This window comes from Myotis myotis, unplaced genomic scaffold, assembly GCF_014108235.1.
Source record: "Myotis myotis isolate mMyoMyo1 unplaced genomic scaffold, mMyoMyo1.p scaffold_m19_p_13, whole genome shotgun sequence".
Taxonomy (NCBI): domain Eukaryota; kingdom Metazoa; phylum Chordata; class Mammalia; order Chiroptera; family Vespertilionidae; genus Myotis; species Myotis myotis.
In genome coordinates, this window is record NW_023416317.1 from 26,876,794 (window position 1) to 26,948,882 (window position 72,089).

Consider the following 72,089-nt stretch of genomic DNA (forward strand, 5'->3'; position numbering starts at 1 on the left):
TCAAAAGATTCAGGCTTAATGACCTAGCTCTGGCTTATGTCTATAAAAGTCAGGGAACCTTAGCGAAGCCAGCCAGCAAAGCAGGCCGGGAGATCCATGGGGAAATAGGGGCTCATCTCATCAGGAAGGAGGGAAGTTGGGTCAGAGGGAGGACCTGGAACGTGGCTGCCTCTGCTCCTGGCAGGGCCAGGGTCTGAGCTAATACAGCAGTAAGGGAGCAGGTGAGCCAGGCCGCGGTGATGGACAGGCCTCACTGTCTCCACGGTCAGAGCAGGCGCCGGGGGATTTACTGCATGGAGCTGAAAGTCATTTCCCTTTCCAATGAAAGGGCAACTTGTCCGAGTAGAAAGGAGACAGTAATTATCAGCTTGTGAAGCCCTCAGCATCTTGAGGCAGAACAGCCAGAAAATGGCTGCCTGGGGAATCCTCACAGCCCAGGCGAGGCCACAGGCGCCGAAGCCCACAGACCTGAGTTCAAACTCTGGCCTGGCTACTCTGGGATTTTATCACTTTGGCTAAACACATCATCTCTCTGCACCTCAGTTGCCTTTTCTTTAAAATGGGGGCAAGCACACCTTTCAGGGGTGAAATGTTTGGAAAACCTGGCACAGAGCAGGCACTTGATAAATGCTAACCTTCCTCTTCTCATCCTTAATTTATTTTTGTGGTAAGTGGTCTCCAAAGATGGCACCCAGTGAACTGGGCCTCCCGACGTCCACACTGTGCTGGGCTGGCTGTGTCTGGCCCTTGACCAGCAGAGGCAGTGGACATGATACTGTGTGGTGTCCGAGGCCGGGTCACCAGAGCTGAAGCCCCACAACCGCCCCTGGGCCTCCGGAAACGCTTGCTTGCGGGGCGCAGCCTTCAGAACCCAGCTGCTGTTGCTGGGTGGAGAGAGCATGTGCAGTTGCTCTGGGGCTGCCTTTCGCCGAGCTGCTAGGAAACTGCCAGTATCAGTTGCCAGCCATGCCAGTGAGACATTGAGCATCCAGCCCAGCGAAGCCTTCAGTGGCTCCAACCCCAGCCATTGCAGGGGAGACCCAAGTGAGAGCCACTCTGTCAACCCTAGAACCCAGATAATAATTATATTATTTACTCATATGCATAGTTTTATTTTAAGTGCTGTTCTGCATTGGCTTGTTAAGCAGTAATAGGCACTCAGAACTGGCAAGATCCAACATTTATTATTGTGTGGAAATCCCATCATGGCCGGTTTATTTCTTTGGGTTAGATATTAAGCTATCTGGAACGCCCCTTTTAGAATGCAGATTTTTGCCTTGGCCAGTTTGAATAAGTGGATTGAGCATGGGCCTGCGGACCAAGGGTCCCAGGTTTGATTGTGGTCAAGGGCACATGCCTGGGTCGTGGGCTCGGTCCAAAGTGTAGGAGGCAGCCAGTCAATGATTCCCTGTCATCATTGATGTTTCTATCTCTCTCTTCCTCTCCCTTCCTCTCCCTTCCTCTCTGAAATCAATAAAAATATACTTTAGAATGCAGGTTTTACTGGGGATAGGGCCCAGCTAGTCTGAAGCCTTGGCCATGTGGATGAGGGGAAGGGAGGGTCAGAGAGAACAGATTGGGGATTCTGAGGCTGGACTCTGTGGGTCCAGAAGTAGCCTGGGTGCCCTGGCTCAGTTCTTAGGCTCAAGGAGACCATAGCTTCTGCAACATGAGTGCCCGGGGCAAGCCAAGCTCTCTGCTGCTGTGGCGTTTGCTAATCTTTCCCATAGTGCTGTGAAGCAAGGATGATGCCACCCATTTTATAGATGAGTAAATGGAGGCTCAGAGATATGGAGATGTGACTTCACCCAAGGTCGCAGAGACAATGACAGTGGAGCCAGGCTTTGTGGCCATGTCCGCCTAATTCTGAAGCCAGGTCTCTTTAAGCTGAGACTTTAAGCATTTTTCTGGGGGTAGCTCTCCCCGGCACCTCCCAATCACAAGAGCTGCCCTTTGGCATCAGAGACCTGCCACACACATTTGGGTGGTGGAGGAAGGGCAATTTCCCCTAAAGGGCCATCACCAGGGCTTGCTGCTCATTCCCTCAGAGGCCTGTGGTATAGAGCAGCGACATTCAGCCTTTTCCACCTCATGGCACACATAAACTAATTACTAAAATTCTGCAGAACACCATAAAACATATTTTTTGCCAATCGGACAAAAACTAATTTTGATTCATTCATACCGGATGGCTATTGTTGTGTTGGCTGTTGTCATTTTTTTATTTGACAATCTAAGGCAGTGCTTCTCAACCTTCTGGCCCTTTAAATACAGTTCCTCATGTTGTGACCCAACCATAAAATTATTTTCGTTGCTACTTCATAACTGTAATGTTGCTACTGTTATAAATCGTAATGTAAATATCTGATATGCAGGATGGTCTTAGGCGACCCCTGTGAAAGGGTCGTTCGACCTCCAAAGGGGTCGCGACCCACAGGTTGAGAACCGCTGGTAAGGAGAAAGCGGTCACTGCCCTGACTAAGTAGTCAAGCACTGGATGCTTTAAAACTTCTCATGGCTCACCAGTGTGCTGCGCCACACCAGTTGAAAATCGCTGCTCTAGAGCAAGGTCAAGGGTCTTTCTTCAGCTAAACCTCCAATGAAGTGACAAGTTACCATTTTCCCTGGAACCCTGAATTTCCCAGGGAGGTGGCTGGGGCAGGTGCCTGTGGTCAGCAGGTAGGGCGGGTGCTGCTTGCTGTGGGACTCTGGGGAGGCTCTGTCCACGGCCTTTACATGCACCTGCTGCTGGCACAGAAGCCCCTGCCCCTTCTGGACCTCTTTGCCATCAGGGAAACCACCTTGGCGAGGCTTAAAGTGGGAGAAGTCTGGTCATTTCCTTTCTCCAAGTTGGGAACTTACATTTACTGGCTGGTGGGCCCTTGGCATGCCCCCTCTATCGTCAAGAAAATAAAACGTGCTTTGGCCCACACAGCTTTCTACCCAAACCTGCCATCAGATGGCTTGTCAGTTTCTCCTTGCCTACCTCCTAGCTTTTTGCAGTGACAGAGCCTCCCTTAAATTCAGAAACAACCACGTTCTCCACAGTCAGACCTCTGGGCTGGGTCAGGCTCAGGAAAGCTGTCAGTCACTGTGGGCAGAGGGAAGAGCCTGACTCACCCCAGGGCTCAGAGGTCACTACCCCTGCAGTGGGCTTTCTTTCGTGTGTGTGTGTGTGTGTGTGTGTGTGTGTGTGTGTATGTGGCAGAGGGGAGGAGGGGTTGCTATGTAACAACCTGTCATGGGGATAGCACAGTTCCAGGCAATTTGCAAGCACACTTCCTTTAATTCTCATGACAACTCTGTAAGGTGAGTGTTATTATCCCTGTTTTTAGGTGAGGAAACTGAGGCTCAGAGATGGTTAGTGACTAAGATTCTTTTCATTCATTCAGCAGCTGTTTACCACCGTGTTTGGGGTCCCTTGAAGCCGAGCCTGATGCAGGGACTGGGCACATGTGGTGTAATGAGGGGTGCTCAAATCACATAAGGAAATGGGGAAGCAGGATAAGCAGGGGAAAGCACGGAGCAAGGATGTGGTCTCAGGTGGAGTCTTACCTTGACCTGAACCATCATGGGGGCTCTGAAGCATAAATAGCACCAGAAGTTGCCCCACCTTAGATAAGGGGGCTGTGCTCTTGAACCCCTGTATCAGCCAGTCACTGCCCCTCCTAGTGTCTCTGGGAGAGGCAGCTTCTGTCAGCCAGAGGCCATCTCTGAATATGGTCACATGTGTCAGCTCTGGGCACCAGCCCTTGCAGCAGGAGCTGGGAGCTGGTGACCTACAGTGGCCTTGATTTTCCCAGGATGACTTGATTTACCCAGGACTGAGCAGGTCCTGGGATGTAGGATTTTCAGTACTGGGCAGTCTGGCATTAGTGGTCCATCCCGCCTGGCAGCAGAGGAGGTGTGTGGGAGGCACTGATTGTATTGAATATATCGGCTGGGGTCTTGCTATATAAAAACTCTTCTTTGTAGTGGGGATGCAGTGGTCAGTGTTGAAAGGACATGGACCTGGCCCTCAGGAGCCTGAAGTCTAGTCGGGGAGGCCCACAAAATGACATTGGCACTGAGTGGAAGGAAGCGGGGAGAAGGGACTATCCCAGCATGGAGAGGCGGAGCATGGGGAGGGGGGACAGGTAAGGCTTCCCAAAGGAGGTGTTACCAAGTAAGAACCAGAAAGATAAGAGGCACTTAGCTGGGTGAAGAAGTTAGGAGAGCAAGGGGAAGGTGACATTCTAATTAGGGAAATTTCAGATGGAAAAGATGGAAACCTAACTCAACTACAGAGAAATGGGCTATCCAAGAGTGGACCCAGAGATGCTTCATGTATTAGTTACCTAATTGAGAAACAAGTTACCCCAACACTTAGTGATTTAAAACAACAAATACTTATCATCTCACAATTTCTGAGGGTCAGGATTTCAGTAGCTGCCTAGTGGGTGGTCCTGGCTCAGGTCTTTCAGGAGGCTGCAGATAAGATGTTGTCCGAGGCAACTGAAGTCTTGGCTAGGGCTGACAGGCCCACCTCCAGGGTGGCGCACTCACGCGAGACCATGGCAGGGCCTTCAGTTCCTCTCTGGCCATCGGCAGGAGCCTTGGTTCCCCCCATGTGGGCCTTTCTTCAGGACTGCTTCAGTGTCCCCTCACATGCAGCTAGCTGCTCCCAGGCTTACGTGACACAAAAGAGAGAGAAGTAGAAGCCACAGTGCCTGTAAGACCCATCCTCAAAAGTCATGCTCTGTGGTTTCTGCCACATTCTATTCAGTAGAAGCAAGACTCTGAATAGAGCCCACACATACGGAGAGGGAAATTGAGCCCCACCTTTTGAAGGAAGTGGGGTCTCAAAAAATTTTGAACCTATTTTAAATTCACCACAGCTGGTTTGACTGGATCCATGGATAAAAAGATCTGTCATAAATTCATATCCTCTCCCTCTCCCTCTCCCTCTCCCTCTCCCTCTCCCTCTCCCTCTCCCTCTCCCTCTCCCTCTCCCTCTCCCTCTCCCTCTCCCTCTCCCTCTCCCTCTCCCTCTCCCTCTCCCTCTCCCTCTCCCTCTCCCTCTCCCTCTCCCTTTACTGGTTCACTTCCTCCAGCTGATGATATCTATGCATTGGAGGTGGAGGAGAGTTTCGGGCAGCCCCTGGTGTGCATTATTCTAGCTTCCTGGCCAGAAAGATCAGACTTCATTTAATAAAACCACAGGGAAGGCTCTGATTTGCCTTATTTGGATCACTTGGCCATACCTGGACCAGTCTCATTTCCAAGGAGAAACAGCTTTCTGGTTGGCTGAGCCTGAGTCACGTGCCCATTCTCTGTGTCTAGAAGGAATGAGCCTTGTTAGTCCCGCAAGAATCTCATGATCATGCTGATGGAGGAAAGTTCTCCCTGGGCTACGATTTCCATCAACTGTGATGGAGGCAAAGGGGACAACTCCTGCAAAGGTGACAGGCAAAGAAAAGAATGTGATAGTTCCTGCTTAGCCAGTTTGTGTGTGTGAGTTAGAATGTGGTTGGCAAGGAGGGAGCTGGAGGTGGCTGTAAAGGCCAAAGCTAAAGAGGGGCCAAGAGTGTGACCATGGGGGACCTCCCATGCCATCTCAAGGAACCAGTATCTATCTTGGAAGCACAGGGCACTAGAACAGGTGCATGACATGATCACACCTGTTTGTAGAAAGATGACCTTGGCAGTAATATAGAGGCTGGAGTAGAGGAGGCTGATTGGAGACAAGAATGCTGGTTCAGCAGAAACCATTTCAGTGAGACCAATGGGAAAAAAAAACATTTTAATAAGAATTTTTAAATGTCATCACACAAGTTGGAATTTTACTTATTCTTTGTTGTTTGGGAGATGACTGGGCAGGAGAATTTTCTAGTCCTTTTCACCAAGGTACCTGTCAGCAATGCCATGGCTACTCCTTTCTCTCTGTCCCTCATTTACTTAATGAATGTTTATGAGGCACTTAGCAAACCAAAGGTTAAAGCAGAGGGATGGATTTCCAATGGTAAAATATCAGGCATCTTGGCAGGCTCGTAGGAGAGATATTTTTGGATAAGAAAGATAACTACCTCTTTGTTCCATAATCACCCCATGATAATTAAATGTCAGGGGCTGCTGCTTTCCACACCTTTTTTCATTTCATCCTCACAGCACCAGTGGCTGGGTTCCTTCAGGACGCCAAGGGCCTGCCTATCAGGGAATGACTATCAGTTTCTGCACAGGGTTCAGCACCCATCTCAGGCTTGCAGAGCCAGGCCAAATACGAACAACAATACCAGCAGCAGCAAAATTAGCAAATTTAGAAGTTCCAGTCGCTAAGTATTCTGTATATATTATCTCATTTGATTCTAACAGCAGCTCCAGAAGGTATTATTACTATTGTCATTTTGCAGCTGAGAAAACTGAGGCTCAGAGGAGTTGAGTAAATTTTTCACAGCCACATCCTAGGAAGTGGTGGCTTTGAACCCAGGCAGTGTGATTCCTTCCGCACCGCCCTCTCCACTCGGCTGTGCTGACGGCTAACGCACCACCATCTAAGCCAGGAACATGAAACTCTGGGTGGAAACTCACTAATGTGGGTCGCATGTAGCAGCTCCATGTGTTGGTCTGTGGAGCTAGCAGACGGATACTATTGTGAACTCAACTCCCCTTCTTCCCCTGGAACATTTTGTTCTCCGTGAATCTCAATCTCCATGCAAGGTCAGGATTTCAGTCACTGTCACTTCCCTGGGAAATGTCTTACAAGAAACAGCAAAGAAAAGCTTGCAAAAACCAAATAGCACATTAGAGTAGGAGAATATAGGATAACGGCACGCATTTTCTCTCTGTGTCTTCAAACAGGTGCTTGTGCATTGCAAAGGGGCTCTGAAAGTGTCCTTGAGCAGAATCGTGAAAAAGTCTGATCAGAGTGTCATCATTAGGTACCCAGTTCTCTGGTATTTTCGGTTCTCCTCCTTCTGGGGCATAGAAAGGTTGCGCACACCTGCCCCTTTGAGGTCAGGTGTGGCCACGTGACTTGTGTTGGTCAATGGAATGTGAGTGGAAGTGATGTGTCTCACTTTTGGGTGGAAGCCATGCTGCCTGCCTTTGCTGCAGGGCCCAGCAAGGCTGCAGGTGGCTCTGCCAGCTCAGGCTCAGAACAGCAGAGCCCCAGCCAGCCTGTGATAGGCACACAGTGAGAGGTACACTCTTCTTAAGCCATCGATTTCGGGATTGTCAGTTACTAGATCGTAATCTGTCATGTCATGACTGATACATCAAATCTCTGCTCAGCCAAAGATCCCTGTGTCCTCCTGCTGGAGGCATTGCCCTGGTCTCTAATTGAAGTCGATCTCAGGGGCCGATAATGCTTTGGAGACCACCGCAGCTGGATTTGAGATGGAGCTATTGCTTACCTCAAAGTCACTCTAACCAAAGTAGATTAAAAATGGAAAGTTGAAATGAAAATTATAATGGTAACTTGCTTGATACATGGAGAATTAATTTTTCAGAGACTTTCCATATCTATTATCATTTCTGCCCAGAAGAACAACCAAAACCACATGTGACAGATTCTGTTTTCCAATAGCTGCCACCCCATTTGCTCTTCTGCAACGTGGACTTGCCATTCCTCCATCAAGAGCTGCTCATTTCTCAACCCCTGCTCCCAGGCTGGGCTTTGACTGCTTGGACCAATAGAATAAATCCAGGGGAAGTTATGCTGTGCCACTTCTGGGAGTAGTTCCCAACTGACAGAAGCTCTGCTTCCTGCTTACCATGTTTAGGCTCTAGGATGAGATGCCATGTAGCATGTGTGTGGGGAGGGGGGAGGAATGAGTGAGAGGGAGACAGTGAGACAGAGATCAATAAGTATTATTGTGCCAGGTATGTGAGTGAGGAAGCATTGGGGAATGGAATCCTCCAGCCCCAGAGGCCCCACATGATGCCACGCAGGCCAAAGATGAACCACCCAGCTAGGTCTTTCCCCAGATCCTCAACCCCCGTAATCATGAGCAAAATAGATGTTTTTTTTAGCCACTGTGTTTTGAGGTGGTATGCAGCACTAGGTAACCAAAACATTAAGTTAACAGTAATATCTGGGAGGTTGGTAAAATGTGACTTATCTTAAGGCCATGGAACCTGATGCTCAATGACACTCAATTCTTTGCTTGGGGTCATAGTGATCCTTGGTGGAATAGAAGGACTAGAACACACATGTTTTGATTATCAACCCAGTGCAGGGGTTTCCCACAACAAAAGACACCCTGGTACACAGGGTGTTTGGGGCACACCTTGCCGCAGATCTACATGAGAGGAAAATGAAGAGGAAAGCCCAAGGGACTTGCTTGAGGTCACATAGGGAGTCTAGGCCACTGACCAGAAAAGAATCCCCGTCTTTAAACTCCGGGGTCCAGTTCTCTGCCCTGCTGGGTTCTGATTCCTCCGTTATTTGGAAGAAGAGCCAAATTTGTTGGGGGGAAAATGTGCCTTTGCTTCTTGGTATTACCTTATAAATGCAAATGATAACTCTCAGGGGTATGTTAAAGAAAAGCTATAAGAATATCTCATTGTCCAGGCTGTACCTTTGAAGGGAAATTTGCTGAGGAGTGAGCCATATTGTTAGGGCCCAGGGAACTAAGGAGAGGAAACGGCTGCAGTCTTTTCCACTGCAGGAGCCCCACCCAACAGACAATCCTGTCTCGGACCCAAAGCACATTTATCTTGACATGCTAAAGATACTAGTACATGTAATATATAACACAGTTAATACATAACAATATATATACACAATGGTAAAATTATATGTAACATATAATACTGTAACCATTTGATTGAATGGTTTAATCCCAACATTGTCTTCCAATCTGTTCTGTCGGATCTCTTTCTTTCCCCAGAGTTCATAGTTTTCTGGCCGCTTCTTGGTTACAAGAACCCTGTTTCCCATATTTTAAAAGGTCTAGTCAAATCTAGATAAAAGCTGTAATCTCACATTTCACTCGTCTCCTCCTTCAAGTTTAGAATGACCCAAGCTCGGGGACCCACCGTGGGAAAGGAGGGCATGGCGACCTCTCCATTCATCCTTGCTGTCCTTCTACATCTGCTGCAGCTCCTCTCCTCCTACTTTTGCCCCAAAGGTCTACCCCCTGCCTCTTACTGATGGATTTCCCCACCTGGCAGACACTACTTTGCAGTAAGATTCCATCAAGATGGCTCAAACCCACTAACTTCTGTGTCCACTCAACACATGGGAATCTCATCCATTCTTGCCCTTTTAAATGGTGACAGTGCAGCCTGCCCAACTCTGTCCCATTTCTCCTTGTCCTGACATGATGGGCAGCTTTTGCCAGGCTCTGCCCTCATCATTTTCCTGGCATGACACTCTAGGGTCACTGTGTCATAAACTTGTAAAGTCAATTATCAAGGTATCTGAAGAACTTTCAGCACTGTATTGGTTAGCTATTGGTGCAGTAATGCTACATAACAAATCACCCCAAACTCGGTGACATGTAGCAATAAGCACTTATTTTCACGATCACGGGGCTGCAGTTTGACTGATACAAGTTTGCCTTGCTTAGGCAGCTCAGCTTCAAATGATGAGTCCAGGTGGTCTTACTAGTAGCTCCTTGCTGCTAGTTGGGCTCAGGTCTGTTCCATGTGTGTTCCATCTGGGCCCAAACTGAAAGCGAAGCAGCAACCCTGTGTCCATGAACCTGTCTTTTTATTTTTTCTTTGCTTGATCCCTTTGCCCATCTCACTCAGTCCCCACACCCTCCCCCACTATTTCATATTTCATCTTTTTCTGTAACTTTAGTTTCTGTGACTTTAAGAGAGAGAGAGAGAAAAAAGAAACAAAGACAAAAACAAACCCAACCCAAACCTTTCTCTTTATGTATGAGAGTCTAGGCACGGAGACTGGCAAAGTGGCTGTGAGCAGAGTTCGTGACCCAGGGACCCTGGAAATGGGATTTATTTGCAGGATCTAAAAAAAAGGGGTCCTTGGATGTGGCACGATTCTATTCTGTTTAAACTGTGCTCTAAAAGGTCTCCACTTTAATTATATTAGTTGCCACAGGAGGCCAACTGCTCAGGCATTGCCTAGGCAACCCCCTGTCATGGATGCCTACCCCGGACTGGGCGTCCAGAAAGGGCAGCTAGACCACAGCAGGGATGTCTGACCTTGTCAAGTTTGAGGGTCTCCCTAAATGTCAAGTATTTCTGGTACCTCCACAGGTTGGTGCTTGTGCTTTTAGTCGCTTTGTATTTTGTGTTTGTTGCCAAGGCAGTCTCCTGTGTTTGAAAAATGCAAGCTCGTGCATGGGGTGTGTGTGCGATTTGTTCACACGGTGCCTGGTGTGCACCCCAGTTCTTGCCACTCTCTGGTTGCTCTGTGGCCCAACGCTGGGCCTCTCTGGGCCAGGAGATCTCCGTAAGCCCTTCATGGTAGTATGGTGACTGGCCTGAGACAATGGACACAGAGGCCACCTCACTCTCATCTCAGCAGAACATAAGTGAGTTCAGACATAGGCAAGTCCTCCTGAATGCAGGGCCCTGAACTCGCCTGGACCCCTGCAAGGTGGGGCAGGAGGTGGGATGAGGGACTTCCTGACTCCACTGAAATCCTGTGCAAAATCTCGTGTGTATGTGCTTTTTTGCCAGGGTCTGTCACTTTTTCAGGTTCTTGAAGAGGGCCAGTAACTTGGAAAACGCTCAGACTGCTTTTCCTTAAAAGAGGCAGTTCACATTCAACTGGGTGGATGATCCTTGTAACTGTAGCAGCAAATCTCAATTACTGAGCATCTGCCCCAGCCCAGACACCATGCATGAGTCGGGGAGGATATGTTCTCTTTCTATAGCCCTATTGTCATGACCACCCTTCCCAAGGGGTGTGTCTATCCCTTTTACAGAGGGGGTGTAAAACGCCCCTTAGAGTCCTCCAGAGACCGTGGCAGAGATAGGACGTGGGCCTGGTCTGTGTGCCTCGAGGCTGGTGCTCCCTCTGGGGATTCACTGTGGGAGGCCTCCTTCTGGGAATCCCTGCAAATGTGTCCAGGACCGCACCTCCCATTCTGCTTGTTCCTGGAGAGCTGGGAGGGAACACCTGGTTTTCGGGACAATCGATGGCAGAAATCTAGTCTTCTCAGGCAAGGCCTGAGTGAGGTCCCTCCCACCCGACAGGTGGATTCTCACCTTTAAACCCACAGGGGGGCTGGGCTGGTCCTGGAAGAAGTTGACTCTCATTTTATTAAAAAAATATTTTTATTGATTTCAGAGAGGAAGGGAGAGGGAAAGAGAGATAGAAACATCAATGATGAGAGAGAATCATTGATTGGATGGATGCCTCCTACACGCCTCACACTGGGGATCGATCCTGCAACCCGGGCATGTGCCCTGACCGGGAATTGAACTGTGACCTCCTGGTTCATAGGTTGATGCCCAACCACTGAGATTCACTGACTGGGTTTGGCTCTTATTTTCATTAAAACCATAACCATTCACTTTTGTCTGTACAGGACCTGCAGCTTCTTTTAAACTGGGAAACAAATGCTAGTTCAGGACACTGATTGTCTGACCCTTGGACACTAGTGTGCCTTTGGTTACTGTCGGGGGGCGGGGGCGGGGGGTTGGTGGGCACTAAAGGCTCTACTGACATGAGGCAACAATGTCACAGGACCTGTCACAGGATCTTGGTGGGCACAGGAGCAGACATGTGCCCCTCCTCCAGTGTCTCTTTGCCCAGTGTCACCTGGCAGACTCCATTCACCATCCCTATCACTAGGGCATTGCCCCTGAGAGCCTTTCTCCCCTCCCCAGAGCAGCGCGGGCCCTCCTGCCTTTCAGCTTCCCTTTCAGTTCTCCATGAGATGGGGCGTGCCATGCAGGCAGGCAGACACTGGAAATGGGATTTATTTGCATGAAAATTGTGCAGGGAGGGAGGGGTTCCCTCAGCCCAGCCTGCACCCTCTCCAATCTGGGAGCTCTCAGGGGATGTCCTACTGCCAGGTTAGGCCCACTCCCCGTGGTTCTCTGCTCTCTGCAGGGCTTGCCTGCTTGCCTGGTCACTGCCGTGATGTGCAAGCAGACCCTGCTGTCTGCTCTCTGCGGGGCCACTTGCTGGCTGGCCGCAGGTGGGACTGAAAGGACTGGAGGAATCCTGGGGGTGGATCCAGCTATGCTGCCTGCCTGCCATCCCCCTGCGGGGCTGAGGGGACTGGGCTCCGCCATCTTTTGTGACAGAGTGATGGTAAATTTGCATATTCCCTCTTTATTAGATAGGATGATTATTCACTTCTAGCTCAGTAACTTACATTTGCTCCTCATTAGCATAAACTCAAAGCCTGTTTTTCATTGACCCCTATAATCTGGACACAATCCCCATCCAGGCTTAGCACTGGCAGGAGAGGAAAAACACACCTGCTGTGCATCTCTCATTTCCTCTCACCCCAGAGCCTCCCTTCACTCCCGACACTCTGGTCCCCACATGGGGGTGGGGTGCCCAGACCAACAATTCTCCACAACACCAGCTGGGAGTTCTGTTATTCACTTCAGTCCTGACTATCACCGGGAGTCAGCGGCAAATCCCACGGGTTGAGGACTCAGTCCCACAAGTGCCCCCACTTCAGACCCCAAGCACAAGTCACAGGTTGTCACCTCTATTTCTGATAGACTGGCTATAAATCAGTGTTTCTGCAACTTGTCCTGGGGTCTGAATAGCTCACAGAACCCAGAGAAACACATTTCCCAGTTTATTTATTTAATCCTCACCCCAGGATATTTTTCCATTGATTTTTAGAGAGAGTGGAAGGAAGGGACAGACAGAGAGAGTGAACCTGAGACCCTTCAGACTGAGGGCTAAAGCTCTACCACTGAGCCAAACTTGCTAGGACTCGTTTACCAGTTTATGAAAAGATATAATAAAGGATACGAATGAACAGCCAGATGAAGGGAACCTAAGGTGATTTCTGGGCAGGTCCATAGAGTTGGGGGCATTGCTCTCCCAGTACATGGATGTGTTTACCAGCCTGGAAGCATCTTGACCCCACTCAGTGCTGTTGGGGTTTTGTGGAGGCTTCCCCATGTAGGCATGATCGGTTATGAACTCCATTCCCAGCCCCGCTCCCCTCTCTGGAGAATGGGGGTGGGGCTGAAAAGGCCAAGCTTCTAAGCATCCTTCCATCTTTCTCAGGGCCAGCCCCGATCCAGGAGCCCACCACCCAGAGCTGCCTTATCAGGACAAAAGATGTTTCCAGTGCTCTGATCACGGAGGAATGACAAGGGTTTCAGGAGCTCTGGGCCAGGAACTGGGGCCAGAGACCGATGTACATATGTATTTCGCACTCATGCATCTGACAGACGAGTCCAGTCTCTACGCCTTTATTTGTGCTGTTCCCCACCTAGCACGCCTACTTCTCGCTTCTCTGCTCCTTTACTTTTCTTCCATTTTCATGACCTCAGCAGCACTTTAAGTACCAAGTTGCAGGCACTGTGCTGCAATTTGTGGACCACAAATCCAGATTTGATTACTTTCTCTTTCCGTGAAACCTGGCCTGGGCACCGGAGGCCCCATGGAGGTTGGACTTGATTTCCTCCCAGCGTTTCACGTGTGGAAGCTCATGGCGGGCAGAGCCTGCTTAGTTTGCTCCACGTGCCCAGGACCAGGCTGACGCAGCACTTGGTCAGTTTTTATTGCGTGACTGTTGTTTGCTTTGGTGCTCAGAGAGAAACTTCCCAGGTCTGGCTTTCTGAAGATGAAAGACTCCTTTTATTTTGATTTTCTTAGAAGGAAAAAAAATCAAAGAAATAAACCCTGGAATAGCTACAGTTTTATATAGAAAGCATTACTTCTGAGCTAAATGATTTTGTTTTTCCTGAAGGGAAATTTAGAAATTGTAGCTCCTAGTGGAGTTAGAGGGATGGAAATGAAGTCACGCACAGATTCACAGCATCTGAAGAACTCTGTTTTGAACCCTTATTTTTCCTACTTCTACAGCTTGCTATAAAAAATTCACCCGTCCGGGCCCGGTTCAGCGTTGCCGTAACATGTGTCTCTTGGGCTTCTCAGAAAATTGCACCTTTTCTTAGATGGAGTCAATGATTTGCCTTGGAATGTATTCGCTTTTCTGAGAACTCCTATACCACCTGATTCTTCTGGTCATTTGCTGCAAAGAAACCCTTTGATTTCCAACCAAAATGGCCTCACAGATCATTTGGAAACTGGGGTGACAGGGAAATGGCCCCCTTCACCCCTTCCATCATGTCAAGCCGTCCCTTCCCCCATCCTATCTCCTGTGGCAGATATTAAAGTATTCTCTCAGAACCAAACCTTTTTGATCTTCTGGTCCTTCCAGCCTCAAGGCAGGTCCCTATTGGTTCAGGAACTTTTCTCTGAGCTCTGAATGGATGACATGATTCAGAGGCAGTGAATGTGGAATGTGCATCTGTGCATCTGTGTGTGCGCTTGTGTGTAAACCAGTGTGCGTCTGCTGACGTGCGCTGTGAGTCCGAGTGTGTGTGTGTGGCATAGCTGAGTATGAATGCTGGGTGCTGGTGGTGGCTTTAACCAGGAAGACATGGCAGTGGGCAGACATAGGGATGCTGTGTGTAGGAGTACCCCTACCCCCTTGGTGCTCATTACCTCTTTGCTCCCTGTGATACACGTTATTTGTTTGGGAGTGGGGCACCTGTTGAAATAACTGTTTAAACATCAACATGTCCCCACATAACCTGTTTCTCACTCACCATGTCTCCCTCTCTATGTTTTGAGAGTTATGGGTCACAACTCAAATTAATGAGCCTTTTTTCAGTACCTATTGTACCCAGTTCTCCATTCATTCCTGCCTCCTGGTCTTCTGCAAACTGTCCTCACGCAGCCTTTCCTCTGGAACACACCTTACCCAGTTCCTGCCCATTCTTCAAAAGCTAACTCTGCACCTCCTATAGCCAGGAACCATCTCCCAACAATTCTGGCCACCATCTCGTGGGTCCCAAATGCTTGCTGGCCTGGGAAAGGGCTGTGCGTCAGAATCGCTACGGCTTTTAGAAAATACAAATGTCTTGCTTGGCCCCTGCACTGCATAATCTGATCAGTGGGTCTGGGGTGGGACCTGGGCACCTGCATTTTTAGAAGTTCCACAGAGGCGATTCCAGTGGGACCCATAGCTCCAGAAGCAAAGTGACATATCCAAATGCCCAAGTCCTTTCCAGTTGGCCCTGTGACTGTCTTGAGTTTAGGAAGCAGCCTAAAGACAGAACTAGCTTCGTGTCTCTCTAGGTTGCCCTGCAGAGCATAGCTGAGTTCAAGGCACTTGATGGCATTAGTGAAGATGGCTGGGTCATGCCCACCCGTGACTCCTGAATTGGTGTCCCAGCCAGGCCTGTCCTTTGAGTTTTAGTCCTACATAATGACTGTGCTGATCATGAAATAATCCCGCCTCTCTGGACTCGGTCTGTGGTGCGGGAATGTGGCTCTGCAGATGGCACCTGTCCCTTGCCAGCTGGCCCCGGTAGGCCCTGCTACTAGGAGGCACCAGAGGGAGCCTCGAAGGGGCAGAAGGGAAGTGCTGCTTTCTGTCTTGCTCACTCCTCTGGGCGGAGTCACTGCAGCAGTTTCTGGGCAGGTTAGCTGTTGCTGTCAGTTCCCAGCTTTTCCTCACACCCCCAGACCCGGCCTCCTGGGACTCCCTCATCCACCAGCACCAGCCTGGCGTGGCTCCTGCTCAGAGATCTGGTCCCAGCTCAGCAGGGCTCTTCCTCTGGGCTTCCAGTTAGGGAATTCCTCCCCCTCCCCTCAGTCACCCAGTCCTGGGGTGACAGCGGCTCCCTGACATTGCCACCTCTGTGCTAGCCCAGTGTCCCTTTTCTGTCCTCAGTCCCCCAATATCTGTTTAACCAACACCCACATTCAGCTCTCTCTGTTAAAAGGACTGGTGTGGTTTCTGTGTTTCTGACCGAATCAGCGGCTTCTGTTTGATTCCATTCACTTGTCCCTCAAGCACCTTCATACTTTTAAAGGTGATTTTCTACGTTGCAACCTGCTTTCACTTCCATTACTCACTTGAATCTGACAACAATCTGGAGAGGCAGGCAGGGCTAGGAGCATCATTCTCATTTTCTTAAAGATCGTCTGTAAAATATCTGATCAAACCACATCACTGTGTAGATGAAGATGCTGACACCCAGAGTGAGAGAGGGACTTGCTCGAGGTCTCCAGCAAGTTAGTGTCAAGTGAAGAGATAGTGTTAAAACCAGATCCTTGCCTCCCTTTTTATACCTCAGGAAGGATCCCAGGAGGGGGGACTCCATGTGTTTCATAACCTCAGAGACCAAATGATGTGCCTGGGTTTCTGTGCCGTTAAGAAATCCAATCTTGGGCTGGGGGAGGGCAAGTGGGGGGAGGGGATCACAAGGTATAGGTACACAATTATAAGATAAATAAGTCCTGGGATGTAATGTACTGCATGGGGACTACAGTTAACAATACTGTAGTGTGCATTTGAAAGCTGCTAAGAGAAATCTGAAGTCTTCATCATAAGAAAAAAATCCTGTAACTATGTATGATGAGGTATGTGAAAACTTATTGTGGTGATTCTTTCACAATATATACATATAGCAAACCATTATGTTGGGCACATAAAACTAATACAATGGTATTTGTTAATTACAGTGTAATTTTTAAAAAAAGAATTCCATGTTGCATTTGGTAGAATGGCTCAACTGTTGGTTAAGGGGGCCTCTCAGCAAGTCCAGCTAGCTGTCGTGGTCCTTGCACTAAAGTTCACGTGTTCTCTAGAGAGGCAGGAGCAGGGTGCTGTGGCTTGCCTGGTTCTCGCCCTCATGGTTGGCTCTGTGAGTAGGTGTGATCACTGTAATGCAACATTCATACCGTTCTATTTTTTTAGTATAATTTCATTTTGGTTTATCAGTAGTAAAATCCCTGCTGGCATGTCGTTTAATTTGCTCCCTGTGCTAATGCTAATTCTGAAGCCTTTTATGGAAATGATTATATGGTAATACCAAACCTGATGGTGGATTTGAGCCATCATTTACAGTAATGGGATCATAACGAAGCCCCCGGGGCAGTTCTTGTAATGCTGTGGGGGACAGGGCAGGAATCTGCTTGGCTTCATTCCACATTATCAGAAGGTCCTCACTAGGGCCCTCCCTCAAGGAAAAGGCCTTTTCTGACTCTGATGCTGAGCCTCTGGACAAAATAAAGGGTTGCAAAGCAGCAGTCCTCTGGGTGAAGGTAGGTGGGCTGGCCAGAGGGCAGCTGCCAGTGGGACAGCTCACGAACAGGATGGGATCAGAGGAAGTGGAGACCAGCGACTGCTATGCCTTTCTGCATTCACGCCCACGTCTGTGTAAACAGACACGTAGCAGGTGGGGTGGTCAGAGGAGGGTCAGCGTGTATGCCTGCCTCCCAGCACCAGGGCCTTTCACCCCGGTACCAACGTGCAATGTGATCCCCACTGAGCCCGGCACTGGGACAGAATAAATAAGACACCATCTTTGCTTTGGGGACAAGGAGAGCTCCTGAGTACCATGGGCAGGAATACCCGAAACCTGTCTCTTTAGGGGAAGGGGTGGCAGGAGGGACATGTCACCCCCACCTGGAGAGTAAGCCTGGAAGAAGTGGTTGAACAGGATCAGAAATGGGGTGTGCTCTAGAAAGAGGGTCATTCCAGGCAGATGGGGCCTTGACAGGCAAGAATCACTGGGGGCTCCCTAATTGGGTTGTCTCAGTAGGTAGAGCATCAGCCAGTGGACTGAAGGATCCCAGATTTGATTCTAGTCAAGGGCATGTACCTTGGTTGTGGGCTTGATCCCCAGTAGGGGGCATGCAGGAGGCAGTTGATAGAAGTTTCTCTCTCATCTATGTTTCTAACTCTATCCCTCTCCCTTTCTCTCTATAAAACCAATAATATATATATATATTTTTTTTTTTAAAAAAAGAAGTGCTAGGGGCTTCATATTGTCTGAAGGGCCAGGACAAGCTCAGCGAGACTGTAGCTGACGCGTGACTCTGCCGTGCTTTCGGGGCCTTGCTTCAAAACCCCACAGCGGAGCCTCGGACTAGGCATTCCCTGCTCCTCCTTTGCTTTGGGGCCCAGAGGAGTAGAGCAGGAGGAGAGGGGGAGTTCTCAGTCTTTATGACTCAGTCAGACCTCAGGCCATGGATTAAAGTTATGGAAAGGCAAGTTCAGGCCCTATAATTTGGAAAAACATTCTAATAATGTGGCTGCTTAATATTGAAATAGACTGCATGGTGAGGTAATGAGCTCCCTGCCCATCAGCGACTTGTCCACACACTGAAAGCTGGTTAGACTAGCGTTAGAATGCACAGCAGGGCCTGACTCACAGAGCGCCCTTTCACCACCCGCAGCCTGGCAGAGCTGCAGACAAAACACCACAGAATTCTGGACTTAGGGCCACACCTGAGCTAATGGCAACATGGAGACTTGCTGACTATTTTGTATCTTTGTGTCATAATAATGAACAAACAGCGAGGCATGTCATCAGGCATTTCCTTTTATTAGTTCTTAGAAGATTCCTGCTGAAACAGCTCTGGTTCTGGAACATCATCTGCAGCCTCATTGAAGCACGTGGTGAGAAAATACATATACGTATGTGTGTGTCTATGTGTCTATTTTGTGGTGTGTCTCTGACGTTGCTGCCTGCTCTGTGGGGGGCTCAGAAGCGCTTCTGGAGGGCAGACTGGATATTCTTCAGCAGGCCCCACTTAGCTCGGTTCTTCCCATGCCCATCGGGTGTCTGCACCTGTAAGCAGAAGCCGAGAGCCATGGCGTCAGCCACCGGGAAACCGCAGCTCCCCGAGGCTGGGCCCCTGCTTTGTGCCAGGTGCTACACACGTCATTTCATTAACAACTCATGACAATCACACGAGGCAGGTGCCACTGACCCCATTTTATAGATGAAGAAACTGAGGCTCAGAAGGATTGGGTAGTTTTTCTAAAGTCTTACAACTAATTTGTGGTGGGATTGGGCTTTTACAGACTAGGTTACATGTTCTTTAAGGCACCTCGTGTGAAGGGGAGCTGATGACAGTGTTGGGGCTGTGAGGTCAGATGGGTTTCACCATAAACCAGCCCTCTTGGTCCTCCCCAGTCCCTGCAGTAGGGACAGAGGATAAACCAGAACTAGCATTGTATGGAAGCCAGGAAAGATGCCCAGGAAGGCCAGGAGACCCTGATCTATGGCTGAGTTCCATCCTGAAGGCAGCGAGCAGGGAGGGAGCAGCCCTGCAGAGACTCAGAGTGCCAGCAAGACTACTTGTGCACAAGTCAGACACAGGGTGGGGTGGGGGGAACTCCAGTACAGACAGAGAAGGAATTTGAGAGGATGGGTGGGGGCAGGGTGACGCATTTCCTGAAGAAAGACCTAGAACAGTGCCAGTTTGACTATTGTTGGGTCTGAATTTTTACCTCCAAATCTGATGTAACTTGGGTCATCTGATTTACAGATTGTGGTAGGCAGAATAATGTCCCCTAAAGATGTCCCTGTCCCAGTCCCGGGAACATGTGACTGTGTCATGTTCCGTGGCAAAGGGGAATTAAGTTGGTGCTCAGCTGGCCTTTGGGCAGGGAGATTATTCTGGATCATCAGGTGGGTCTAAGGCCAGCGAGAACCAGAGAGATGGCAGGGTGAGGACTCAGCCTGACGGTGCTGTCTTTGAAAATGGAGGAAGGGGCCCTGAACTGAGGAATGTGGGGGATTGCTAAAAGCTGGAAAAGGCAAGAAAATGAATTTTCTCTTAGAGCCTCCAGAAGGAATACAGCCCTGATGACACCTTGATTTTACCCAAAAAGGCCCATTTTGGATTTCTGATCTCCAGACTGTCAGATAATAAATGCATTTATGTTGTTTTAGCCACTAATTTGTTTCAGCAGCAACAGGAAACCAGTGCATAGATGGAAAGTTACCTTTGTCATGGGGAGACTTCTTGGAAGTCTGCTGTGATTTGAAGTCAGAGGGAAACAGGCAAAGTAAGGAGACCATTTCCAGAAATGGGGATGGTGGTCAGCAGGTACATTGAGGATGAGAGGAAGAGCAGGAGGAGAAACTGAGGCCAAAAGGTAGAGGACTTGCCTACAAACAGATTTCTCCATTCCTTCAAAAATATCATTAGGGTCTTGGACGTTAGAGGCTCACTGCTTGGACTGCGGACCAAGGGGGTGAGTAAGGCCAGCATGGGGTCTGGCCTCACAGCACTTGCAGCCTGGCAGCATTGGGGCTTGGGCCCGGGTACACCAGCCCAAGTCCAATGTTCTTCCCAATGCACGTTTTCACCTCTCAAAGAAACCAAAGTCTGGCTCTCATTGCTGTTGGCTTGGATGACGTTCTCCCAGAATGAGGTGCCAGGTCCCCAGGGCGGAGCCTGCCCTGCACCTGATTATGTATGGTTCACGGGGGCAAAGCGCTCCTGCCTTGGAGGAGACCTAGCTTCCCACTCAATTCCTTTGAGTTACCTGAGGCCAGACACCCCGTCTCTGTGAGCCTCAGTTTCCTTATCTGTAAAATGGAGGCTGTAACTCCCCACCTGCCAAGTAGTTAAGATGATCAGTGATCATGACTATACAGCGTCTGACACAGCGTCGCCTTCAGTAAATGGCACCTTTAAAAAGTATTAAAGTTAATTTTCATGCTTCACGTGCTACACTTCAAATAAAATCCCTTTAAAAAAATCAACAAGCCCCAGACTATGAAAATCAAATACAAAAGGTGCTATTTCACTTCCTTTACAAAAGTACATCTGATAGAAATATTGCATTTCAGAGAAGCAATGATTCTGCTGCCTCATTACATCATTTTAAATGAAACCTTTCAGGAATACCTGCACTGAACTGATGCCAAAGGAAAAATATTTCGATTTTATAGGAAAGAGCTGAAGTCATTACTTTTATGAAGCTTTATAAATGTCATTCAGACACACCATCTTATTTTCATTTGCCATTGAAGCCTTTACTTATGCAAATCATGACAAATGTTAAGGAAGCCAGTGTTCTCCTGGAATGCTAATACAATCACAGAGAGGGAGGAAGAATTACTTCTGAAGGAAAAATCTATATTGTAGCTCTGTGACTCTGGTAAAAATGAAGCCCCCAGAAAACCTCATTAATTAGTGCTCTGCTCATTTAGAAACTGTGTTAAAAAGCAAAAGGATTGTGATGAGTTTTCTTCCCAGACACGGAGGGCAGATTAATCACATACACACAATTTCAGGGGGAGTGTTATTCCTGACTGATTGTGTAAGACACTTGGGAGCTTTCAGGCAGCTTTTGCTACTTTGTAATTATTAATTTTGTCTATCAATTTATTTCTTCACTTAATTTAGACATCCATTCATATATCCATTTGTTTGCTCACATTTCACTCATGTATTCACTCAATAACCATTAAGAGCCTGCTCTGTGCACAGTGCTGTGGTAAGCATTGTGGGAGAAAGAAAGATGAATCACACATGACTTCCATTCTCAAGGAGTTAAAGAGGGATGACAAACATCTACTTAAAGCCAACATACTTCAGTCTTCCAGCCCCATCTCTCTCCCTAGCATCTAAAAGTGACAGAGCAGCCCTGGCCGGTGTGACTCAGTTGGTTGAGCTTTGTCCCATGTCCCTGGTTTGATTCCCAGTCAGGGCACATGCCCGGATTGCAGGTTTGATCCTCAGTAGGGGGTAGCAGGAGGCAGTTGGTAGATGTTTCTCTTATTGATGTTTCTCTCGCTCTCCCCCCACCCCCTTCCTCTCTCTTGAAAATCAACAGAAATATGTTTAAAAAATAAAAACGTCAGAGGATAACACTGAAAAAAATTAGTAACAGTACTGAGTGCTCTTCATGGGCACATTTTTGAGGAAATTTTTTTTTAATGAGAAGGCAGATGACATTAGATTGAAGGAAAGATCATGGTCAGAGGACATGCTGTGAAATGTGGTAGCAGCTGTGGGTGTTCCAGGCTCTGCAGAGAAGAGTAGCAACAAGAAGGGCTCTGGGGCAACTGACCGACACAGTGACTGGCTGGGGTGTGGCAGGAGGAACAGCCTTTCCTTCCCATGTGGGTGTCTGACCTCTGGGGGAGAAGGAGGGGGCCATGGGGGTCTTGGGCTCCAGAAACAGAGCATGATCCCAAGAGCTGGCTACCTGGAGGGAGTAGAGAGCCTCCCCCCGTTCCTGGCAGGAGGCCTGCTACTGGTAGACTCCTGTCCACACTGTACCTCCTGCTTCCTTTTATCACTAGAGGTAGCAACCCATCAGATTCTCTTCTGCAAACAATGGACCAGAATGAAAGGGAATGTCACCAGTCGGGGAGAGAGAGAGAGAGAGAGAGAGAGAGAGAGAGAGAGAGAGAGAGAGAGATTGAGAGATTGATTGATTGATGGAGACTGAGAGACAATGACCTTCTAGTTCTCTTGAGTGTCATATGCATGCCCTGGCTGGAAGTGGTCTCATGAGACTCCCCTCTCTTTGTACTATAAATTTCCCTTTTTAAAATATGTTATTTTTCAATTCCAGTTGACATGCAATATTATATTAGTTCCCATGTATACAGTAGAGTGGTTAGACAGTTACATAATTTACAAAGTGATCCCCCTGAGAATTCAAGTACCCACCTAGTTTTTACAATGTTATTGACTATGTTCCCTGGGCTGTATTTTACACCCCCGTGGCTATTTTGTCACTACCACTTGGTACTTCTCAATCCCTTCCCCCTTTTCATGCAGTCCTCCAACTCCCCTCCCCTCCCCTCCCCTCTGGCAAACATCAGTTTGTTCTATTTATCTATATAAATTTCCCTTTTCAAAAGCTGAAATGGATGGACTTAATCTCTTTCTTTCTAAAAAATTCCTGATGAAAACATAATCTACTCAAACTGCAAAGAATACTGTCATTGTTGTACTGTAAGATAGTTCTGCACAGTCTTGGTATTTGTTTCCTTTCCTCCTCTGAATATCCATAAAATTATACTCATGAATGTATGTCCCTGGGGCTCTATGGAAGAGCCAGCCTTGCATCATAAAGAGCGCAGGAATCACCTGGCACCCTGTTTTGTGGCGTCCATCCTGACCCTTTCAGTGGCTTTCCTTGACTTTTAGCTAAGCAGCAAGTGAATTTTTTTTAGCATCTCTGTATCCCAAATATACATATACTAAAAATATTTGTTGTTTGCCTGAGTTTCATTTTAATTGGGCATCCTGTATTTGTATTTGTTAAATCTGACACCTAATCCTTTCAGTCACCACCAGGGCTAACAGGTAACCCCCCCTGTTTTTTGTCCTTCTCACACCATGACTCTTTGTTTACTAGACTCTGAAGGCAAGGATTATGTCTTATTTTCCTCTGAATCTCTACAACCTAACACAATGCCTAGCGCAAATGTGTTTATTTTTTTTTTAATCAAACTGATTCTTAGGCCACATTCGCAAAGTCGGCCCTGAGTTAAGTTTTCTGGGATTAGAAGGGGCAGCCACATATAGGGTGGGTTCTGTGGCATCATGATCATCCTAGCAGACCTGCCTGCATCCAGAGCTTACAATGAAAATCTGTCTGAAAGGAATGTGCACAGTACCTTGCAGATGTCACTCCATTGCCCAGGACCACTATCATTGATGGCTCTGACTTTAAACAGATACTCGGTGTTGGGGGTCAGGTTGTGCAGCTCCAGACTCTGCTGCGTTATGTCCCGAATTTGTCCACAGAGCTCTGTCCGCACATTGTTTGGAGGGGAAGAAATGACTTCATAGAATTCCATCTCAAAAGAGTCTACGTCTTCTGTCGGGCATGTCCAGTAAACCTATGGAGAAATGAACATGTGGGTGTGGTCCTAGCACACACCTTTCAGCTTTCTCTCCCATAAAGATTTGTGTCGTTGACTATCTGTGGAGGGAGTTTAAGCTGACCCCACCACCTCTAGCTGCTGACTTTGAGTTAGATCTTGTGCAACAGTAGTGAAAGGCTGTGTTATGAGGCCTGACTGAAGCTTGTGATGTGTTTCAAGAACAGAAAGATGCTCTTCTAAGTTCTGTTCCATGGAGGTGACCGTAGTCCTCCTAACACCACTAATCAGGTAACTACCATTTATTACACACCTGTCATGCATCAGATTGTGCCAGACATTCTTAACTCACTTCATCCTCACAACCCCCTGGAAGGGAGATTTTATTATCCCATTTTACAGTTGAGGCTCACAAACCTTACTTTTAGCAAATTCCAAAGGAAGCACAGAATCCTATAAGATTAAAGGTGTATATATTCCAACCCTCTATTTTATATACCAAAAATACACAGAGTCCTACAGAGGTGAACTGACTTATTTAAGCAATGGAGGATATATGTTCATACTCAAAGCATAAAATATTAATCCTTGGGAAGAGATATATTAACAAGTATCAATTGGCAGATTGTACCTGGCATGTAAATAGTCTATAATAATTGTATTTTTAAATAGATATTACATGCTTTATTTACATTTTAATAAATGCTGTAGTATTTATAAAATTAATTTATAATTACTCTTAAAAACAAACAAACACACAGACATTTATTTTTCATAGTTCTGAAGGGTAAAAGTCCAAGATCTAGGCACCTACAGATTCAGTGTCTGGTGAGGGCCTATTTCCACGGTCATAGACATCCTTTCTCTCCCTGTGTCCTCAATGGCAGAGGGGGTAAGAGTTCTTTGGAGTCTCTTCTTTTTTTATTTATAAATTTTTATTAAATTTATTGGGGTGACATTGATTAATAAAATTATACAGATCTCAGGCATACAATTCTACAACACATCATCTGTATATTATATTGTGTTTCAAGGACAGAAAGATGCCAAAATGAAGTTTCCTTTCCATCACCATTTATTTTCTATCTCCCCCCTACCCCCTCTCTCTCTGGTAATCACCATACTATTGTCTGTGTCAATGAGGGTTTTTTTTTTATTCTTGCTTTTAAAACTTAATGAAAGTTATTTTTATGCTTATCAAAATAAATGTACTCACTGTGAAATACTTAGAAAATACAGAAAAGTTATAAGGGAAGAAAATAAATATTACATATAATCCCATAATTCAATTAATAATTATTATTTTTTTCCAATTTTTGAATATATACAAACACAGAAATACATGTAATTTGGATTCTATTACTTTGATTCCTGCTTTTTATCACTTATTATATATTTCCTTGCATCATTAAAAATTCAGTAATGCACCATTTTAATAACTGCCCCACAAATGATTTAGTCCTTCTATAGTTGAACATTTAGGTTGTTTCTAATGTTATCCTTTAATAAATAATGGTGCAATAAACATGTTTGGCATGAATCTTGATCTGAATTTTTAATCATTTCCTTCGGAGGAATTTCTGAAAGTAAAATTGAGTTTTATGAAAACTCCTTAGGATTTTTAAGATACATAACTCAAATTTTAAGAACACTTTCTATGCCAAAAGCCTAAAGGGGACTGTTAGTCAACCATCATTTGAGAGATTTCATCTTCTGCATTATTAAGCACTATGATTTCTGTGTGAATTCTATTCCATGATCCTAATATAGGGATCAAGGATATTTTCCCATCAAATACCACTCTCTTGACAGTCTATGACATGACTAGATTTTCCTGTGTAGGCTCCTTTCTTTTTTTAAAACTTTAGAATTAAAAATATATAATAACAAAAGCATAATATGCTAATTAGACCGGACAGCCAAATGACCCTCTGGACGTCATTTCAGACGTCCTTTCAGACAAAGCCGCGGCAGCGGGGCCAAGGCAAAGGTGGTTAGGGATGATCAGGCAGGCAGGCAAGCAGTTAGGGGCGATCAGGTAGACAGGCAGAGTGGTTAGGGGCAGGCAGGCAGGCGAGCAGTTAGGGGCAATCAGGTAGACAGGCAGAGTGGTTAGGGGCAGGCAGGCAGGCGAGTGGTTAGGGGCAATCAGGCAGGCAGGCAGGTGAGAGGTTAGGGGTGATCAGGCAGGCAGGCAAGTGGTTAGGAGCTAACGGTCCCAGATTGCGAGAGGCAGTTAGACATTCTCCAAGGGGTCCCGGACTGTGAGAGGGTGCAAGCCAGGCTGAGGGACCCACCCGCCATGCATGAATTTCATGCACTGGGCCTCTAGTTTCTCTCTCTCTCTCTCTCTCTCTCTCTCTCTCTCTCTTTCTCTCCTTCCACTGCCACCCACCCCTGGTTCCCCGTTGGCTATCAGGTGATCGGGGCTTGCCAGCCTGGGGAAGGGACTGAGAGGTTGGCCCGCAGGCTCCAATAGGGCAATCGGGGCCTGAGGGCTAGGGGCAGATCCTGTGTTGAGTGTCTGCCCCCTGTGGTCAGTGGGCATCATAGCGACTAGTCGTTCTGCCGTTTGGTCAATTTGTATATTACCCTTTTATTAGATATATATTTAGAGAGGGAGAAGGAGAGAGATGGAAACATCTGTGAGCGAGAACCGTTGATCAGCTGTCTGCTGCACATGCCCTACTGGGGATCAAGCCCACAACCTGGGCATGCGGCCTGACTGGGAACTGAGCTGGTGACCTCTCAGTGCATGGGACAACACTCAGCCAACCGAACCACATTGGCTGGGTTAGGCTCCTTTCTTGAGCTCATTCAGGGACCACTAATAGGTGGCATGGAGTGACTGACTGTTCTCCAAGCCCAATCAGAGAGCAGACATCACCAGCCCTTTCCTTCTGGGGCAAGAGCCTGCCAACCTCCCAAGAGGCCTGAATTGCGTGGAGATGAGACCTAATGTCATCCCTGAGCTGCAGGCTTTGCTGATCTAGTACCATATGGAAGTGTAGGTTTAGCTGCTCAGTTGTGGTATCTCTTATGTGAAGGGCAGAAATACTTGGCTTTGATGGCTTATGGGAGGGTATGTTCCATGTTGCAGCATAAGATCATTCTTAGTATCAATTATAGCCTCTAAAACATAGATTGTGGTGTCTCAGGGGAGAGGAAAGGGATAGCTTGGCTTGTATCTGGCTTTCATTTTATTGTTTTAAGGCCCTATACAAAGTATGGCCTGCAGATCAGCCCAATGGCAACACCTAGATGTTTGTTAGAAATGACGAATCTCAGGCCCTGCTGAGACCCACTGAAACAACCTGCATTTTAACAAGATACCCAAGTGCACATTCATATTTGAGCACTCCTACTTTAGACTTGAAGGATGCTAAAAGTATTTGGAAGTGTTCTCAGATTATGGGGGCAAAGGGTGAGCTCTGCCACAGGGAAGCAGGCCATGGGCTTGCCTTGGAGAGGTCCTTGTAGGGAATCCTAAGACGAGAGAAGATATCCTCTAGTAGAATATCTAGTTTCTAGTTTCATGTTAATCTTTTTTCTTCCCTGAACTTTAACAGAGTATTCTACAAACAGTTCAATTTAGGTTCAGCTGGATTTGAAAGGAATTTAACAAGGAAAGGCTATTTGTCTAAGTTAGGCCAAGAGAATCAAGTAGAGGCCATGACCCTGAAGCCAGATGGTGGCTGTTGTAGAGTCTGTGAGAGATCCACCCCTCTACTCCCCACAAAAAGTTGAATCTTATGAGATAAGAATTGGAATGCCAGTGGGGATTATCCTCCAATCTTTCCAAATCATGCTGAGTCTGGGTATTTTCTTGAGGAATGGTAGCAGTTTAGTGGAATTATAGCTGATAGATAATGGAACCTGCAGTTCTAATCCCAATTTCTGGCTCTCTCTACTATTACAGGCCTTCCTCTAGGAAATACTACACTTTCCAAACAGTCTGTTCAACTTATTTTGCTTCTGGCCTTGGGTTCTCTTTCAATAGAGAAGCTGCCTTTGAAGTGGGATTTGGGCTTTTAGACATATTTCTCACTATGAGTTAATTACATTGTTTGCTTTAAGCCAGTCTTGGGTTGCTTAGATTTCAGAAATGTATCCCTCTTGAGTGGATTGACCACAAAGAGTCCAGAGGCACCAATTTGAGCGACCAGACCCCAGAGGTCAAAGCACTAATGACTACCCACGTCCATCCCACACCCCACACCCTCTCACCTTCCCCACAGAGCCCAGAGCAGCAGTTCTCAACCTGTGAGTCACGATCCCTTTGGCGGTCGAATGACCCTTTCACAGGGGTCGCCTAAGACCATCCTGCATATCAGATACTTACATTACGATTCATAACAGTAGCAACATTCCAGTTATGAAGTAGCAACGAAAATAATTTTATGGTTGGGTTACAACATGAAGAACTGTATTTAAAGGGCCAAAAGGTTGAGAACCAATAGCCTAGAGTTTTTTTCTCACCTTGGCAGCTCTTGGATACACCAGAGTCTGGTAGATAACAATTGGGCCTGGGGTTTTCACAGGGCATTCGTTGAACGAGTACCAGTTGTGGAAGCTGCTGCTGTTCTGTAGAGACTGGTTTTCTGCCCCTGCACTCCAGTAGGTGTAGAGGCCATCTGTGGTTTTGGCAGGTGCGGTGGACTGCGCTCGCCCATAGGCCTCCAGACCCGCCTTGACCTTCTCTCCCCCGGTGGTTTTGAAGGACAATAAGGAGGAGCTTCGCTGATATATCTGCTGGTTGCCCAAGCTGTGGGTGCTGAAAGTGACCTTCCTGGCAATCATCATTTCTGAGTGGGTGGGGTAGGGGGAGGGCAGGGAGTCCCCTGAGGAGCATACCTTCTTGGGTCCCATGGGGAAGAGCTCATGGATGGCACTGGAGAGCTCAGCAAAGTCCAAGGGCAGGCATTGCGAGGAGTGTAGCCGGAGCTGTGGGTCGGGCCTGTAGGTGCTCTGGATGCCGTCCTCAATCTGCTCCACCAGAATCTTGGCGGACTGCAGGAATGCCACTTGGCCTGTCTCCTTGAGAGCTTCCTTGGAGTAGGCGATCAGGCCGTTCATCTCATTCACTTTCGTGGATGTGACGTACACATATTTTTCAATCTCCTTTTGCCTGGACACTTCTAGGTTCTCTACCTGCTCCATGATCAGTTTCTCCTTTTCCTGTAGGATGCTGCGTAGCTTGAGAAAGCCATTTCTGATCTCTTTTCGCTTTGCCTCCTTGTTAGCTTTAAAGCTGCCTTTTAAAATGTTGAATTCCATAAGGTCATTATCAATTTCATATCGGACTGCAAAACAACCAAGTTAGTAACTTCTGTTAAAGTTTTCATTTCCCCAGATGTCAAAGCCTGTAGTAAACTGGAGCAAATTACCTTGGACTCCAAGGAAGTGGGTGGGGAGGCAGGGAAGGCACTTGTAGGTTGGCTGAAACACACCAGCACGCACTTCATAAAATGATTTATAAAATGCACTTGGCCTTCCTCAGTATACTCCTCTCTTCCTCCTCCTCTAGTACTTCCCTCAGATATAAGAGTCACCCTTCCCTGGCACACTTCTATCTTATAACAGTAATCCCTGTGGCCTTGAGTCTGAAGTTGGAAGTTCAAGGCCACCTTTGATAGGAATTTTCACCAGACTTCACTTGTCAGCAAATTGGACTTGAGAAGATGTGACAACAGGAAGTGACTGGTGTTCCCTGTGTGAAGGATAAGCTTTTGCAGGGGTAGGAGAAAGGACTAAATTTCTGGTGACTTCTTCTAAATGTTGCCCTGCCTCATTCACCGAAAACGCAGCCCTCGACAACAGGGCTGCTCTTTCACATGCCTTTTTTCTCTGCTGGGGGACTCTACTCTCTCGGATTCATCTGGGCTCCCTCTCTTGCCTTTCCCCCACTTCCTTCCAATAAAGGGTCTGCTGTTACACTTTAAGGAGAACCCAATCCATCCTGCATCCTCACACATGGTATTTGGATTTTAAGTTCATTTAGTCATTCAACAAACATTGACTGGACACCCGGTCCATGGCACATGCCTTCCTAGGCATTAGAATTACAGCTATGAATATGAGTGGGCATGGATGTGCAGGGCACTCATAAATCCAATGATACTGCAGCCCAGGAGAGCACGTAGCATGTCTCTATCTGTGAAATGGGCACCTTTGCTAGCTTTACAGGGACTTAGGCATTAGGTAGCAACTTGAAGACATGTGGCCTATTCCAGAGTAAGCTCCTTCCCATGAAGGGCCACCTCTGCAGTGAGTTGAGCTACAGTCCTCACCAAATTGTACTCAGGAGTGGGGTGATCAAGTCTTTTTTGCACTTGGTTCTTAACATAGTCATGGGTCCATAGTAAGCTGGACCTTTGTGGGTGGTGGTCATTGTCACAAAAACATGCATTTGAGTAAGAGAAACCCTGGAGTTCTGTCAGACCAGGAGGACAGGGCCCAAGGCTGTCTTAGTTACTACTATGACCAGGATGTGTAGAGGTGCTTGAAAGGTATTTGTTGAGTGAAAGCCATTATGTCCCATGTTATAACATTTTTTTTGTGTGTGGGGAGGGTCTATCAGCACTGTTACTCTCTGGCCTACTTCCTGAAGTCCCCATTTTCTTTGCCCACCTCCTGCCTCCCACTGGACCAGAAAGAATGAGGTGGTGAAGCAGATGGGGGCCAAACAGGAACCTCTCAGGGTGGGCTTGCAGTGGTGCTGAGGAATGCCCCCTGCCCTCCCCAAATGCAAGCCCTACTGTGACTTATGGCAGCTGAAATTCCACTTTATGCATTAATTTATTTAACTATTCAATAGTCACTCACTGTCAACGATACTTGGATCGGATACTTCTTGCTTTATTAGGGATTAAGCTTAAGTTAAGCTTAAGTAGAGCAAAGTCCTGAGAGGCAGGATAAAAATTTCATAGAGGAGGGGAAAGGGGCAGCGCCAGGAGAGGAGGAAGGAGGAGGCCAGAGCACCCGTCCCCCTTACAAATATGTCAGCTTTGCAAGAGCTGGTCTTAGAGAAAAGTCCAATCAAGGTCTCTTTCAGGCAATATACTTAAATGTGGCTATTATTTTAAATTAAACATTTATATGTGCCAGATGCACGCATTATACAAATTATGGATCATATCCATATATTATGATATATTACACATATCTTTCTACCAGGAAGATATTGTTCCCATTTATAGATGAGGAATCAAAGGCTCAGGGAGGTTACGTGATTGTCCAGTGTCACACAGCAAGTAAGTGGGAGAAATGAGAGCCTGTCCCTAATTTTTGTCTAACTCCAAAGGCTGTGCTTTCTGTTGCTCCAGCTGTGGTTCTCAGCCCTCTGTGAGCACCAGAATCACCGGGGAAACTGTAAAAACCGCTCTTCTCTTGGCCTCACCTGCTGAGACTCTAAATTGGCCTAAGTTGGGGCTCAGGAATTCAGGGGAGGAACTTTGCAGCTAGGTTTCGAACTAATGCAGGGAATCTTCTGGGGATTCTGATAAAAATGCAGATTTCCATGTAGACGGGATGGGGTGATGTCTCCCCAGCCCCTGTGAGATGCTACTGCTGCTGGTCCTAGTTAGTAAGGCTCCCTGGGCAGTGCCAGTGTGTAGCTGGGGTGACACCACAGCTTCAAACACTCGACTTCTCTCCAGGGCCCTCCGATCACTGGCTTTTGAATTACCTGGAGATCTGTTTAAAATGCATATTCATGGCATCTCCCCAGAAAGTGAATTGAGTCCTTAAGAACAAGTTTGAACCTAGTGACAGAACACCTTAGAAAGGCCCACAGAACTTCAGGACACCATAGGATCAAACTCTCCATCTTTCAAAGGGGAAAATAGGGCCCAAGGTCACGAAGGTTATATCTAGGATTATAGAATCTTTATGGATTTCTTATGTGTCAGATTTCTCTCTCCTCTTTCTTTCTTCCCTTCCCTTCCCTTCCCTTCCTTCTTCCTTCTTAAATTTTTTTTTATTTAATCCTCATAATCACACCATGAGGGAGGTATTACTATTTATCCCTATTTTATAGATGAGAAAACCAAGGCACAGGAAGGTTAACAGCTGGTGGTAGTTGCCAGGTATGGGCACCAAGCCAGTGACGCAGCCTAGTTCAGTGCTATTCTGGAGAGGAGGGGAGAGAGGGGGACCAGAACCTGCTTTGAACTTGGCAATGGCGCTGAAGAGTGCGGCAGACCTCTCAGAGCAGGCGTCGATGAGGTTGACCGTGTCGTGGCCGTTGTGTAAGGAGGTCTTGCAGAAGGTGCAGAGCAGCTGGTCGTCGTTGCGGCAGTACTCGATGATGCGGCTGGACGGGTGGTGGATGCAGATCTTCTCGTCCTGGTCGTCGGTGCTGGTGTCCACGAAGACGTGGTCCTGCATGGCCACGTCCGAGTGGAAGGTCTTGAGGCAGTCGTTGCACAGGTTGAGGCGGCAGGTGGTGCAGCGCTTGTAGGCGATGTGCCGGCTGCGGCAGACCTGGCAGAGGATGGGCCCGGTGGAGCGGTCAAAGCGCCACTTGAGGTAGCCGTGCTCCTGCATGTAGCGCTTGGTGAGGCGCCCGTGCAGGTAGTTCTCGGGCAGCTGCATCTTGTGGCTGTAGGGCATGCAGTGCGAGCGGCTGCACACCGGGCAGACGATGATGAAGAAGTTCTCAGTGACCTCTGCGTGCTTCTGCAGCTGCCGCAGGCACTTCTCGCACAGGCTGTGGTTGCAGGGCAGCATGAATGAATGCAGGCGCAGCCGGTTGCACATGGGACACAAGAGATGGTCGACCAGGTGGCTTTTCCCCGAAGTGGTCGGCTTTATCTCATCCAATTGCGAATCGCTGCTCCCGATGCGCAGGGCGGTTTTGGAGCTGAAAGGAGAAGCAAACACAGGGAGGGCTTCAGAAGGCGGGCTCCCAGGGCTTGCTTCATTTCTCCACCTTGGAAAGTGGCGGGGGGCTCCCAAGAGGCAGGCCCACGGGATGGCGAGGAGAATGGGCTGGGTGCCAGGCTGTCAGGGTTCTAAACCTGCCTCCACTGTGTTTAAGTGGGGGGACCTCAGAAAAGTCAATGAACCTGTCTCTGCCCGTTTCCTCACTATAAAACTAGTACCCACACTAGGGGGTTTCTTGAGGGTTACAATTGAATTGAATACCTGCAAGACCTGAGAGAAGCCCTGAACTCAGTAAGTACTTGTTAATTTCGAGCAAGAGAAAAGCCTTGGAAACTGGCCTGGCAGTATCAGCCCACTCTGATGTTCTGTGGTCATAACAGTATCTCAGAACACCACCACCAGGCAAGGCCTTTCTGGGACGCTGATGAAACAAAGCACACACAAGACCACTTCATCATCTTTAAAGTCGGACAAGAGCAAGAACATTATCCAAACCACACAAATACCAAACATCTCCTCTCCTGGTTAATGGGAGTGACTGCTGCTTTTTCACCAGTTGCAGCCTTAGGCTCTCTCTGTTCTTTCCACCTTCTAGACGCGATTTATTAATATGCCCAACAGCAGATTCATCCCTGCACCCTCACTTAATGTGAACCTATAATAACTTATTGATGCCTTCTTATTGAGACACCTCACATTTAACCATGGTGCATGTTCTCACTTGTTGCCATGAGGCAATGAATCCAGTTTTGTCCAACTACAGGTGTGGTGTTGGTAGGTTTTGCCTGGAGGGCATTGACATCATTATTGTGTAGGATGGAACACAAAGAGGATGGGAAAAGTGTCCTTCCCAGGAGACCAGGAGGTCAGTGTTTGAGCGAAGCCTAAAACCTGGTGTCTCGCCACTAGGCAAGTAGGAACTAAGGACCTGGGCGGATTGCACATGGTAGAATGCATTAGAGTAGAGGTACAATTTTGAGATGAGTTTCTTAAGCTCTCTCATTCTCAGTTTCCTCATCAGTAAATTGAGGCTGGCAATACTACTTCTTTTGTGAGAATTTTACAAAGTCTGCATGAGCTAATCCATGATAAGTGCTTAACTGCTGGTACCTACTAAACAACATTCCATAGATGTGGCCACTGCAAGTACTACCCTCTGGTACTAGCCAGCCGATGTCCACAGTAGAGAAAAGCAATGAGCGAAACCATGAAAGTATGTGTTTGTACTGTTTTTGTCTGTGTGTGTTTTATTTGTCTAATATCTGAGGCTGATTTCAAGGACTATAAGAATTCTGAACAAAATAAAAGCATACTTGTAAAATTCAAGTGCAAATTGGGGAAAAGCAATTTATGAAAATAAATGAGTTAGCTGTGGGGATGGCGGTATCATACACCAGATACACAGCTTGTGACTGTTTCTATTTCGTTTCCTCTGTTTACATTAGAGATGTTTGGGTATTGATCCTGACATTGTGAGTGTGTCCTCTTCTGCTTTTGCCTTCTTGTCGTCCCTATAAGCCCCTATCTCCTTCCCCATTCCCTTGGCCAGGGACCTATATCTCAGATCCCAGACAATCAAAGTTGCTACTCAAGTATTCTGGAATGAATGGCCCTGTGGTGACAGAGAGTGCCCCTGGTGGAGTCTCAGGCACCTGGAAAACTCATACCTTAGGATTTAGATGCTGGGCTCTAGGCACACAGGCCTCAATATTCTCAGTCATGTTCCCTCTCGGCCTTCCCAGCCTCTTGCCTGGGTCCTGAAGGGATCACCTGGAGGAACAGCTCCATTGTACACCTGTTAGCTGCATGGACCTTTCTAATTTGATAAGGTGGCTCTGAGAATCAAGATGTAATATAAAGGGAGACAGCATTGAAAATCAGAAAGAAGGGAGGGAAGGTGTTGTTGGGTAAGAGAAAGGAGAGAGGAGCTAAGAGACAGGTGGTAAATGGTCCAGGGAGCTGGGGTGGAGGTGGAAAAGGAATGAGTAAGGCAGAGAAGGATGGATGGACCAGCATGGGGTGGGATGAGCAAGATGCTGAGCAGTAAGTAGTGGTGAGGGACAGGGAGACGGTGGCTCAGAAACCAGGAAAGAGGCCAAATGGAAGACAAACCTCCATGCACCAAGAGCCAATCTCCTGACACCTGTAACAGCAACTCTGACCATCTTCTGAAAGCCTCAGGCATAGACCTGCGCATTCAGGAGCAGTGATCTCATGCCAACACCATCATCTAGCCCAGCAGTCTTATCTTATTGAGACACCCAGCCTCTGCTCCTCTGCATGGCTTTCTCCCTCTCCCAAATTCAGGCCTGTTCCTCCACCTGGTTCTCTTTGTATCACCTGACTTCCCTCCTTATACTATCCAGGCCATTCTGCATTATAGAATCACTGGGGGTGGAGTGGGAACTTTTAAAATTCTGATGCCCAGGTGGTACTCCAGACCAATGAAATCAGAATGTCTGGGGATGGGGGCCAGGCATCACTATTTTATAAAAAGACTAGAAGCCCAGTGCACGAAATTCGTGCATGGGTAGAGTCCCTATGCCTGGCTGGGGCTCAGGGCCTATTGGGGCCTTCCGGCTGCCAGCTGGGGCCTTCCTTCCGGCTGCCAGTCAGGGCCTCCCTTCCCTGGCTGCTGGCTGTTGTCTGGAGCCTTCCTTCAGTCCGTGCCTCCCCCTGATGGTCAGTGCACATCATAGCAAGCAATCGAACTTCCAGTCGAACTCCCATGGGGACACTTTGCATATTAGCCTTTTTTATATATAGATTCCTAGGTGATTCCAATGCAAGGCAAAGTTTGGGAGCTGCTGACCTAAGGCATCTTCCCAAAGCACCAGTGTCATCCCTCCTCTGTTGAAATGGGCTCAGGGACTCTCCTGGCCAATGCACAGAAAATGGGGCAGTTGAGAGGAGAGAGAGGTGTGGACACACACCTTAGAACTTCTGCACCCACACTTCTGGGTTTGTTACTCATGCAAGGACCATAAGAGGACCACAAGCAGAGAGTAACGTTCATTAAGCATCTACTAAGTGCTTACATGCAAGATGGATTGTATTCGCCCCCAAATTCACTGAACCTTTGCTCACAGATGTGCTTTTCTGACCTTGTAAGGTTTCAAACCTGCCTCTCCAAATCCTGTCATAGCGCCAGACTTTGAACTTATGCCTCTAAGAAGTCTGTCTCTGGCACTCCAGACTCCCCTCATGTGTGACGTAAAAAGACTGGTTTGGTTGGAGCAAGAGGAAGATATTCAGTGCCTGATACAGAGGCTGAATATCCTCAAAGAGTGATTGTGACCCTCAGTGGCATGCCCTCTAGATAGGAACAAAGAGAAGGCTGGCGGGAATATACAACCACCTGGGCCTGTCTATAGGCCATGGGTCAGCAGCGCCCTGGGAAAGTGATTGCTTTTCTAATAAGCATTGCAGATGTCAAGAGTTCGGAGGAGGAAGAAGAAGAGCAATTTATCTTTCTATGTCACATGGCAGATTACAAAGCACAAGCATTCATCCTCATACCCATGAGTCATGGCATGTATTCTCTCTGTTTTACAGTAGTGCATTTTCAAATTAAGAATACACAGACTCTGGGTTCAAATCCTGAGTGCATCTGGCTGGCTATATGATCCTGGCAACTTAACCTCTCAGAGGCTCGCTTCCCTCAGACTTCTTAGAGGCATGAGGTAGGGTGAGCACAGGACGAGGGTTACGTGGGGTACACAGGCAGTGCCTGGCAAGCTGCTTGAGCATGGAGTACTGGCTGTTGCTGTTTTGCACAGGTGAGAGAGTGATGCTCAGGTGACAGAGTGACGCTCAGGTGAGAGAGCGATGCTCAGGAGAGCATGATGCTCAGGCACACAATGGTGGAGCGTGGATTTGAAACTCAGGTCTATATGTGGTCAAGAACTGTTTAGGACACACTTAATTTTACAAAATTCTTGGTCTCCTTCTTTCAGACAGAGAAATGGACTTGGGGCAGGGACACTGGCCTGCCCTGTGGATTCCCCAGCCAGCAGGGGGCCCCCAGTTTTCTGAGCCAGTGTGGCCCACCTGGGGTGCTCAGCACTTACGAAACGCGGATGGTCCTGAGGCGGCCCTTGTGAAACGTGAAGGTGACGTGGCGGCAGCAGCGGCTCTCATAGTAATAGCACTTGACGTTGCTGCTGGCCGAGCAGCAGCACTTGCAGTTGGGGTCATTGGCCCAGGAGCAGCAGCACCAGTGGCAGTTGGGGTTCTCGGCGCAGGTGCAGTGGCAGCACTGGCAGTTCCGCTCGTCCTTGTAAGGGCAGGGGAAGCAGGTGCAGTTCCGCTCCGAGGTGAAGAGGAACTTGCAGCACAGACAGGAGCATAAGCGAGGGCAGCACCTCTGCCATGTGCAGCAGGGAGAGCAAACACACATAGCCGTCTCCATGGCTCCTACAGTATTGTCACCTGCCCTCCTCTACCGGAATCCTGCTGTCAGCTCTCCTGGGATGGGCTCCTCCTCCCCCTTGGAGGTTGCAAGAGGTTGGCTGTTATGAGGACTTCTCAGGTCATGTCCCTACCAGGAAGCTCCTGGGCTGGCATTTACATATATCAGCCTGAGGCCATTTGCTTATGTCACAATCCCTGTCTCCCCACCATCTCTCACCTACTGGGTGGGTGAGAGGTTGGGATCTGGGGGTTAGGGGCAGGTGGGCTAATGGATACTCCCTGCTCCCATAGGACCAGCTCCAAGGAGTATGAAGGCATTGAGCATCCTTGGAGGGTTAGCTGTCATCTTTCGAGTTATGAGGCGGATTTCAGAAGCTATTTCTCTCTCCCTGCAACTCGGGCAAGTTGACTTTAGGATATGTCTATATGCTGAAAGGCTTGGGTATGATTAATTGGAAAAGTAGGCTGGTGTGATGGTCTTCTCCTTGGGTGTTTTCTGCTTTGATAGAACTCTTTTCTGGATGAACAAAGCACAGTGTTTATAAATAATAGCACTGCCCATTGAAAGGTAGTTCCCAGTTGGAGAAAGAATTAAAGGGAAAAAAGGTGTAGGTTCACTTAGGCACTTCTTTCAGTACTCATTGGGTTTGTCATTTGCTGTACAGTCACTGCTGATTTTCATGAGGCTTCGTGCATAAATCGCTCTGGATATTTCTTGGCTTTGCAGGTTCATGGGGTTTGGCTAAGACTCAATCTGCTTCCTCCCTTCGACTCCCACCCCTACTTTTACAAGAGGTGGAATTCTACATGAGAATCTTTAACTCTTCTGTTAGTATCTGCTCCTTATCTCTAGAAATGACCTCATATGTTAGGGGAGAACCTTCCATTTTATGCAGCTTGTAAAGATTAAAAGAGCAGAGATTCCATGGTCATATCACCCTGTGGCATAAACACTGTCTTATTATTTTTACAAAAAGAAGCAGAAGTGAGAGCTGAATTGGCTGCAGGAGTTAATTGCATAAGTTATTGTTTCTCCCTATGATTATCATCTTTGTAATAGGAAGAACATTCACTGGGTACTAACTGTGCCAGCCACACATTGATTTTAGATTCCTACAAATGAAAATCCTGCATCATAGGCTGGATGTTGTATTTCCTTTTTTTGATAAATACTATTAAATCACTTACTTAAATGAATGTACCTGTTTATACCGACACCAACAATGTATGAGAGAGATCTTTGCCCCTTCGTGCTTTCCCAGGCTCAGTTTAACCTATTCTTCTCTATTCTCCAGGCCAGAGTTTGAGCTTCACTCCTGAATTTATAGTACATTTTCATCATTGGTCTGTGCAAGGCTCCCTCTTGTTTTTTGTTTTTAAAATTTTATTGCGATATAATTTATTTACCATTAAACTCACCATTTTTAATTGAACAATTCAATAGTTTTAAGTATATGCACAAGATTGTGCAACTAAAACCGCTATCAAATTCCAGAACATTTTCATCACTCCCAAAAGACACCCTGAACCCATTAGCCACCACTCCCTGGCCACCATTAAACTACTTTCTATATCTGTGGATTTGCTTATTTGGGGCTTTTCATATAAATGGAATCCATTATAAATTAATGGACACTGGGTTGCTTCCACTTCTTGGCTATTATGAATAATGTTGCTGTGAACATTTGTGTACGAGGTTTTATAGACCATATATTTTCAACTCTCTAGAGTATACTAGGAGTAAAATTGTTGGGTCTTATGGTAATTTTGTTTAACTTTCTGAAGAAATGTCAAACTGTTTCCCAAACAGCTTCACCATTTATATTTTTACATTCTCACCAGCAATGTATGACAGTTATAATTTTTCCACATCCTGACCAGAACTTGTTACTTTTGAAAAAAAGTATTTTTATTGATTTGAGAGAGAGAGAGAAGAAGGGAGAGGCATAGAGAGATAAAAATATCATCAAGAGAGAAAGAGACATCAGTCAGCTACCTCCTGCATGCCCCCTACTGGGGATTGAGCCTTGCAATCTGGGCATGTGCCCTGACTAGGAATTGAACCTGGGACCTCTTGGTTCATGGAATGATACTTAACCACTGAGCCACATCGGCTGGGCCTTGTTATTTTTCTTTTAAAATTATTATTATTATAATTATTATAATTATCATTATTATCATTATTATTATTATTATCATTGCCATCAGAATGGGTATGAGGTAGGATCTCACTGTGGTTTAGATTTGAATTTCCCTGATGCTTAATGACAACTGAGAAACTTTTCATGTGCTTATTGGCCATTGGTATATTTTCTTTGGAGAAATGTCTATTCAACTTCTTTATCCAGTTTATAATTGAGTTGTCTTTTTTATTGTTGAGTTGTAAGAGTTCTTTGTATAATAGAGATATTATACCTTATCAAGTGTGTAATTTGTAAACATGTTTTCTTTCTGTGGTTTGTATTTTTACTTTTTTGGATAGTGCCCTTTGAAACCCAAAAGTTTTAATTTTAATGAAGTCTAATTTATCTATATTTTTGTTGTTATTGCTTACTCTTTTGGTGTCATTTTAGAAATATTTGCCAAACTCAAAATCATGGAGATTTATACTATTCTTTATAGTTTGAGCAAATACTCTTAGATCTTTGATCTATTTTGAATTAATTTTTATATTTGATATAAGAAACTCAATTGACAGTAGGTGTATGGTTTATTATTGGACTCCCTAATCCTTTGATCTTTAAGTCTATCCTTATGCCAATCATACTGTTTTGATTACTACAGCTTTGTAGTAAGTTTTGAAATAGGAAGTATGTTTTCCACTTTTTTCTTCTTTTAAAGATTGTCTTGGATATTCTGAGTCCCTTGTATTTTAATATAAATTTTAGAGTCAGCTCTTCATTTGTGCACAAAGTCCGTTATAATATTGACAGGGATTTCATTTAATGTGTAGATCAATTTGGGAAATATTGTCATCTTAACAATATTAAGTTTTCCAATCCATAAATACAAGCTGTCCTTCCATTTATTTAGGCCATTTAAATTTTCTCTCAATAATGTTTTTTTTTTCAGTGCACAAGTCTTACACTTCCATGGTTAAATTTATTCCTAAGTATATTCTCTTTTGATACTACTGTAAATGGTATTATTTTCTTAATTTTATGTTTGAATTATTCATTGTTAGTGTGTATAAACACAATAGACTTATCTATATTGGCCATGTATCCCACGGCATGATGAACTCATTATTAGCTCTAATCTTTTTTTTTAATTTTAAAGGATTTTTAATATATAACTTTATGTCATCTCTGAATAGAGATACTTTTGCATGCTTTTTTTTTTTTTGATATTGCACCAAAAGCACTGGCAACAAAAGCAAAAACAGACAAGTGGGATTATATCACTAAAAGGCTTCTGTATAGCAAAAGAAACAATACAGAGGCAATCAATGGGATGGGAGAAATATTTGAAAGACATATATCTAATAAAGGGTTAATTTCTAAAATATATGAAGTCCTTTCCAGGCAAACTGGGCATCAGTGAGTGTATATCTGATTCACAGTGGAACTACTGTTTAGATCAGTGGTTCTCAACCTTCCTAATGCCTCGATCCTTTAATACAGTTCCTCATGTTGTGGTGACCCCAACCATAAAATTATTTTCGTTGCTACTTCATAACTGTAATTTTGCTACTGTTATGAATCGTAATGTAAATATCTGATATGCAGGATGTATTTTCATTGTTACAAATTGAACATAATTAAAGCATAGTGATTAATCACAAAAACAATATGTAATAAGTCAAGACATAATCCAATTAAAAATTGACAAAATAACCTGAATTAGACATTTTCCAAAGAAGATATACAAATGGCCAACAGGTACATAAAAAGGTACTCCACACCACTAGTCATCAGAAAAATGCAACTCAAATCCACAATAAAATATCACCTCTCATCAGTTAGAATGGCTGTTATAAAAACAATAAGAACAGGAGATAACAAGTTGTTGAGGGTGTAGAGAAAAGGGACCACTTGTACTATGGGATATAGTCCCTTTGGGAAACAGTATGGAGGGTCCTCAAAAATTTAAAAATAGATTATCCTATGATCCAGAAATCTTGCTTCTGGATTTATAGCTGAAAAAAATGAAATCGGTATTTTAAAGAGGTATCTGCATTCCCATATTAATTGCAGCATTATTCGCAATAGTCAAGATATGGAAACAATTTAAGTGTGCATCGATGGATGAATAAAGAAAATGTGATACACACACACACACACACACACACACACACACACACATTATCCAGCCATTAAAAATAAGGAAATCCTGTTGTTTGTGACAAAATGGATGAACCTGGAGGACACTATGCCAAGTGAAATAAGAGAAAAAACAATTACTGTATGATCTCACTTATACATGGAATTTAATAAGAAAAAAAGTCATACTAATAGAAATAATAGAATGGTGGTTTCCAGGAGTTGGGGGGCAGGGTTGGGGAGTTGAGCTGATGTTGGTCAGGAATTATAACCTTTCATTTATAGGATGTATACGCTCTGGGGATCTATGTACAGCATGGTGACTATAGATAATATTGTGTTGTTTACTTGAAGTTTGCTAACACACACACAAAATTATTTGTCCATTATACCTCAATAAAGCTGGTGAAAATAAACATAAAAAATCACTGACAATATTTTAAAACAAAACTTACATTGGTGTATCTCTCTCCTCTCTCTCTCCCTCCCCCTTTCTTCCTCTCTAAAATCAATGAAGTCACATTTTTAAAAAAACATAAACAGCCCTGACCGGTTTGGCTCAGTGGATAGAGCGTTGGCCTGTGGACTGAAAGGTCCCAGGTTCGATTCTAGTCAAGGGCATGTACCTTGGTTGCAGGCACATCCCCAGTGGGAGGTGTGCAGGGGGCAGCTGATCAATGTTTCTCCCTCATCGATGTTTCTAACCCTCTATCCCTCTCCCTTCCTCACTGTAAAAAAATCAATAAACTATATTAAAAAAAAACAAAACCATAAACAAAAAAACAAAGAAAATACTTAAGTATAAACCTGACTGGAAAAGTTCAAAACCTATATGAGGAAAATTGTACAACACCCTTGAAAGACTTAAACATAGACTTGAGCAAATGAAAATATGTACCATATTCATGGCTAAGAAAGCTCAACATCACAAAAATGTCAGTTTCCCTAAATTAATGAACAAATTAAATGCAATGCCAATAAAAATATGATCAGAAATTATTTCTGCAGCTACAAATCTTGATTTAATGTTTATTTGGAAAAACTAAAAAGCAAGAAGAGCCAGGAAAACTCCGATGAAGAACACAAATAAGGGGCCTAATTGTACTAAACATTAAAAAATATTTTGATTCCCCTATATTAAAACAATATTGGTGTTTGGGAAGGATATACTGACCCCTGGAAGAGAACATAAAAACTCAGATAGGTCAAATTGCATATGAAAATTTAGTAAGTATATAAAGGCAGCATCTAAAATCAGTTGGGGGGAAAGGCAAGTTATTTAATATATATATATATATATATATATATATATATATATATATATATATATATATATAAAAGCCTAAGCAACTGAACGACCGAACAACCAAACAACCGGTTGCTGTGACACGCACTGACCACCAGGGGGCAGACACTTAATGCAGGAACTGCCCCCTGGTGGTCAGTGCGCTCCCACAGTGGAAGTGCCACTCAGCTGACTGACCTCATCCTGGTGGCCCACCAGCATGGCAGCAGCCACTCACTCCCTCAGTAGTCCTGGAAGTCCAATCTCTGGTGAAGGGGCCAGGCACCAATGGACCAGGCGCTGCCAGCATGATCCTGACAGTGCCACTGGCCTCCTGGAAGTCAGCCTTGGGCACCGCGGCTACTTCCCTTCCCTAGATGCTTTGCAAGGAAATGATATAAAAGCGGCCCCCAGGTGGCTCCTGGCAACCTGCGCAAAAGCCAGTGGGACGGATCCAGATCCTGCGGGGGCATCCCACTGCCTGCTGGAGGGCTGATCATGTCCTGATCCACCCCCCGCCTCGGGATGGGTGCCAGATGCAGGGCTCACAGCTGGTGAGTGCACCTGTGGCAGCGTGAGCCTCTCCTGATCAGGACTGACTGGGCTCGAGTTTGCATCAGGTGCAGTGAGGCAGGATCAACAGGAGTGTCAGGCAGGAGCAGCAGGTGACATTGGACTGCTGGTTTTGGCCCAATCCCCGCAGGCCACACCAAAGGACCCCACTGTGCATGAATTTGTACACCGGGCCTCTAGTGTTTAATAATTAACAAAGTGACGAGGGCCAGACAGTTATGTAAAAGAAATAAAATTGGGTCCATTCTTCATACCCAGATAAATTCTGAATGGATCAGACATTTAAATATGGTAAAAGATAAAATCACGCAAGTAATAGTAGAAAACATGTTTAATTGCTTTGTAACCTGGGTGTGAGGAAAACCTAATTATGACAGAATGCAAAAGCAATAATGAAAATGATTGATAAATTTGGTTGCATGAATAAAAATTTTTTGAAGGGCTGAACATACAACACAAAACAAAAAAATGAAACAAAAAACCCACAAAAATACCAAACCCACCAACTATTAAAGTAAAAAGGCAAATGACAAATAGGAAAAAAATATATAACTTATATGTTATAGGCAAAGATTTGCTCTCCTTAACATCTGAAGAGCTTCTAAAAATTTTAGATGGAAAAGATCAAGTTTTCTGAAGAAAAATGAACCAAAAATATGAAGTTTACAGGAAAAGATGTTACCAGCCTTTAACCCTGTATAAAGCTGCTTGCTTTTGTTTATAATAAGTGACATGCAAAATTAACATGCACTGAGATGCCATGTTTCATCCACCAGATTACCCCAGTTCCCCCAAATTGAGAATGATTCATTGGCAAAGCCAGCCGTGGGCAAACTACGGCCCACGGGCTGGATCCGGCCCGTTTGAAATGAATAAAACGAAAACAAAAAAAAGACCGTACCCTTTTATGTAATGATGTTTACTTTGAATTTATATTAGTTCACACAAACACTCCATCCATGCTTTTGTTCCGGCCCTCCGGTCCAGTTTAAGAACCCATTGTGGCCCTCGAGTCAAAAAGTTTGCCCACCCCTGGAAAGCTCTAGAGCAGCAGTTCTCAGCCTGTGGGTCACGACCCCTTTGGGGGTCGAATGACCCTTTCACAAGGGTCGCCTAAGACCATCGGAAAACACATATATAATTACACATTGTTTTTGTGATTAATCACTATGCTTTAATTATGTTTAATTTGTAACAATGAAATTGGGGGTCACCACAACATGAGGAACTGTATTAAAGGGTCGCGGCATTAGGAAGGTTGAGAACCACTGCTCCAGAGGTACATTTCACAAAACTGAGCAGATCCCCTCTGTCTCCAGGTTACGTAGCTTTGCTAGCGGATAGAGGACAGAAAGGACAGCAAGCCATCAGGGCAGGTTAAGGTGTGATGGCTCAGGTTTGAAGGAATGAGGCCATCTGAGTGGTATAGTGATGGTGTGGTGCACTGGCCAGGTACCCTTCTTAAGACTGAGAGACTCATTTCTCCCATTGCCTGAAGTGTTGGCTGCTCACAGTTCACACTTTAATCTTTCTCTGGGAATTGCTGTCAGTGTGTGTGTGTGTGTGTGTGTGTGTGTGTGTGTGTGTGCGCGCGCGCGCTTATAAATAAAGAATGATGGAATTAAGGTACCATCCATTTGCAACTCCTACTGGAGAGCTGAATCTAGGCAAGCTCATTAGTGGCTGCTAACAGCACAAAAGAGAGACAACCAGACATGGTGTGCCCCTGACTGAAGCACACAGCCTTACCTATAAGTCTTACAAAAAGTTGCAACCTGAATCTGATCCACCGGAGTACCAGTTGTAGGGAACAGATGACGTTGTCGTGAGGCAATTTGCAAAATGCAGATTGTGGAAACTGTGCAGGTCAAATGGCCTGGTTTCTTCAAACAAGATATTGCAAGGAAGACACACACACACACACACACACACACACACACACACACACACACGGGAATTTATCAATGAAAAGAGATCTATGAGATAAGACACGTAACCAATTTTAATTCTTAAACCTTATTAAGATCCTGCTTTGAACAAACTGTAAAAATATTCTTTTATGGTTCAGTTGAGAGAATTTGAACACTGATGATAGAAATTATTAGTATTTTTTAGATTTGATAATGGTATTGTGGTTATGTTATTTAAGAGAGTCCTCAACTTTTAGAGGTACAGACAGAAATATTTATAGATTAACTAATGAAGTATCTGTCCCCCCAAATAATGTAGACTGTGGGGAAGTTGGGAAAGATTAGATGAGACCAGACTGGCCATGATTTGATGACTGCTGAAGCGTGGCCCTAGGTTTATGGGGGATCATTATACTATTTCCTTCACTTTTATATCTTTGAAAATTTCTGTTATAACAAGTAGAAGCATATATAAATTTGCTTTTTAATATAATGATCTCACTCCTGGGAATCTATCCATAGATGATATCTATGAAAGGATGGTAGTGTGATGACATTAACAAAAAGGAAAAAAAATCCTGGATGTAAATTGAATACCCAACAATGACATATGGTTAAATGAATCGTGATTTCAGGCAGTCAATAAAAAGAATAATTTAGAGCCAAACCAATCATCTCTAGGAGTTTTCAGAAATACTGCTGAATGAGAAAAGCAGGATGCACACATGAATTTATGAGACCTCATTAAAAAATATAAAGCACCTGGCTGGATAGCTCAGTTGGTTAGCATCATCCTGTACACCAAAAGGTTGCAGGTTCAATTCCCAGTCAGGGTACATACCTAGGTTGTGGGTTCAATCTCCTGATCAGGACTTGTGCAGGAGGAAAACTATCAATGTTTCTCTCTCTCTCACTTCCTCTCTCTCCAAAATCAATAAAAACATATCCTTGGGTGAGGATTTTTTTAAAAAAAATAGTGCAGATTCTAGATGAAGGGGATAATGCACTGGGATGTAAGCTTTCTATGGTCAAATAGATTTAATAAGTTTTTTAAAAATAAAAGATGAGAACTCTCCATGTGCACATGTGTGTACGGGAGGGTGTCCAGTGGGCTGTGAACATGGTTTCTTGGGGTCTGGGATGGGAGCGTGGGAAGGTGTTTTGGATGAATGGTGAGGAGATGATGCTTCTGAAAAACTCGGGTAAAAACAAAAGGAAGCTACGATGCGGCCCATGGTCTGCTGGCTGGGTGGGCTCTGTGGCAAGGGCATGGCTGTGGGTCAGGCTGAGTTATAGTCCAGTTTTGCGCTTACCATTGTGTCACAGTGGAGAGTTTGGCAGTGCTCATGGAGCACCTACTGTGTGCCCGGTCTGGCCTGCGAGCTTGTGATACAGAGGTGAAGGTGCTGAGCCTGCCCCTGAGAAGCTGCCATGCTAATGAGGGGAGGAGAAAGGTCGACATGTATAAGTGTTTTATACACAGGAGGCTATGGGCATGTTGCTTAACTTCTGTGAACCTCGGGTTCCTCATCCATAAAATGGGATTATAGTGTCTGCTCAGAGGGCAGCTCTGAGGATTAAAAATGTGCAACACAAGTATAATCGCACCCTCTTGGCCACACGTCTCTCATTATGAGGCCCAAATCAACATGCTGTTATAGTCTCTCAAGGTGGGAAGACAGGCAGTGAGAGTGAGTAAGGAAGGAGGGGGAGTTAGTTAAGGAAAATAAATCTGAGAGGAAGGCATAAAAGGGTAAGGTAGAATTTTATGATGGTTTCTTGACACCATAGAAGAAAGGAGGTAAATTGATTCATTCATTCGAAAGCATTCACTTAATGCTTACTATGTTATACGTCAGTGAACAAAATGGACCCAGATCTGTGCCCCTTCAGCGATTATAACTAGAAGGGGGAGATAGACAGTAGACAGTAAAAGGAACAAGTGAATAAATTATGTGATGCATAGAAAGTTCCACGGAAAAAAGGAAAAGCAGAGCAGGGGAAGTGTATGAGTCTGCCAGGGCTGCTATAACAAAGTGCCACCAACTGGGTGGCATAAGTAACAGAAATTTATTGGCCCAGGGCTGGAGGCCAGAGGTTCGAGATCCAGATGTCAGCAAGGTCATGCTCCCTCTGAGGCCCCAGGGAAAGGTCCAGTCCAGGCCTCCCTCCTGACTTCTGGTGGGTCCTTGGCTTGTGGCAGCACAACTTCAAGCTTCACATGGTGTTCTCCTTCTGTGCATGTCTTTCTTGGTGTCCACATTTTCCTTTTTTATCAGGACACCAGTTAGGTTAGATTAGGGGCCCAACCTAATCCAGTGTGGTTGCAGCAGAGACCGAGAAGGAATAAACCAGGAGAGGAGGTCTGCTGGGGTCAGGCCCAGATCATGTGGCCCTTGGTGGCCTTTGAAGGATCTTGGCTTTTTCTGGGAGCCTAATGGGAAACTACTGGCAGAGTGGCTTGGCTGTCAGCATTCTGTAGATGGGTGGGGGAGCAGTTGGGGAGCTATGGCTGTGATCCAGGCAGGAGATGACTGAGGGAGGAGAGACAGGAGGACGGCTGGAGCAGTGTCTCAGGTAGAGAAGGGAGTTGGGATCTGGTGTACAAGGAGAGGTGTTGGCTGTGGAAAGCCATGGCATGGGCACTGTGCCTCTTTAAGCATATGTAGTGTAAACACTTTCCTCTTATTGAACATTTAAAGAATCTAATAAAATACACAGTGGACAGAAGACTCTCAAAAAACGTTAATTTTTTTCTCTCTCTCCCATTCTAGATTCTGACCTGCTCTGTGCTCACCCCACAGTTCTCCATTCCCAACCACTCATCTTAATCTCCAAAGAGAAATGAGTTTTCAATGATCTTCTAAATCCTCGGTTTTTGAGGCGGTACCTTGGGGCCCATGTGAGGGGGAAGGAAATGCTTGGTGGGAAAACTCTCAGATATCCCTGCTCCATTCCTCACTTCATCCAGAAAAACTCAATATCGTGTATGCAGGGACTCATTGAAGAGTCTTACTCTTAAAAATATTTCTGCCTCTTAAAAACAGAAGCTTGTCATAAAGCACTTCTCCAGTCTGAGATATTTTACAACTCTTATAAAAAAATTACCTCTAATGGTAAAATATTAGATCCTGGTTCTGCTTGAAAATCTCTATATAGACTTTCCAACTTCATCAAATAATAATGATGGTGACAATGATAACTAATATTTATTGAGGGCTAAACTTGCCTAGGCAATTTCCTGACTGGTATATTGTAAAGAATTAAGCTACGCATAGTCAAAGCCATCAATTCGTGGAGCCATGGGATGTTTGAGCTTTGACAGCGTTTAACAATATTCTAATTTCAACCTTCTCATTTTATTAACAAACTAGAGGCCTAATGCACGAAATTTGTGCAAGAGTAGGCCTTCCTTCCCCCGGCTGCCAGTACCGGCTTCCCTCTGGCACCTGGGACCCAGGCTTCCCTAGCAGCCCCAGTTTCATCCGGAAGGTGGTCTGGAAGGACATCTGGTCTAATTAGCATATTATGCTTTTATTATTATAGATAACTGATAGAAATGTTGACTTGGTCAAGGTCATCCAAGGAGAACTGGGTCTAGAATCCAAGTGACCTATGTCCCAGTTCTCCAATTTTCCCTTCACATCTTGCTGGAAGGCAGGTGTCCTTAGCCTATGGTGAGGAGTGTCAAATTATAGCTGTTGAAACCAAGGGGAGACAGGAAATGTGTTTGATGTGACATTTACTGTCCCTGGGAGTTCAAGTTTACAAGTTCCCACCATATTTAAGAGCCTTTGAAAGTCTCTTAATTGTTTGGTTATCTGATGTTACAAAAACAGTCTCTGCAGACACAGACTGACGGGTAAATAGCTCGTTGAGAATTTATTTAAAATGATAAACTAACATAATGTATCTTCTCTTGAGAGCTTTATCAAAAGCACAAGATCGCACCACAGTCTGTAGTGACATTTTTGAAGTCATTATTGACTCTGGCGTCCTCGTTTTGTTGGGGAATGTTTTATTTCTCCATCCATGAACTGCTGCACTGTAAGTACACCTGGCAGTTCCTCTGAGGACAAGCAGGTCACAGCAACCTGGTGAGAGGCGAAGAAAGCAGATCTGGGTGTGAATCCCGCCTCTGCCTCTTAGATCTGTCTTAGGGTAACACTAGCTCCCGAGCTCAGTTTTCCCATTAGTAAAATGGGAATTAAAGCAGTATCTACCCCACGGAGGTGGGAGTTCAATGAGCCAAGTCTATAGAGCATCTTGCACACTGCCTGGCTTGGGGTAGGTGTTAAGCAACAGTGAACCTCTCTGCTGGGAGGCAGGAGAGCACCGTGCCTGGCACTCCAAGTGCAGTCCCTGGACCAGCAGCACTGGCACCCTCCAGTCTGGGGACACACTGGTGTGGCTTATGAGTCGGCCTGCCTGGTTGGGCCCAGGTTTCAGTCTGGTTACTAATTAGCTATGTTGCTGTTTGATCATCGGTGAAATTGGAAGGATGATGAGAGGGGTACCTACTTTATGGGTCGTTTTTGGCAGATGTGAGATGCTGAGAGGCTAGCTGCTGGACATATTTCTTAGTGCCTGTGATGGTTTTCTCCCTTTTAACTTGGCAGTTTGGGTAATTTATGTTTTCTTTTGAAAATCATACATTATATTCTTTCAAAATTACTAACACAGTGTTGGGCGAAATGTTCTCTGTATCTCTGGATTTTTCTTTGCATTTTCTTCTTCATTTCTAATTTTATAATTTTGTGCTTTCCTTCATTCTTAATTAGGCTGCCTAATGATGTATTAGTTGTATTGATTTTTTTTTCTGCAAAGAATCCACTCTTAAAATATTTAATTCTACTATTTGTTGATTGCAAACTTACTGTCTTTTGAGTTTGTTTTCCTTAAACTTTTTTTTTATTTTTCCTCTTTCTAATTTTCTATGTTGAATGCTTATTTATTTTTATTCTTGTTTGTTTGGTAATATGTTTGAGATTATGGCTTTTCCTGTGGGTACAATTTTGAATGTATTGTAGTTTTAATTTTTAATGTTATTATTTTATGTATTTGACAATTGTAATTTATTTATTATCTTTGACTGAATAGTTAATTAGGAGAGATGTTTCCCCCTCTAATTTCCAAGTGTTTGGCCTTTCTATGCTTATTTATTGTTTTATTGTATTGGAATCTTAGAATGTAGTTTGTGTTATAAGAGCTTCTTGGAATTTATGCCTAAAAGATGGTATTTTTAAAAAATTTTATTTGTCTGAAGTTTTACGTATGTCTTCTTTTTCCCTGCTTGAACCCCCTTCTCCTCCCGCCCCCGCCATTCCCACCCCGGGTAATCCCCCACTGCCCAGTGTCTGTGTCCATTGGTTATGCTAATATGCAGGCAAACAAGTCCTTTGGTTGCTCTCTAACCCTCGCCCCCCCCTCACCTGCCATTTGTCTCTGGATCTGTTCTTATTCAAAAAGATGGTGTTTTTTATAAATGAACCCTAACTACCTAGAAAGACATAATTTTAATTACATTGTTCACATATTTTGTATCCTTATCTATTTTCATATAGTTGATGTGAGAGGGATCTAAAGAGGTGTATTAAAACCTTATTACTTTTATATTTTTGTCATTTTTCTTCGTATTTCCTATGGCTTTACTTTACAAATGTTGGTGCTTTGTTATTTGATTTCTAATGTTTTGTGACAGTATTATCTCCACTGTGGATGGCAACCTTCATCATTATGAAGGGACCTCAAGTGCCCCCATGCAATATTTTTTACCTCGCCTTTGTTTAATACCAGTGTCATAATTCCTGCCTTGTCTCCATTTAGGCTTCTGCACCAGGCTAAGAAGTTGGTTTGAGGAGAGAAGTGTTGCCGCCCATCTCTCTCTCAGCTCTTCCTGTGTTGTTTCCCCGTGTGGTGGAGGAATAGCCTCCCGCTGGGGTCCTGCCTCTCCTCAGCCCACCCCAGTGCAATGCTTCCAGCTCTCCTAGGTGAGAGCCCTTCAGACACCAACCTGATGTCTTCAAGTTTCCTAAGCATGGGGAGTGCACTGGTGAATAAGACACAGACCCTGGATCTTAAGACCCTTTCATTTTAGGGAGCCAGTTGGAGGGAAAGGTCACAGGACAGAGGAGCAAGAGCTACAGATGCAGCCTCTGCTCTATGCAGTTGGACGCTCCAGGACCCTGAAAAGGGGCACCTCCCCATCAGTCTTCCTGAGGGGGTGACACAGGTGACACATGGCCTGGACAGGAGTTAGCCAAGCAAATGGCAAGACAAAGAGGATGCTTTGACCAAAGGCTTGGAGATAGGTATCTACACTAATAAAAGAGAAACATGGTAATTGGCGTACGACCGCTACCCTTCCCACTGGCTAATCCCCCTGTCACTCACAGAGTAGGGCCGAGATATGCAAATTAACTGGCAGCCAAGATGGCAGCCAGCAGCCAGGCAGCTGATGCGAAGAGGGAGGCTTGCTTGCTTCAGTGATGGAGAACTCCAACGTTCCCCGCCTGACTTGCCGGCCTCTCAGCTGCAACTCTAAGCAACTATGTTGCGAATATAGAAGCTAAAAAAACCCCAGAAACCTGCTTTACTCAGCAGGGCTTCAGCCAGCCAGACCGCAACATTGTATCAAATACAGACGGTAAACAAAGGCCAGAAACCTGTTTTCAGCAGCCGAGGCCTCAGAGCTAAAGCTGGCCCAGAATAAAAAAAAAAAGAAAAAGAAAGAAAGGAGAGGTTGGGAGCTTCAGTCCCAGCCTGAAAACAGCCCTCAGCCCCTCAGCCAGACTGGCCAGGCACCCCAGTGGGGACCCCCACCCTGAAGGGTGTGTGACCAGCTGCAAACAGCCATCATTCCCTCATACAGGCTGGCCAGGCACCCCAGTGGAGACCCCCACCCTGATCCAGGATACCCTTCAAGGCAAACCAGCCAGCCCCACCCATGCACCAGGCCTCTATTCTATATAGTAAAAGGGTAATACGCCTCCCAGCACCGGGATCAGCGGAGCTGAGAGGCCTCCCGCACCAGGATCAGCGTGACAGGGTGTGGCGCCCCAACCCCCCCGCCCCCCACGGGCCCTGCTCTGTGGGTGATAGAGGGCGGCGCCCCAACCCCCCCCACCACCTCCCCCCCCCCCCCCCGGGCCATGCTCTGTGTGTGACGGGGTAGAGCCATAACCTCCCCATTGGCCCTGCCCTGAGTGTGACAGTGGTGGCGCCCCGACCACCTGATCGGCCCTGCTCTGTGGGTGATAGAGGGCGGCGCCCCAACCTCCCCCCCCGCCCCTGCTACGGGCCCTGCTCTGTGTGTGATGGGGTAGAGTCATAACCTCCCCATCTGCCCTGTCCTGAGTGTGACAGTGGCGGTGCCCCAACCCCCTGATCGGCCCTGCTCTGTGGGTGATAGAGGGCGGCGCCCCAACCCCCTGATCCACCCTGCCCTGAGTGTGACAGGAGGCGGTGCCCCAACTCCCCTATCGGCCCTACTCTGTGAGTGACAGGGGGGAGCTCCTCAACCCCCTGATCGGCCCTGCTCTGTGCATGACAGGGGGGAGCTCCCTAACCCCCTGATTGACCCTGCTCTGTGCATGACAGGGTATGGAGCCCCAACCCCCCTGATGGGCCCTGCTCTGTGCGTGACAGGGGGTGACGCCGCAACCTCCCCATTGACCCTGCCTTGAGTGTGACAGGGGGCGGTGCCCCAACCCCCCAATCAGCCCTACCCTGAGCGTGACTGAGGGTGGCATCGCAACCTCCCAATCTGCCCTGCTCTGTGCATGACAGGGGAAGGCGCCCCAACTCCCCAATCAGCCTTGCTCTGAGCCCGACCAGGGGCTGCACCTAGGGATTGGGCCTGCCCTCTGCCACCCGGGAGCAGGCCTAAGCCAGCAGGTCGTTATCTCCCGAGGGGTCCCAGACTGCGAGAGGGCACAGGCCGGTCTGAGGGACCCCCCCTTCCCCTGAGTGCACAAATTTTTGTGCACCGGGCCTCTAGTTTATATATATTTACTTCACAAAGAAGGTAGTTAAGTTTCAAAGAAGTAAAGCAATTAGCCCAAGATAACGGTTAGTAGGTAATAGAACCAAGATTTGAATCTAGGTCTTTCTGACTCCAAAGCCTGTGCTCTGCCCAGTCCAGTGTGCCCCTGCCCAGATACCATCCCCCCTCAACGTACCCCACTTCCTCATTCTCCTCAGGTGTTTATGTTTCTAGTTACCACACTTTTTCCCCCTATAGTGACAAAGCTTTCACACAAAGGAGCAGATGACTGACAACAGTTTAATGTCTGAGCTATTTTCTTTTTAAGGAAAGCTGTATTTGAATAAGATTAAAGTGATAAGATAAAAGAATATAACCCCAGCAGTGGAATTCCAGTTTTTGTTCAAAGAAAGAAGTTTTGGGACATGTAGGAGCCTGAGGAGTTTTAGTATCTGAGCTGAATCGAAGGCTGGCCTCACTCTTTTTCTTTGGTTTTCTATTCTTTGTGTCTAGTTGCTCATGCTCATTCCCAACTTCTTTGTACAAAGAAATCTCTGACCCATTTCCTTTGTGGCTGCAGCCCCGGAAGAGCCCTGTACCTCTGGGAGGAAGATGTTGATTGAGTACACAGGCTGACCACAAAACTTTGCTCAGTTTACAAATTTCAATTCTAAAGCTATTCCTGCTCATGTCGATTCTTCCTTCATTTCCAGGTTTTGTGAGGACTCCTCTTCCTTGGAGTCCTGGGTCTTCCTTATATGAAAGAGTTTTGAGTTGCCAAGGATGCTTAAGTGGCCAGTGTCAAGAGGAAGCCGGCTTCATCCTGCCATGGACCTCAGGCTGCACGTGAGTTTATTCCAGAAGTTCATGCTGCCCCCTTTCAGTCCACACCCTCACACCCCTCTGAGATGCGAGTCACTCTGAAAGCCCGAATCTGATTGGTCACTGCTTCAGGAGTGCATCTGCAATATGGGAGGCTTCCCTTAGGTTTTGTCTCTTCCCTTTCAGGGAGACGGGGCTTTGCCAAGAGTCTGATCATTGAGAGCCTTCTTGCTCACAGGCATTTTATTCTGTGGCTCAGCTCACTCAACATTCACAGGCAGTTGCATACTTGCCCTAAAGATTCCAGATTCCAAATTCCACTGATTGTTGCTTTGAAACCCAGGGATTGTCTAATACTTGATATAAATTATTCTTGACTTTCCTTGTATATTCATTCATTCAGTCAGTCCAACACACACACACACAGTTTGGGAAGCCTGAGTAAAGCCAGGATATGCTAGCTACTTTAGGAAATGTAGAAATGCAGACTCATTGTTGCATCATCCAGTTTACACTTCTACCCTCACTGAATGTATTTTTAAACCTAAAATCAGGGTACCTGGTGGGGTCTTCAGAGTTTTCTGTTTTGTTTAGTTTTGAAGTAAAAGAATCCCAATTAAAACCTGTTTAAGCCCTGGCTCAGTTGGTTGGAGCATCATCCTGTGCACCAAAGGGTCTCAAATGTTATTCCAGTCTGGGGACATGCCCAGGTTTTTGGTTCAATCCCTGGTTGGGGTGCATTCAGGAAGCAACTGATTGATGTTTCTCTCTCACATGGATATCTCTTTCCTTCCCTCCCAGAAGTTCCATTTAGTGTCTTATTGCCTCTTATCGGTCTGGTTGAGTCGTGTGATCATTCTTAAGCCAATCACAGAGGCCAGAGAAATGCAGTGTTCTGATTGGCTTAGGCTCAGATTATATGTTTACTCCTGGAGCTGAGCAGTAGCTGAACCCAACCAGAGCACATGGAGTGAGTGTGGGAGGGTGGTGCCCCAGAGGGAGACAGGAATAAGTTACCAGCACAACAGCAAATGGATGGTGGGAGGCAAAAACTCTAGCTATTCACAAAGAATTTTTTAACTTGTACATATAAAAACCAGACTGAGAGAAGTAATATGACTCCAGTGTATTGCCGTATCTGGGATATATGTTTTGTGCAATGACAAGCCTGTCAGAATATTTGTGATTTATGGTCACTGAACTGCTACCTAAATCCCTATGGTCTTTATAATTATTTGGTAATATCTTCTGAGGGAAACCAACTGAAAAACAAACAGTGTCTTACCCAGTCTAGATATTGTTGGCAATTTTAAGAAAGCTGGTTTGAAAACCCATGTATTATATGTGCTGAGAACCTACAAATCGCTTTCACCATTTTCCAAGGAAATGTGAAGTGTTGTGAAGGCTGCCAACAAAACGTCAAGTCAGCGCATTGACAGACAAAGGAAGAGAAACCTTTGGACAAGACGTGATTTCCCATGAGCTTACAGTCCAGCTGAATCTGAGCAGCTGACCTGAGGAAGGAGGTGGAAGAGGCTCAAGGAATAAAATGCTGAGTAAGTGCTTTACTAATGGTTTCAGTGGGAGAGATGCCACCTTCATGACTGTAATTCGAAGGGAAATACCCATAGCTTTGAAGACATGGAAATGCCTCTGCTTGCATAGCAAAACTTACTGTGGTAAAGAGCCCTCAGCACATACTTATGTGGGCATCTTTTATAAACAGACTTACGCTAACCAAATGATTCCCCAAAAGCTCATCAAATTTCCAAGAAGGCAAGTAAAATTATTAATCATGAAATATTCATTGTTATTATTGCACACATTTTAGAGTGAACACAGAACAGGGAAATTATGTCAGGACAGTGGTCTAATAGTGTTGGAGAGAGAGAACCATGCTGCATAGACCAGAAGGCAGGGCAACAGAGGAATGGATGCTGGTGAGTAGAAGTCATTCCATCCAAGAGCCAATGGAAAAGCTCTGTTCCAGCAGATGCAGGGTCTCATGCCAGCTTGCGAAGTGTCGGGGCAACTTCATAAAGACAAATCATGGTGAGCTTCTGGAGCATCACAGACCTGTGAAGCTTGTCTCTGGGGGTCTTGGGTGGTAAAATCACTGGGCTGGAAGGTTTTTGTTATTTTATTTTATTTTTGTAAATAAAATTAACAGGATGTATTACTTTTTAGAGGAATTTTGTGCCAAAGGCCAATGGTCACTCCTAGGGTCTTGAGGTCTTCTAAGGGACAAGCTTAGGGACTTAGACGGCCAAGAAGGAAATTAGAAGCAGAAGGGGCTCATGGCCTTATCTGACCCAGAGCTATGAGGCCGATGTCTGAGCTAAGTTTCATCTCTCTTTCCCCTTCTCCCATGTCCCATGTAAAGGTGAGAGCCGTCTTCCTGGAAATGGCCTCACCCAGAAAAGGCTTGGGTGATGGCCTGAGAAGAACAGCTCTACTTGTGGTGGTCACATTTTTTTCTTTCCTATTTTTGGGGGCCTTTCCTTGGGAACACCTTTCCTCGCCTTTGGAGAGATGAGATCCAGAAAGGAAGCATCCTGGATGGCATTGGCTGCCTCTCACTCAGGTAAAGGAAGCCCTCCACGTGGCTCAGGCTCCAGGGGGCTCATGGTAGCACATAAGGTGCCTCATGATAGGGCGTCGTTCCTGGGATATCTGCCTTGTATGCGGGAAGAAGGGGAAGCTGGCACAGGTGGCCGTGCAGAGGTGGACCAGGAAGTTTTGGTGGCCCTATTCCAGGAAAATTCAGCCTCTTTGCTTCACGCATAACTGCCTGAGGTGGAATTTAAGCCCAGGTCAATCTGATGCCAAAGTTTATGCCATTTCTCTAAACTGTTGCTTCTTAGGAGCAGGGCCATGAAATACAGGAAGACTTTGGAAGGGCAGAGGGATGAAGAAAGGGGCTTCCAGAGGGGGTGGAAGAACAAGGAAAGGCCTAAGGCTGAGAAGGCACTGGGAGCACGAGGGATGGAAGGGAGAGGGCAATTAGGGACCTCCATGCTGGGACTCGAGGCTCCTGGAGAGTGGTGATGAGAAGTCAAGGTGGAGAAACGGCCACCAGAAAGGGGCTCTGTCTTTGGGAAGCGGATGGAGTGGTCTGGGAGGCTGAGCAGACACAGGACAGTGTCAGGGACAAGAACCTGGTGGCCACAGTGGTCATCAGGCTCCATTTCCATGACTGCCACCCGGAAGGCTGTGGTGTCGACTCCCTGCTGTCCTGGGGACTTGCAGCCTCTGCACTGTCACTTGGGGAAAGTGCAGAGTGAAAAGGTTCCTAGTAGATGTCTCAGGGTCCCCACAACCAAGTTATGGCTAGATCTAGTTTGAACACTAGTGTGGCAGAGATACTGGAAGTAGAGAAAGGTGGGTTTTGAAAGAAAAAGTGGTTCCTTATGAGCTGGTCAGTGTCACAAATGAGCAAAGAAAGCTCCTGGCTGGATAAACAAATGAGCATTGGATTTTCAAGAAATAAATTGCCTCCACCAATCCCTACTTACCGTTAGCACTTTGGCCCATATGGTAAGCATGCGTTAGCTTTCCAAATAATAGGGGGAAACCTGGCTAAACCAAATAGAGACTTGCATGACTAAACTGTCGGAGATGGAGCGTGCAGCCTTCAGGCATAGCCTGACCTTCAGGCATACTCTGACCTTCTGCATAGTCTGACCAGGGCTCTGGCTCCATTTTTCTGGCTTTTATTCGGCTCTGCAATCTTGTGGTTCAGCTGCAGCCCCAGACTGGCTTGCCTTGGAGTTCAAGTGGCTGCAGCAGTTTTAGGCTTCACATCCACATACCACTCCATCCAGAACAAGAGAGCTGCTCTTTCCCAAATCATCAAAAGCCCTGAGTTTTATTCTTATTGGACCAATTACTCTGGTGAAGGGGAGAGGTTTATGTGATTGCTCTAGGATTTTTGAAGCCAATGGCAGGAATGGGAATGGTAGGTCAATTTCACTCAGACCTTGTGCCTTATACTCACAGGAGAGGAGAGGGATAGATGTTGGTGGGAAGCAGGGGCGTGTGCAGCCACCAATGTCCTCTCCAGGGCTGGTCACGCTCTCACCAGGGAAAAGGACAGGTGCGTCCATGCTGTGCTAAGTGCATGAAAGAGAAAAATAATCATGTTTACACCAGCAGTACAGATACAGGGCCACAGCTGGAATGGGTATGGTACCGCAATGCACAACCCATTGTTCTTTTTTTGAAATTAATGAATTGCCTTATAAACATAGTACTAGAAATTCATATTAAATAGTTGGTCCAAATGTAGCATTTATAAGGGTGCTGCTTGCTCAAGGCAAGCTATTACTGGAGTATGTAATAGTGTTTTCCAAGTAATTGAACACTTAAAGTGAATAACAAAAATTTACTATGAAAATGAAGTATTTAAATAAATAACATTTTCTTTCTACTCCCCTCCCTCATACACATATGCCATTTGCAGCAAAGGCAATGATTACAGAATCATAGACGTGTGACAGAGATAGATATGTTAGGTAGATAGATGATCAGTAGACAGATGATAGATGGATAAAGCGAATCCTCTGCCTTTACCATGTTTCCCACAAAGATCTTGATAGACACAGGCTTCTGGTTGCTTCCCTCTCGGTGGGACACAAAGAAGTTGATGCCAGCTATTCACCCACTCAAAGTAGAGCACAGCATCTGCATCTCCTGTGTAAAATTAATGTGAAAATCAGCATGTTTTCCTCGCTCTCTGTCTTTATGGCGCTCTGACTCAGGTAGGGTAACTCACGGCACCGGCTCCAGCGGAAGCAACAGAGGGCACACTCCCTCTCTCCTTCCGGGCATCAGAACCTCAGAACGGCCTTTCCTCTTGTAGATGCGCAGAGCGGCTTCCTGTATGTGTTCAGGTCATCAACCCAAGAGAAGTCTGAGATGATGTTGGATTTTGAAGCCTCTCTGGAATGTGCAAATGGTTCATGGTTCACAGTATTGGGAGATAATCACCAGTATCAGCAAAATAACACATCTGAGGAGACAGCATTGAGTAATGTGATGGTGCCAGAACAGTGCACCTTATCACTGGTGCTCTGTAGTGTGACAGTTTGTAGCTTTGGGTCTAGTCAAGGACGTGGCTGCTTTTCTTTCTGGTCTGTGGAAGGGCTCCGAGGAGGCACAGATCCCAAATCTGTCCCCCACGGGTCTGTCCAGGGGCTAACATTTCATTTAAAATTGAACTTTTTTTTTTTTGTAAGACCCATGTACCTAGACTTAGCTGATAGTATGTTTCAGCTCAGGCACAGTTTTATTCCCTGTTTAGTGCAAGGACCCTCTTTCATTTATTTTATTTCCATTTTTTCACTTTATCCCACAAGCCCACTCCAGTTCTTTTATAGCATAGAAGCCCATTCTAGAATATTTTATGTGCATCCCTCCAATCCACTTTCCATGTGTTTATTTAGATAAGTCTAGTCTTAAAAACATAAATTCAGTGTGTGTTTTAATTTATGAAAATGACTCCGTGCGAAGGACCTCATTTTGTTACTTTTTTCTACTCAATATGTTTTTTAGATTTATCTGTGTTGCTGTATTAAAACCAAATCCATTACTTTCTTCTCCTGCAAAGCATTCTATCATGGACAAATTCCACAGTTATTCACCCAGAGGGACAACTCGGTTGTTCTCTTTGCTATCGCACACAGCACAGTGACAGGCATACTTGCATGTTTATCCTTGTCTTGGACGTGTTTAAGAGTTTCTTCCAGATAAGTTAGAAGGTGTGGGTTGCTTCCTGTCACTCATATACCTGCTGGGTCTGAGGTGATGCTGTTGAGAAATCAGCTGGCAGCCTCATGGGAACTCCCTTGTAGTAAACCAACTCTCTCTCTTGCTGCCTTTGAGATTCTCTCTTTGTCTTTAACCCTTGCCACAGAAACACCTGTGACTCCTCCCATCCAGGCACTCCATAGTAATTCTTTAATTTTTGTCAGGAATTGGGTGTTTCATCACGGCATCAGTTCTGGTGTCCCACCGTGAGGGAAGCAATCAGAAGTCTGTGGCTGATGAGATCACTGGATAAAATATGGTGTTTTCTTAATTTAATGTGCAGTTCTCTGATTACCACTAAGGTTGAGAATTTCTTCATATACTTGTCAGCAATTGGGGGTTCCCTGTCTGTGAATTGCTATATCATTTGTCTATATATTTTTAGGTTTATTGCCTTTTTAAAATTGCTGATGTGATAGAGAAAATCAAGGAGAAGGGTGTATGTAAACCACCATTTCTTTAAATACTGTCCTATTGACATATGGGTCATTTCCAGTTTGGGATAAAGCAGCAGGTTAGTTTATTCTGTGAAAATCTCTCAGTATAATGTACTATAATAACAGACTAACAGAGAAAGAAATGTATTCATCTCAATAGATAAGAAAAAACATTTGACAACATACGACACATGATGAAAACTCTCAGAAAAACTAGGAATAAACCTGAAAAACTATTTATGAAAGAGTATTTATGAAAAACTTAGAGATAACATCATATTCAATGGTAAAAGATTGAATGATTTCCACCCAGGTTTGGGAAACAAGGGAGGTATGACCATTCTCAAGGCATTTATTTAACATTGTACTGGAAATCATAACCAGTGCAATAGAGCAGGGAAAATATTGGGAAAGAAGAAGTAAAACTGTCTTTATTCACAGATGACATAATTATCTCCTTAGAAAATCTTAATTAACCTGTAAAAAAGCTATTAGACTACTAAGTGATTTTATAGGCTCATAGGACACAAGGTCAAATGTACAAAAATAAATTATATTTCTATATACTAGCAATAAAATCAACAGAATTGAAAATTTAAAAAGCCATTTAAAAAAGCATCAAACTATAAAATTATTTAGGGAAACTATAAATATGTAGGGTGAGATTTTTTTAAATATACACAAAATCTATATATACTGAATATATTTTCAGTATCCTAAAAAATCATTCCTGGGGAGAAAAAAAGAGACTTCCAGTTTCTGATTCTGCATGTAAGGAATTTAGAAATCACCATTCCAACCGAACAAGTAAAATGTGAACATTATATTGGATAAAGGACTTGTGTTCAGCATATGTATAGAGAGATCTCTTAAAACTCAGTACTGAGATTTAAACCCAATTTTAAAAATTGGGCAAAGATTTGATAAGATTCTTTATCAAAGAAAATATAGGAGTGGCAAATAAGCATATAAAAAGATGCTTAACATTTTCCATAAAGGAAATTCAGATTAAAACCTCAATGAGATACTAGTACAAACACATTTGCATAGCTAGATTAAACAATACCGTGTGTCAGAGAGGATGTGGACCAACCAGGACTCTTGAAATTGCTGGTGGGAGACCAAAATGGTATAGCCACTTGGGAAAATAGTTCGGCGGTTTCTTTTAAAGTTAAACACATACCACATGACTCAATCATTTCAATTCTAGATATTTATCCTAGAGAAATGAAACATATTCCAGATAAAAATTTGTATGTGACAGTTCATAGCTTTATTCAAAATAGGCAAAAAGTGAAAACAATGCAATGTCCATTAACAGGAGAATTGTGGTATATTTACTCAATGGAATACTACTCAGCAGTAAAAAGGAACAATGTAATGATAGGTGCACCCCACAATTAAAGAAAAGAAAAAAGTGATATTTTAATTGAAAGAAGGCAGACCCCAAAGACTATATATCCTATGTTTTCATTTTATGGCTTTCTAGAAAGAGCCAAACCATAGCAACAGGATGCATATCTGTGGTGGAGTAAAGGGTACTTATTGGAATGATGAAAATATTCTATATCTTGACTATAGTGGTAGTCACAAGATTTTATACTTTTATCAAAACTCATCATACTGTACTGTACACTTAAAGTGGGTGATTCTTTTGTATGTTAGACTCCAGTGAATCTGATTTTAATCATTGTTGTATTTGTTGCAATGTATCCTTGTTGCTCAGTGGATCTTGTACAGAGGGTTGCATGGCTGGGGTTGGCTGTGGGGCCAGGACTGTGAAAAAAGGGGAGCAGCCTGGGCTGCCAGGGTGTCTGCAGCTTCATGGAAGGCACCTGCCTCCTCTCGCACCTGCGGGAAGATGTCACATTTCTTTCCCAATGTCCATCTAGCAAAGAGGTAGTGATCCCAAGAGAAGTGTAAGGAAGTTAAAGGAAAAATATCCCCCCTACTGTTGAGGGGGCAGAATAGTGGTCTGGGAGTCAGGCCAGGGCAGCCTCTGACTCAGGGCCTCTTGCTGAATTTTTGATGGGAGGCTTTTCCTCTGTCGATGGACTGACTGATTCAGCCAGGGCTGGTCCAGCATTTGCTTGGGCCTGGCCCTTGGCAATTCACCAGCCTACAGTGAGGACTCCCTAATTTCAGGGTTCTCATGGCACAGGAGGAAAAGTGGACCGTAGGTCTTTATAAGTATCATTATGCATCTGGTAAGTGCTGTGATATGAAGATGTGCTCAGGAAAGTATCGAGGCTGGGACTTTCAAACCTCCACACCTTCACCTATTAAATGTGGGCAATTAGCAATAGCCACTTCCCAGGATCACCTTGAGGAATTAACAACGTCTCTAAAACTGCATTTTCAAATGATACATTTCAAAATATACATTGCCTAAGTTGCACAGGGAAGCAGGATTCCCAGCAGGTTTCTGAGCTCTGTGAGGCCCTGGCTGGCTTTAAACCCAACTTTCCCAAATGGAGTAATGGTTTGCATCTGAATAAACTAATCATAATAATAGCTACCAGGTGCTGTGCAAACACTATGCAATTCAATATTCCTAAACCTCATGCAGGATCGGTACCAGTGGCCCCAGTCGACCCAGGGGAAACGCCAGGCTCCTAAAAGAGACTGGTCAGAAGTCCTGCAGCCAGTGAGCACTCACTCTGGTGGAAGATGGGTAGAAAGGCAGGGTCCTACGCCTTTTATTTTTCTGTTAGTTCGTCTTACCCTGGCTTTGTTCTCCTCGTGTTGCTATCAAGGATCACAAACCAAATTGCCTACAAGAGCCAGGTAGGCTGGTCATGTAAAAGGGGGAAGGGGTGGGTGTCAGCCTGTGAAAAGGGTGGGCTGGGGGAATGGAGTGGCAGGAACTCACCCTAAGAAGCCAGCAGCTCCTCACCTCCAGCCAGGTTTCGTCAAGCATGGGTGCCAGCCCCATGCGGCAGTTCCTCTCATTTTCCCAGAGAAGCAGAAATCTGAATTTAAAAGTGGAATATTCTTTCGTTAGTAGATGAGTGCATAAAAAAGCTGTGATACATTTACACAATGGAATATTAGTAGGCTGTAAAAAAAAAAAAAAAAAAAAAAGAAGGAGGAAATCCTGCCTTTTGCAACAACATGGATGGACCTGGAGATTATTATGCTAAGTGAAATAAGCCAGTCAGAGAAAGACAAAAGCAAATGAGCTCACTTATATGTGGAACCTAATGAACAAAATAAACTGATGAACTAAACAGAAACAGAGGCATGGACACATGGAACAGACTGACAATTGTCAGAGGGAAGCAGGGTTAGAGTACTGGATGAAAGAAGGTGAAGGGATCAACCAAAAAACATACATACATAACACACAGACACAGACAACAGTGTGGTGATAGAGGGAAAGGGGGGTGGGGGGTAGGTGGAAGCAGCAAAGGGGGAGGAGATGGGGACAGAAAGAGACTTTGCTTGGGGCAATGGGCACACTGCAGTGTGCAGATGATGTTTTATTGAGTTAACACTTGAAACGTCAATGGTTTTGTAAGCCAATGTCACCCCAATAAATTATATATAAAGGAAAAGAAAAGTAAAATATTCTGATTTTAAATTGCTAAATAGTTTAAAAATGAAAAAAAAAAATTGTGCAGGCCTAATGTTGTCTATTAGATTTGGCCCAAAAGTTTGAAACATCTAGTCTGTATAATTTTCTTTTAATGTAAGATTAAAAACCAAAAGAGGAATTTTAGTTTGAACATAGGCAATGTTCAAAGATCTGGCATATTATATTGGGTTTTTAGATGACATACTAATTTAAATCATCTTGGCTGGTATATTAGGGTTTTCTAGAGAAATAGAACAAATAGCAAAAAAAAAAAAAAATAGGACCAATAGCATGTGAGCTTATATAGTATATTTGCATATATAGATAGATAGATAGATAGATATAGATTAGATATAGATATGTATATAGATGTATCTATCTATGGAGAGATTTATTTTAAAGAATTGGCTTAAGCGATTATGGAGACCCAGGAAAAAGTCAGTGTTTCAGTTCAAGGACAAAGTCTTGGTCCAGGGAGGCCAGTCTTTTGTTCTACTCAGGCCTTCAACTGATTGGATGAGGCCCGCCCACATTATGAAGGACATTATGTTTTACTTAAAGTCTACTGATTTGAATGTTAATATCACCGAAGACCACTCTCACAGAAACATCCAGACTGTTTGAACAAATATCTGGGTACCATGGCCCAGACAAGTCAACACATAAGATTAACTACCACGGTTGGTAATTTGGTTAAAGGCAAGGCAATTTAGACAGAGCGCTGGGCTTTGTTTGGGGCAGGAGCAGTGATTATTGGGGCTGTAATCAGCTGTCTTAGATTTGGGGACTGTGTTACATTTGAATTGTCACTAGACCACAGCTCAGCAGAATACCCAGGGACCTGGGAAAGACACTACTGTCTTCCAGAATCCACAGCCCTCATACAGTAAGCTTCAGGGAAAGGGTGAAATCAGGCTTCTGCTGCTGCCTGGGATACCTCCATTAATCAGCACTGGCCTCAGGGTCAAAGCCAGGAAGCTGAGGACCTGAAGGCTACCACTTCTGAGCCAGTGAATGAAGATTTGACCTGGCTCCCAGTAATGCCTGGAAATGAACAGAATGCCTGGATTTGCATGCATCTTATAAGGCCCCTCCCCCCAAGCCCTGATTTATTAATTCAGGTTTCAAATGGAAAAAAGCAGCTGCGTGGAGAGGCACAGAGGTGTGGGAGAGCAAATCCCAGGGCCAAGTTTGGGTCCAAACACCATTACTCAGAGCCTGAGTCATGTCCCACGTGCTCTGCAAGGTCAGGGGCAGGGGCCTTGTGCAGAGGGGCTGGTGATTCAGCTTCTAACTCTGGGCAGTTTCCCAGGGGATGGGGACACAGAGCAACCACTCCTGCCCTCAGCGTCCTCATCTCACAAATAGGAGGAGAGTTTCCTAGACAAGCTTGTCTCCCTACATTTCTGGCTGCATACTCTTTGATTGCCTTTTCATATGTCAGTAATTCTGTAATATCATTGTTTACAGAGAGAATTAACTGGGAATTGAGTCTTTCCTCTAGCATGGTTGATCCAAATTTGCTTTTTATTACTGGTAGTTTTAGAAAAATTTCTTTCAGTTTAATAATTTATTTTTGGAAATGTCATGTAAATTTTTAGGGTAGTTGTCACATTTGGGAAATGCTCAAATACATTTTTTTCTTATATGTCTCATCTGTTGACATATGTGCTTAAATATTTGTGCATAACCATGAAATTGGACAGTTTGGTTCTTTATATAATTTCTACATTCTTAGAGGCATCTTTGTCTTCTTTAATATTTCAAAGATCTTTACCAAATCACATTGATATGCTGCTAGAGGAATTGAGTAAACCATCCTTAAAATGTTTAAAAATAGGCAAGAGAGAAAAGTTAATGAAGATGAAAACAATGCTTTAAAGGAGCGAGACTGACTGCATTGACTATGAAGGATTGGACATGTGATATGAACCTATTCACCAGACAGGCTGGTTCAGGGGAATTGCGTACCTTGGTCAGCTGTTTCTTGTTTGATGGGAGAAGCCACTTAGCCGAATTGAGCTCTGAGTCCCAGGCTGAGTCCTTCAGAGACCATAACAGGCCACTAGGGGATTGGGTTTCTGTGCCCTAATGCCTGCCCACCCTGTTTTGGCAGAGAAAGACAAATACCATGTGGTTTCACTTATATGTGGAAGCTAAAACATACAAACAAACCAACCAAAACAAAAACAGGTTCATAGAAACAGAGACCAAAGGGATGGTTACCAGAGTGCCGAGGTCTGACCCCAGCAGGTCCAGGGGTTCCCAAAGGTGTGGACGGAGTCGGCGAAGAAGGAAGGACACGGAGACAGCGTTCAGTAGTCTTCTTTCTTTGGATTCACTATGGCACATCTTCTCAATCTAGGTTCTGTACTATCCACCTTCTTACCCTACTTATTCTTTATAGGGGGGTATGTAGCACCCTGGTGGAGTCCTATCCATCCCGAATGTGGGGGTTCTCAATGGGGGGGGGGGCTTACCCAGGGGAATCCTGTTCCAGGGGTTCCCAAAGGTGTGGATGGAGTCGGCGAAGACTATCCACCCTCTTCCTATGGTGGAGTCCTATCCGTCCCAAGTGCGGGGCGCTTACCTAGGGGTCCCTGTTCGGGCGCCAGATGCTGGGGTCCAGCCCCAGCAGGTCCAGGGGTCCCCAAAGGTGTGGATGGAGTCAGCGAAGAGGGAAAGACTCAGAGGCAGCGTTCAGTTGATCATCATAGCCGGGTTCTCTTGTCAGGGTCTCCAGCCAAGTTCTGTTCAGGATCTCCAGAGAGGTTCTGCTTAGGATCTCCAGCCAGGTTCTGTGTCCATGTTGTCTTGCTAGGTTCTCCAGCCAGGTTCTGTCCAGGTTCTCCAGCCAGGCTCAGTCACCAGGTTCTAGTTAGGTTCTCTTGCCAATTTCTGTAGTCAGGTTCAGTCCAGGATCTTTTGCCATGTTCTCTCCAGCGAAGTTCTTCTGTCTGTAGTTCTGTGTAGGTTCTGTCTTCTTCCTTCTGTGTTCCAAGCTCTGTCTTCTAAGTTCTGTGTTCTAAGTTCTGTGTTCTAAGTTCTGTCTCTTGCTGTCTTGTTACATCTGTATTTATACCAGTTGATTCAATCCTATCAATCTCTATTACAAAGGTTAGGGCGTTTCTTATCTCCATTCCAGGGAGTAAAGATTATGTAGCTTAAGCATGATTGTTCGTAGTTAAAGTGATTAATTACCCGCCTGGCACTTAGTTGAGGGGCTTTATTCCCTCCCTAACTTCAGGGGAAAATCCCTACCTGGGGAAACAATCTTTCTCAGAGAGGAGATCTTGGTTAAAACACATAGTGCCAAGAAGGTAAGCAAACATTTTAAGAACAGTATGCCATATATGCCAGGTCCTTTGAAACAGCAAGGATGGACCGGCTCCCGGCACCAGAGGGGAAAGGGGAGTGGCTAAAAAAATGGAAGGGGAAGGTAGTCAATAATCCTATATAATAAAGAGGTAATATGCAAATTGACCATCACTCCAACACACAAGATGACCACCCCCATGTGGTCAAAGATGGCCGGCAGGGGAGGGCAGTTGGGGGGGACCAGGCCTGCAGGGGAGGGCAGTTAGGGGTGAGCAGGGCCAGCGCCATCAGCACATGGGAGCAGAGGTCGAGGGCATGGAGCTTCCGGCAGACAGGAGACTGGGAGCCATGGCAGAAGGGGCCAGGCAGGGGTGCGGAGGATGGGCCAAGACCCACCGCTGTGCCCACTGCAGCCTCGTGGTCCACAGTCCCTTTCACGGTGCACTAATTCGTGCACTGGACCCCTAGTAAATAGATAGATAGAAAGATAGTACTGAAGGTGGGAGCAAAAAGGATTTTGTGACAGGGTCTTGGGTCCCTGACTTCTGTATGGAAATGCTTCTCTTTACCAACTGGTACACTTCTGTGTTATGGAAACTACATATTGTACTGAATGTATTCTTTTTTTGCTTTGGACACTTGGAAGCTCCTATCAAACCATGTGACCTTAGTAATTGTGAAGGACTGTGTGACATCGATGTTTAGGAATTCCAGTTTCAGTGGCTTATTCTAATAGTTGCTAATCAGTTTTTCTTTTTTGTCTGTTGTATACAGATTTGAAAGGCACCATAAAGCTTATTTGGAAAAATAATAGAGGTATCAGTAAAATAAATATAATGTTTTGGAGAGAGAATGGCTGAGATGGAGTTGAGCAAGAGTAGCTATAAATTTACAAAGCTGTGATGGGGCCCTGGCTGGTGTGGCTTATTGGGCTGGGCATTGTCCTATGCACAGGAAGGTTCCTAGTCAGGACAATGTCCGGGTTGTGGGTTCAGTCCCCGGTAGGGATTCTGCAGGAGGCAGCCAATCAGTGTTTCCCTCTCATATCCATGTTTCTCTCTTTTCCTCTCCCTTCCTCTCTCTCTAAAAATCAATACAGATAATTAAAAATAAACTGAGATAGGGAGGGGAATGGTAAGGGGGCAGGAATAGGAAATTATAGATGGGATCAAGATTTAAGATCAAGATTTGAGAGAGTATTAGCTGAAATCAGAGCATGAAGCCAGCTCAGGAAAGGGGGTAGCGGGGAGTTCCCAGCCACATCCCACAGCAATCTAATGGCCTCTTGTTATTTAGTTAGCCATGTTTTCTTTTTTGTCTGAGTATTTTAAAGAGTTTTCTCTTTATCATTTCACTATGACATGTCTACTTTTGGATTAATTTGTGTTAATCCTGCTTTCTACTCAGAGCAAATTTTCAATTTGAGGAGTTACGTTTCTTTTCAGTCTTGGAAATGTTCTACTTTTATCTCTGAAATATTGCTTGTTCACTCTCCTATGTGTCTCTTATCTGCTCTTTCTGATAATTCTCTCCATTACCGCTACCCTCTAGGTCATTTCCTCTGAGTCAGTTCTTATACTGTGTGCACTTTGCCTACTGAGTTTATCTCAATAACTACATATTTAATTTTCACATTTTCTAGTTTTTTTTAATAGTTTACTGTTATTTTAATTTCTGCCTAATTTTTTCTTGTAATTTCTGTCCCTTTTATTATGTTTTTCTTCTCACTGAGGATCCTAGGCCTTTATTTAAAGTCATTGTCAGACTGTCTATAATTTTACTTTCATCTTGAGTGAATTCATGTTTGATTATTTATTAGTTTATTTTGTTTCCTATATTTTGTTGCATTTGATTTCCTAATGTGTTTTGAAATGTTTGTTTGCAAGCTCATCTGAAAAGGAGGTCTTGTACCACCACCCTATCCAAACAGATACTATTTCAATTAGGGTGTGTTTGACTTCATGTGAGAGGAAATCCAACCAACACTGGTTAAACCAGGGGTGGGGAACTTCTGGCCCCTGTGCTGTATAAGGCCTGAGAAATCATTTGGTCTGGCCCTGCCAAAGCATTAGTGGTGATTAGATGTTTGACCAAATATAGCAGGCTAGTTTTAAAGTTGACAGTCTTGTATGGCACGAAGATGATGTTATAAATATCCAAACGTTCCTTGGCAGAAACAAGGTTCCCCACCTGTTGGGGTCCAACCCCAGCAGGTCCAGGGGTTCCCAAAGGTGTGGACGGAGTTGGAAAAGAAGGAATGACACGGAGATAGCGTTCAGTTGATCACCAGCCTAGCCAGGTTCTCTAGCCAGGTTCTAGCCAGGATCTCCAGCCAGGTTCTGTGTTTTATTGTCTTGTTACATCTGTATTTATACCAGTTGATTTTAATCCTATCAATTTTTATTCCAAAGGTTAGGGCGTTTCTTATCTCCATTCCAGGGAGTAAAGATAATGTAGTTTAAGCGTGATTGTTCGTAGTTAAAGTGATTAACTACCCGCCTCGTACTTAGTTAAGGGGTTTTATTCCCTCCCTAACTTCAGGGAAAAATCCCTACCTGGGGAAACAACCTTTCTCGGAGGTTGTTTGACCTTGGTTAAAACACATAGCGCCAAGAAGGGGAGCAAGCATATTAAGAACAGTATGCCATATATGCCAGGTCCCTTGAAACATATGCTGTGCAGATGTTTCTTCCCTGCAGCGACTGTGTCAAGCAGCAAGGAAGGACCGGCTTCCGTCACCCACCCCTGGATTAAACAATGTGAAGTGTATTATTTACTTCAGAAGTACAGAGGCTTGGTGGCCGGGACACACTGAGTGGTCCAACAACGTCAGGATTCCAGGCCAGTTTACCTTCTTTTCCTCAGTAGTTGCAAGAGCCTGTCTCATGTCTCAGCTTCAGGCATGCTGTCATCGCACAGTAATGTATCAGGTGAGATGGCCGATGTAGGCAGAAAACAGTAGCTTTTCCCCCTGAAAATGCTCTATTGGTAAGAAAATCTCTCCTAGAAGCCCTAAGGAGTGAGCCTGTGGGTCCCCCACTGGCTATTCAGCACATATACTTTCTACCCACATCTACTTTCTGCAGGAATAAAACTCCCAGACACCCCAGACTAACCGAGCTCTTAAAGACAGCAGCTTCAGCGTCTACTAACCACTTCACAGCAAAGACACAGTCATCTTGATTTTGAACTTGACTATGGCTTTTTAGCAATTTCATTTTATATTTCATGTGTTATTACTGTGTGCTTAGATTGGAGGAAAGGAAGGAGCCTTCAAATGATATATTTACAATGCTCTCTTGATCCAAATCCTACTCTTTTTTCTTTTTTAAGTTATGGGATGTGAGTCATGTGCTGGGTGAATGATCAAACTCACACCACTAGTGGAGATGCAGTTCACTTGAATTAAAGGATGTGGGCCAATGGGGCAAGGAGCCAGCCACCTGTCATAACCCTCCTGGATGTGTGAGGCACAGGCGAAGCTCAAAACAATAAGATACAAATAAATACCTTCGTGATACATATACAATTTGAAAGGCTGTACCTGCATATTCAACTTACTAACACTTGAGGGCAGAGTTTTAGCCCAGATATACCTTCCATATGAACTTGAAGTCCAGAATCAACCTCCAAAGCTTTGAATTAGCTACACTATGGCAGTTGTGTAGAGGATCAATAGTTAGTCTTGGTTGGTTAATTTTCACATTAATTAACTGGAATGTGATATACCATTTGGAAATGATAGGGGTAGGATAGCAACACCTTGACCCCAAAACCCTTTTTGCCTGCCCAGTGTGCATTCCCCTCCACAGGGCATGGGATGGGAGGGCTTGGAGGGTGGAATAGGAGGGTCTTTTCTCTATTTCTCCCCTGGGAGCACATATTTTATAGATGAGTTACAATAGCAACCAAACAACACATTTCATGTTGCCTGCACTGATTTGTGTCTCATTGTCTTTTCTAGACTGGCTGGTTCAATTTTGGAACAGAGGTGGGGTTATTTCAAAGACTTTCTTTCAAAGACTCTGTTTTGGAAACTCATTTTTTCCTTTTTCTTTCAAAGGAAAAAGAAAGTTACTTCTGTGCAGCTTATTTACTAGCAGCTGTTCCAAGGGGATTGAAGTTCAGCATTTCAAAGGCCTTGTTTTCAGAATCCTTTTCTTTCTGCTGTTTTTTTAAAAGATAAAAAGTTAGTTCCATACGGCTTATTAAAGACATTTTCTAAGATTATTCCAGGACAGCTTCTGGAAGGGCTGCCGAAGCCTGCATCACTCATTTCCCAGCGCCTGGTCCGCGGCTGTGCAGGCAGAAAGGGGCTTTGGCTGTGGCTTCTGCTGGCAGCGGCCGTCTCCCACCTCCTTACCTCCTTTCCACACGCTGGGGCTCTGCCTTACAGCCGCTCAGCTTCCGGCTGCTGCTCAGGCCCAGCTCAGCCTCTGACCACTTCCACCTTCATGTCCATGTCCATGTCCATGTCAGCTACTGGCCTGCTCTGAGCCTGGCCACGGACTGCCTCAACCCCACAGCTCCTCCATGAGTGCAGTGCCCCGCCTCCACCCCCATCAGCTGAGACAGTGGCCTTTGGAGCTGCCTCTACGGGTTCTGTCTCCTGGTGAGTGGAGCTGTAACCCGAGGCTCCTAAGGCTCCATTTTACCACAACACATGGTCTCCAGCCTTCACATTCCCCTTGCTCACTTCTAAGGAGCTATTGTATGCACCCCTGCAACTGCTGCCCAGGGGAGGGGAGGGTTGAGCTAATTGCATGTCAGGATGGATCTCACATAAGCTGGGAAAAAGCACACCCACAGTTACTTCCCTTTAAGGGTGAGGTCCAGGAGTGCAGGAAGCCAGCACATCAGGGTTATGCAACCAGGGGAGGGGTCTTTGTCCTGTTGATTTAGGGAGCCTGCTGTAGTCCACATCAGGGTTGGCAAAAGATGACCCATGGGCCAAATTTAGCTTGCCACCTGTTCCGGTAAATTACTGGGACACAGCCACACTCATTTGTTCATGTTTTGTGCATCGCTGATTACAAGCCAGAGTCGGGTAG

The 72,089-nt window shown here is 45.3% G+C and overlaps 1 protein-coding gene across 1 annotated transcript; it reads right to left on the minus strand.

The window, feature by feature from the left end:
- Positions 1–18,663: 18,663 nt before the first annotated feature.
- TRIM42 (tripartite motif containing 42) lies at positions 18,664–37,060 on the minus strand. Its single transcript, XM_036331534.1, has 5 exons — positions 36,720–37,060; positions 31,926–32,626; positions 28,243–29,066; positions 23,557–23,781; positions 18,664–18,750 (listed from the first exon to the last, which is right to left on the minus strand). Exons 1-5 carry the CDS (start codon positions 37,058–37,060, stop codon positions 18,664–18,666), a joined length of 2,178 nt encoding a protein of 725 aa, XP_036187427.1.
- Between the last annotated feature and the right edge of the window lie 35,029 nt (positions 37,061–72,089).

Bases quoted from the DNA above. Each gene is read 5' to 3' on its own strand.
- TRIM42 (XM_036331534.1), bottom strand. From the start codon at position 37,060: ATGGAGACGGCTATGTGTGTTTGCTCTCCCTGCTGCACATGGCAGAGG. The intron at 32,627-36,719 runs GTAAGTGCTGAG...TTCTCCTTTCAG, and splicing joins CTCAGGACCATCCGCGTTTC to CTCCAAAACCGCCCTGCGCA. The intron at 18,751-23,556 runs GTACTGTGCACA...TTCTGCTTACAG, and splicing joins AATGGAGTGACATCTGCAAG to GTGCAGACACCCGATGGGCA.